Source organism: Peromyscus maniculatus, chromosome 3 (assembly GCF_049852395.1).
Source record: "Peromyscus maniculatus bairdii isolate BWxNUB_F1_BW_parent chromosome 3, HU_Pman_BW_mat_3.1, whole genome shotgun sequence".
In the NCBI taxonomy this organism is placed as follows: Eukaryota; Metazoa; Chordata; class Mammalia; order Rodentia; family Cricetidae; genus Peromyscus; species Peromyscus maniculatus.
Genome location: NC_134854.1, coordinates 132,015,531 through 132,087,619, shown reverse-complemented (window position 1 = coordinate 132,087,619; position 72,089 = coordinate 132,015,531). Strand labels below are relative to the sequence as shown.

The window sequence follows — 72,089 nt, the reverse complement described above, 5'->3', positions numbered from 1 at the left end:
AACAGGGTGGCAAGCTGAGGGGTTGCTTGTGAGATGAGGCTCCTACACCTGGTTCCAGTCCCTAGCTCCAGCACATGCTTATTCAAGGAGACTTAGGAGAAACTGAACAGTCCCTTAAAGCATACCTTTCCTTCTCTGCAAAGTAACATCAACACAGAGGATGCAAGTTGCATCCAGTGAATAGAATTCTTATGGGGATAAATTACCTATGGCATGGAAAACAATTGCATGGTGCCAGGCACATGGATTTAGATAATTTTATTATTCAGAATACAATGTGAGAGCAACATTAAACTTTTATGAATTATTTTCCAAAACCCTTTACCATCGTATGCTATTTTTATTGAAATAACAGTAGTAGGATATTTGGGCTAGCTGCTGCCAGAACCAGAGACTTGTGGCTGCCCTGCTTCCTTCCTACTTTCTTCTTAGTGTACCACTTGATAATCATATTGACAATCAGAGAACCAATAACTCAGTATCACTCCCTTTTTTGTATTAGTTTCCTGATAAAAAAAACACCCATAATTCAACTGAAACGTATTCCTTAAAAAGATTATGGTGGAGATTGTTCTTCTGGGAGACTGTCCAAGGAAACAGCTAGCCTCTCCAGGGAATATATGGATTTTCATTAACATGTAATTGTCTTCCATTTAATTCTTTTTCACAGCAGAGTGTTCAAGAAACAAAACAGAATAGAGGTCTAGGTATTAGCTTTAGGATAGCCACACATTTCTTTAAGGTTCTATAACTTACTAGGGTAAGTCCAAGTATCATATGCCATTTGGAATATTTGTTTCAGGTTTGCCATCTTGGATTAGCTTAATACATGGTTGCTAAATGAGTGAACCCTGAGGCTACCTGAAAAAAAATAAGAAAGAAAAGTAATGCTGAGTTATAATACACAGTAGTAACACTAAACAGTACACATTTCAGAAAAATGGGTGCTATTAAAGCCTAGTTAGTCCCATGTTTCTCTACTAACTTGGCACATAGCATGCCTTGCTTGCCAGCCTATTTTATAGAAATCATTTGTATGAATCTGCTCCTGTGTTGCAAGAACAACCTGGATGTTACAGAGTAAACATATTGGTCTTCAACTTTATTGGGATAGAAGAGACTAGATAAAATGAAATAAGGTACATTTGACTTCATATTTATTAATATATCCTGATAGCAGATCATATTAAAAGTTCAAATACATAAACTAAGACCTGAACATCTCCATTCTTCTATTTAAAATAGCTTATGTTATAAGAAAGCATTTGACAGAACTCTGTGGCAGTAGTTAAAGCAGCAGGTACTGTGATTTTAATATAATGATGGTGATAATACCAAAGACAAATACAACAGCGTTAACACTGAAGAAGCCCTTGCCTGGTTCACCCCTACTATGGTCAGCTGGACTTTGTATATCGCCTGCCTCAATTATCCTTCCTTCACTTCTTACTGATGGCGATTCAGGCTGTCTTGGATTTCTCCTTTGGTCATAGAAATAGGTATTTCACCCAGCCTAGCTCAAATACCTCCATATGCCCATCCAACTAGCAAGTTAGATCTGGGATTTCCCAATAGAAAGACAAAGAATGTCTTTCTTTTTACCCTTTAGTAGGAAGATATCGTCTAATTTGCTGACCTATGTTCCCTCATCATAGAGTAGAAAACGTCTGTGGATGAGGCAAAGAAAGCTAGAACCAATGTCTGATTCTACCCTCTGAGCTCCTACAAACAGCCACACATGAAAAAAAACACTCCAGAACTTTTAAGTGGCACCAGTCAGTGACTATCTACCCCGTTTTACTTTAGCCATTGTGAACTGTTTCAATTATTAGTTTTCCCTTAATGGAAACATATCTACATTTTTCATTTTTCAACCAACATGCTATTTCAATAAATAGCATGTCTATGATATCCTTGTACAGATAATTTTCAGAAGGTACTACTGCATTTATAACTTGGTATATAATCCAGAACTCCTGTTGACTTTCTCCTCATGGATGTATTCTTGGTCTACTTGGTCAGGTTCTCAGGATCATCATATTCCCCTAACATGTATCAATATTATGAAAATATATAATTGTAATACTTAAAAGCAACCTCAAAGTTAAATAATAAAATGTGATTTTGGATATTGGATACTCCCAAGATGTCAGCATTGTATTGAGTTATCGATGTGTGCTTACATTCCTTCTATCAAATATTTTGCAGTAATAGAGTGATGTCACAGATTTGACTTTGCTTTAGAGTAGCTGAAAATTTTAATGCGACACTTTCCACTTATTGTGCTCTGTTCTCTCACTTATGGTATGGGATAGAAGAATGAAAACCATCATCCAGGAGTGGCAAGAATCTAGGCAAGTAGTAGTTTTTTCTTGCTGGAAGAAGGCTGATGCTGTTCTGTCATCAGATAAGAGGCGGGTGGGAAGGGCCACAAAACCTCACCACCTTTGGCCCATTGTCTCTGTAGGAGTCATTAACCTGTGCAATCTCCCTACAATCTTCGTTGATCATGTCTGACTTCCCAATAGTTTCTTCATCCTTAGACTACATGGGAGGTGTTGACAGTGCAAGTTTTTTGTTATTATGGTTGCTTGCTTGTTTAGGACAGGTGTTTGTTTTGTTTTTGAGCCAGGATCCTTGTGTATTTCCCAGTCTCGCTAAAAACTACTGGATTCAACATTTTTTTCCTCTACCTCCCAAGTAGTCAGACTATAGACAAAGGTCACTGTACTCAATATAAAATGCTATTATCCTTCTTTTGTTTTTGTTTTTGTTTTGTTTTGAGACAAGATTTCTCTGCGTAACAGGCCTGACTGTCCTGGAACTCGCTTTGTTGACCAGGTTGGCCTCTAACTCAGAGAGATCTACCTGTCTCTACTTGCCAAGTGCGGGAATTAAAGAAGTGTGCCACCATGCCAGGTGAAATGATATTTTCTATTCTCTGCTCTCAGGTACTCTGGTTGGGAATCTGTATTCAGGCCCAGAAATTTGAATTTTTAACAGCCAGATCAGAAATTTGTAATACAGGACATTGAGAGAAAGAAGTCACTGGGAAAAAAAGAAACCCAAAACAGAATCTAGCCTGCACGAATGCGAGTTCAGAGAAACAATCATTCACTGTTTAAAGTGGTTAGATGTAAAACAGAAAGCTCTGACTACTTGGACAAGAAAGACTGAGAGGAAGACAGGCATGTGAACATCTTCTGAGGCCAAGTCTCCTCATCCAGTATATCTTGCTAATGACAATTCTGTAGCTAGCACTGGCTGTACTCTTAGAAAAACAAGTAGATTTACACTATCATTCCTTTTGTGATCCTTTTAAAGCCTGGTTCAAGGAGTGGTGAAAACCAACTTTTTTATTTGCCCCCAAAAATGTAAATTAAAACCACTAATTCTAACAGAACATCTATAGTCTCAAAGACCTGGGCACATAGGATTCAATAAGGATTTCTGACCAAATGTGTGTCTATTGTTTAAGGGGAAATAAACCTAAAAGCTTCAGGCAATCTTTAAAATTATTCATGTTTTGTTACATATATTGGAAGATCATTATATCTTTATTGAATTTCTAGGAAATAAGACAATTTAAGCCTCCAAGTTAAATGAAATGATCACTGTTTATACACAATGAAAGATTCCCTCTTTGAAAATGTTCTAGCCGGGTTTTGTTGACTTTTTCTGCTAACAGTTTTGGAAGGGTAGAGTGACAGAAAGATAGCTGGTTCTGGCGTCCGCATGCACCTGGCTTTCACGTTTTCACCCACAAACACTACAATTTAAATTTACTCTGTCAAGTAGAAAAGAGTTGTGGAAAGAATCTCTGTCCCATCTCTCTGTACCTGTAAATAGGCAGGGAGGTCCATTGAGTAACAGACACAGAAATAATAGAAAAACTAAAGGCAGAGTTCAAATAAAGCCAGAGCTTCATATTTCCTGAGACAGTTTTTGTCCCAGCAGTGAACAGAACCTCAAGGAGAAAAGGTGAAGAATCAGAACATCTGTATCTACAATCCCAGAGCTTGTCTTGAACATGAGGGACCCCATGTGTCTGAGATCTACATGTTCATGAAGCACACGGATCATGGATGAGAAACACTTGGGAAACTATGCTTCTTTACTGAAAGTATATGGAAATTGTTTTGGAATCTCCTAAGTAATATGTAAAACAATAGCAATTTGAACATAACAAAGAAAAGAGAACAAGAAAACTGAGTATAGATGGGGAAGAATATTCAGCAGGCATTGAACACAAGTTATGAAAGAGGAAATAAAGTTAATTGTTTCTCTAGTTCTAACTTGGACATGAACTTTTGGTGTGAGTGGTGGATAAGTATATTAAATACAGTCTATACTGAAAATGTACAATTTAATGTGAAGTTTCATAACTTCCATTTTAAATGCTAATTCTAACTGCAAAGAAGTTCATTAACAAGTATAGACTTTGGATCTAGATAATTTTCTTATGCAATGTTTTTATTTATATAAAATTGTTTTAAAATAAAGTATATAATAATAAATGTTAAAAAAATTTCAAAATAAAAATAAGTAAAGAAAAAAGAATTTATATGCATTATACTGTATTAGATATTATAAACAATCTCAAGATTACTTGAATTGAATGGGAGAATATGCAGAAAATATAATCTAATATAACAATTTACATGAAACACTTGAACATCTTTAAACTTTGGGACACAAGGGGAAAGAGTTACCACAGAGTGGATACTAATAGACAACTATGTTTGGTCTTTTCACAGATGTCTTTTGCTTACTAGCTGACCAGGTAAATGTTATTCTGTCTCTTAACAGTACTAATAGCATAGCACAAATGTTATTTTTTATGGACAAATCTGTTGTATGGTGAATTTTATTAGTCAGCAATGAATAAAAATATTCCTTTGTCAAACAATCTACTGAATACAGAGAGTGGATAGTCCCCTCACCTGGAGCTCAGAGTGGCTAAGTAAGGGCCTTGGAGAGGCCTCCAGGCTCATCTGTCCACCTCTAGTATATCCCCTTTATAGTCTCTCATAGCTGCTTCTGAACATGAGGGATTTGCTATCTAGCAGCGAATTTCATAGCACTACCAACCCTCCATGGCAGGAGCCCCTTCTAAGTTCAGATGACCATGCATGTTCAATCTGTTATTTCTCTATGTTATTCAAAGGTTTTCCAAAGTCACAAATGTATTGGTCTGGTGGAAAGTACAGATAGGTAAACAGAGCTATAACTGACTTTCAATGGCAAACCTTGGTGATTAAACACAGCTGATCAAAATAACAGCATGTCATCGCTTGGCATAGCAGACAGACACTCCTTTCTCATCAAGAACAAGGCCAGTCAATGTCATTATCCTATAAATCAGTCACACCTCCCTGAATTTAGTGAGCCTGACATACCTGACCCATAGTCAAACAATCACACCTTGTATTTTACTCGGAAATCCTAGGCTTTTGCCTCATAACAGGGGATTTTCTCTGAAGATTTATCACACCTACTCTTCAGGTTCTTGTGAGAATCACTGATCTTTTTCTAATATTACACAAAGACAGCAACATAAAAGACAGGGAAAAATCCTTTATTTTCTTCTGTCCTGAATCACTGGCCATTAAAAGAAAAAATTCAATTTTGCTCAAACCTCATAATAGCGGTCAAAGGTCCTAATAGAGCCCTCAAAATGAAGAATAACCTTGGGTTCAGGTTTACAGATCCTTTTGGCTGACAGGAGAAAAACATTCTCTCACAAAATACCTCAGGTACAGATGGCTAAAAGAGGTTAAGATGCAACTGAAGCAAAAGCAAATCTTTTGAGAAAAATCAACAGGAGTAGAGAAAGAGAAGTGCAAGGCAAAGGGGTGGATGGATGAAAATGGCCACAGATGTGGACAAAGGTATTGTCTGTTCTAACTTCTCTGGGAGTGACATTGTTTTCCAGATCATCTGGCAGGATACAATGCACATCTGCTCAGCTGTTATATGAAGACAAAGACATATTGGCTGCATCTCTTTTTATAATATTGATTACTCCCAACCCTTGTTTCTGAAACCTAAGTACTTAGGAAAGTAGTAACACAGTCTCTTAGGAGACATTGTGGAAGGCACTGATTAATACTAGCTGCCAAGTAGTCAACACTGACTATTTATTATGGTCACCTTCTAAATCAGCACTCCAGTAGATGCATGCACTCCAGTGAGTCTTCTGGGGATTAGTTGATGGGTAATAGGACTTTGTTTAAGCACAGGGCTTCTCAGGAGAATTAAGCTCATTTCTTTTCAGAAAGATTAGGATTCTATTTCTGTCAGCACTTGGTTCCATGTTAAACATTGTCTAATAATGTGTGTGGTGGCAGGTCTAGGGGTGGTACATTAGATAGTAAGACAGTATTTTCTGATCTGAATTTAAAATAGAATACATTTACTTCAATACAAAGCCAAGAATCATCATTAATTTACGGGGTGGCTTTGGGTAATGATTTGTTTAACTCTTTGAGACTCATTTTTACTTCAGGAAGATACTGAATACAGAGCAGGGAGAACCTTCCACACTGACACATAGAGATCGCTCAGTAAACATTTTAACCATTTACCTGTGTATTTGATTAGTTTTCAACTATATATGAAACAGCTGCATCATAAATGGTTCTTAAAACCTTTAAGTAGTGGTTCCTTTGCTTTTCTGCATGCTGGAGTCGCCAAGAGAGTTTTATTGTCCCATTATGGAGTCCGCCCATCAACATAAAAAAAAAATGTGATCCTCTGTCTTTTCTATCTTGATATGAATGTTTTGAAAAGCTCCCCAGTGAATATTGTAACTGGCAGTAGCTTTTGAGAGATCATGTAGCTCAGCCCAGAGGCAGGATCTATGGGAGTATGTGCTGCAATAGTCTTCTGTGGATATGGATCTTTAATAGGGAACCTCCTTCCTCCACACAAGTACAATGACCTCAAATGTCTTCTGACATAACAGCTTCCTTATGGGAATCCATTAGAAAACAGTTGCATGCTAGGATAGAATTAGTTTATAAGTATACTTTCTATTATTAACTTAGTGAAAAAGTTGTGATTTTTATAAAATATAAAGTTTAAATTTGGTTATAAAATTTAAATTTCGGTATTTGGTTGAAGGCAATAGATCATTTTAATTCCACAGTCCAAATTACTGCTGTTTAAAAGGAAACTGATCATTTAAAACCTGGCTCTTTTTGTTGATTATTTTATTACTTGAGTCAGGGTCTCACTATGTAGCCAGAGCTGGCCTACAACTTACTATATAGCCAGCCTGGCCTCTTGAACTCAATGTAATCCTCCTACTTCAGCCTCTTATTTACCCCCATATCCGTCTATTAGACTCTAAATCTCCAATTATTTCCTAACAATGGGAATTTAAACACACACAACCCTAACATTTTATTTTATTAATCTAAGTTATATAAGTACTAAAATGTAAATAAATGTTTAAATTATCCTTCGCACAGTTGTCAAAGATAGAAAGAATAGTCCTCATCATTAGAGTATGTTCTTAATTCTTATACATCATTAAGGAAATGGAATACCCATGATCTGCATGATTTTGCAGGAGTGGGCAAAAAAAATGGAGTATATGACAGATAAGTGATTTTGAAATAAATAATACTGAAAGACATATAAGAAAAAGTGAACTACAACTTTTTAACCAATGCATATGTTTAAAGAATAAAAATTCAAACATGTGGGCTGGAGAGATGGCTCAGAGGTTAAGAACACGGGCTGTTCTTCCAGAGGTCCTGAGTTCAATTCCCAGCACCCACATGGTGGTTCTCAATCATCTGTAAATGAGATTTGACTCCTCCTTCTGGCCTGTGGGGATACATGAAAACAGAACATTGTATACATAATAAATAAAATCTTTTTAAAAAAAAAATTCAAACATGTATGTTCACACAGAGGAGGCAGCTTTTGTTCAGCAGCCTGAACTACATTGCTCTAGCTGAACACTGATAACAGTTTCAAACTTCCATGTAATTAGTACATGTGTTTTACCACCTAAATTTAATGTAAATAAAATATCAAGATGACTCCCGAATTATCTCAGCAACACTGAAATCAGAGACATGCATTGTAAAAGTTACTACCAATGAACTTCAGATTTACACAAAATACTCCTGACAAGCTAGCAAATGAACTATTCATGGTTCTCATTTACATTCTTATACATGGCTCAAACTCACTCTATCAGATTCTAATTTTATTACTGAAAGGGAAGTCACAGTTAACTTGAACAAGAATGACTCTGCAAGCTAGCCATCACCAGGAGGAACAAGTCCTATTTAGAGAGAAACAGGAAAATGTAGAAAGTGTTAAGTAGGTTGGCTGACACTGGATTGCATTCTGTCTACCACCAACTTATCATTTAGTCAGAGTCATATCAGACTCATTAAAATCCTCTCTTGTTTGTTCTGACATCTCCTTGTCCCTTTCCACAGAGCCAGTTTCTCAAAGGGTCTATTTTCAATCCTTTAACTGTCCTGTTCTCCCAAAGAGTCGGCAAGTTCTGCTACACACAAGCATGCTACCCTGAGGAGTAATTAATGTTGAGCCCTGCTTTACCTTGGCAGTCAGATTCTCTCAGATCTATCATCTGAAGTATGAAAAAGTTAGTTATTATCCCTCAAACTCTTCTAAAAGAAGAAAGAGGATGAACTGAGAGAAACTTGTACTTTCATGAAGTACATAAACAATATTGTTATTAGGTTTGAGTTACAACTGGATCATGTACTTACACTGATCTTGGGCAAAAGAAAACTGAAAAAAAAAATTGTCTCTGTGCTCCAGAAAATATATTTCTGGAAAGTAAGACTAAATTAAATGAAATAGTGTCCTTTCCAAAACTGATAGCTTGCTGATCAGGAGTTACCCTCGGGAGCCTCAACTTACTATGTCCCAAAATATGAAGTTCTTATGACATAAAAATTAATTCTAATTCCAGAATGTTCTACACCTTGAAAGATCTGCTTTCTACTCTGGATATATCCTCAAACTCTCTAAGCCCTAAAGTCCCAATTCTGAGAAACAGTATTCCTCTGACAATGTGATATTTTCTCTTACACAGAAAATTTAGTGCACTTGTTTTTTTGATAGCGTTTTGGACACTGGAAAAAAAATGTTTAGACCTAAGGGAGGAGAAGAGAGAGAGGAGAAGAGAGACAGAGACAGAGACAGTGACATGTATAGAGAGAAGCAGAGACAGAGAGAAAAAGTAAATGTCTAAGTATCCAGTTCATATTGAAAGGACATTCAGTCCCTGTATAGTCAAGTAGTACTCTTGAATGTAAGAGAACACTTCTAAGTAATCAGAGTGCAGGTGAAAATCCCTGACTAAGAAAGCATTCAAGCCTAGCACTTTTGAAGGGCAGGATTTCCACAGTCTGAATAAGAAATGGCTAACATAATTTAAGGGAAGATTTTGAGCCAAAAAAAAAAGCCTAGACCACTTTAGAAAATAAAAATACCTGATGTCTTGTTAAACTGTTTTTATGGGTCAAGTACAAAACAAAGCTGGATCAACACCCAAGGAGTAGACAATGAAGAGTCTAGGGTATGAAGAAGAGATGATGCAAAGTTCACAGCAGTCCTGGCTTAATTCCAAGGTGACTTTGCTTTGCTTTTTTGGGTGGATTATGAGCCCCATAGGTTCAAAGGTGTTGCCATGAACCATATCCTCAACTATTCTAGAGCAGTGTGCTAAACAGAGATTCGAAACTCTGGTTGAAGACAATGGATATATTTTATTACTGTCTGATATTTGCATAAGAAATTTGTAACAGTTCTCTGGAGTAGATAATATAAGCACTTTTGGACAAATAAAAAAATACAGTTGAAATAAGGAAAATAGAAGAAAATCCTAAATCACACTCATGGCTGCAGTCGTTATATGTGATCACATCTATGTGAACAGGTATGTATGTGTATTCACACATAGATTTCTTTTTGCATTAACTCAGCTCATCTGATCCCTAGTCCATTGTTTGTTGCATTCTACAGTGTTCCTTTCCTTCACCTGTTCTTCTGCACAGATCATTTCTGAGGCTGATTCCCATAATTTTCTACAAAGCAGAAGGAACTCTACTTCATCAAGCACATTTGCTTGGACATGCTCTGAGCAGACTTTGCCAGTCATCATGACTTATTTATTACTCCAAACGGAAGGGATTCCCACTGAGCACAGTTCTAAGACTTGGAAATACTTGAGATCAGACCTCAGTCTCCAAAGACAGGTATGTGTAATGTTCAGCTTATAAGTGAAAGCTTTGGATTCACATATGTTCTCACTACAGAGTTCAGAAGAGAATCTGTGATTCTAATTGAAAAATGATAACTTTCTTACAAAAAAATCTATTTCTTTTATACAATAAAACTAATGCTTAGATATATTTATCAATCATAAATCTGTAAACAACTCAACTTTACTATTATCACAACGTATTTGGGGAGTAGGTCTTTTTTATGAGGGATAAAGGGGTATTTAATAAGAATTTCTAACTATAGCAAGATCAAATGCCCTGCTTATGAAAATGTTTAAGAGTTTAATCAGTGTATCCCATGGCCCCTACCACCTCCTAATCTGACTCCCTCTTATTCTCTATGAACTCTTTTATCTAGGCATTAAACTCTCACTCAAGAATGTATAATGCCTGGTGTATAGTACCTGTTCTCATATTATGAAGGTTCTTCTTAATAAACCTATCTGCTTTCCCTAATAGAGTTTATAGCATGGTGAGTGTTTCTTCACTTCTGTAACCCAGTACTGCACATGTCAATTAATTAATTTTAGAAGACTGACATAGATATGTTATATTGACATTTATTTGAGAAATACTATCCAGTGTTCTTTAAAGAAACAGATGAACTTATTAGTCTAAAGTCAACTCAGAGTTTTTGATGACTGCAGTCATAATTCCACTGCAAATTGAGGTAAAAATCTATGGAATAGAGTATATATCAAAAACCCGAAAGTCTATTTTTAATATACTTTTAAATCACCATGAGCTTTATACAATAGGCTAATACTTCTGTGTGTAAAACCATGTCTAGTCTTTCAAAGTGAATTAGAAAGCAGAAGCTAACAACTGCTTTTTATGGCCCCTCCTTCCCATGACACCTAAAATACATAAATTATTAAGATAAAATTCACAAGGCTGAGAGCTTCTTGAAAACCAGTATCTTGTATAGTTCAGTGGGAAGATGCAAATTTTAACTCTCTCCACAGAGTAACTTTTGACAAGGGAAAACCACTTGTAAACCAGGCCCACAGGCTAATATGCCACAAGTAGTAAATCTACCCCATTCAATCACTGCCTTCAGACTTCTTCAGCTTTCAAATTTACTTCCTATGAATGCATAAATTATTGGAAGAGTAATTCTGCCTCTGCATTTAGTTGTTTAGCTCACTATATTTGTACAGGACCAAAAATATTCACTGTGTCTGCTACTTGTTATTCAACACTGGGTGCCATCATCACAGTGTTGAACATAGCCTACTTGATAGCTCTTGCCTTAATGTGAATAAATAAACACTTCCCATAAAATTCTAGGGTATGACTGAAAAGAGTTGAACTTGGGCTCTCTGAAGAGTGCAAATGCTTTCAACAGCTGAGCCATCTCTTCATGCTGTTACCCTGAGCTTTGTCTTATGGAAAAATTCTAAGAGTAAGGCTGGAGAAATGGCTCAGCGGTCAGGAGGATGGCCTGCTCTTGAACAGGACTAGAGTTCGGTTTCCAGCACCCATACTGTATGGCTGACAACCACCCATTAATTCCAGTTCCAGGAGAGCTGATGCCCTCCTCAAAAGTCCATGGGCACTCACATATGCGTGTGTGTGTGTGTGTGTGTGTGTGTGTGTGTGTGTGTGTGTCACTGAAATGCAAGAAAATTTATTGCTCTTTGTTACAGTCATCTGTAGACAAAAGTTAACATACTTAAATTTCAACATGGTGATTTTAGAAGCTGTATGTGTTTCCCTGGATGGTTAAACACCTAGCTTGTGAGAAAGCTTATGTTGAAAAGTGGGTTATTAGATGGCACTTAGAATTATAAAGTACAAAACAGAGCTGTAAGGAGAATGTGTGTGTGTGTGTGTGTGTGTGTAGTGTGTGTAGAAAAACTAACCCAAGGTGTAAGCATGTATGTGTTTCGTCTAAGCCTGCCATCTTTCTACAAATTACAAGAAAAAGCAAAATCTCAGTGATGATAGGAGGTGAGAAGAACCAAGTCTATAATTTTTCATTTAAAAGGAAAGCCGCGGTAAGCTTCCTGTGACTTTCTTCTACAGAACCTGAAAGCTGAACTCAGAAGGCAGGATTTTCACAACCCTATTTAGCTTCGGGATTTATTTCTGTTTCCATGGTAATTCTGCCACATAAAACTGCATTACTTCTCCTGGTAAGAAGCCTTTCATTTGTCATGTAAACCCGTAACCCAAATGGTGCCTTCAAAGTCTGAGTCCAGTCCTAAGTGCACAGCAAACTGGCTAATATATTTATTTTAAATCAATAGTGTCACTACATTTTAATAACAATGGCATTCTTATTCAGCATTTTATTTGCTACATCAATTCTAAAGTCCTATTTTATTAGCCAATATGGCCCTTCTGAGTACAACAGCACTAGTGCTGTGGAAGTCAATAAAAGTAGTAAATTAAATGTACCAGTCAGTCATTTTTCCTTAGCTCAGATCTACAAATCCCTCTGCAACCCTGTCAGCACTGAGAACCCTATGCTAATGTCCTCTGCTTATGCCATTGTTAAAAGTAATAATCGGATGAAGGGTTACTAGACAGGAGTGTGCATCGAGAGCTGCTATAAAGGAATGTGAGCAATTGGTTATTAATATTCTCCTGGACATTTCTTCCTGCGCCTGCCCATACTTGCCTATTCTCTGAACCTCTGTCGTGGGCCTCTTTGATCACTTGTGAAGGGTATAAGTCAGAATCACAGTTTTAGAGCTAAAGGGATATCATTGTGAACTGTATAAGTCACAATCACAGCTTTTGAGCTAAAGGGATCTTGGGGTCTATATGTTCCAATCTGCTCCTTAAAAATAGAGGTAAGAAACCCTGTGAGATTATGTGGTTCATGTAAGGTCAAACACTCAGAGACAAAGCTTAAAGGAGGTGCCAGGATTTTGTTTCCATTGCAGTAATGGCAGACCATCTGCCAGCATACAGTTTTTACTCCTGAAAAGAAAAATCTGTGTCATTCCACTAGAGATGCTTTCCTTATAAGCATCATAAGTAAGCTTTGAAGTTGTAAATTCATTGTTTTAATCAACTGAATTAGACTGTGCATTAGCAAGAGTTGTTTGAATATTACTCAAATATAATGAGTTTTGTTGTATACAACAATTATATTTATGAAATTCTAAATGAGAGTAGTTGTATTTATTAAATTCTAAAATAGGTTGGATTTCCTGCTTAAAAGCTGACACTTCAGGCAATAATTTAAGTGACTAAATGTTTGAGTAGTATTGGTAATGAGTGTATACAATATACATGAATTAATTGTGTTACATGCAGGAAGCAATGAAATTAGAGGCAAAACCATCTGTTCAGATTATCAACGAAATTTCCAGAACTACCCACTGAAAAAGGAATGCAGCCTAATGAAAATCTGACAGGCATCATGGCCAGACCCACTGAAATCCTGACAGTCAGCCATCATGGCCAGATCCACTGAAAGCATGACAGACATCACAGCCAGATCCACTGAAAGCCTGACAAAGAGCCATCATGGCCAGATCCACTGAAAGCCTGACAAATAGCCATCATGGACAGATCCACTGAAAGCCTGACAGTCAGCCATCATGGACAGATCTACTGAAATACTGACAATAGTCATCATGGCCAGATCCACTGACAATCTAACAAATAGTCATGGGAGAGAAGATAGCCTTATGAATCAGTTCAATGTAATCAAAATCATTTTAGAGACCATTATATGGCTAAAGCAAAAATACATCAAACCTCTTGGTAACTTTTCATAGCTGAGACATTTTGAGAAGACTATTCTTAGTATTGCACAAAGGAACACATAGACAAAGTGAAAGTCAAAAAGCATGTGCCACTACCTGTGTTGCCTACCACTATCCCTCACCTCCAGCCCAACACAGGCTAGCATAGAGCAGCACACCTAGCTTTGGTGGCCTTTTTCTTTATTTCTAATGTAAGGCGTAGCTTGGTTCCTTGCTGAATGAAATTCAATCTTATAGTCTACTCCAAAATGGATAATTAAGAAAGCAAAGGTAGGAGGGGGGAGAAGAGAGGGGGAAGCACAGAATTAGCAGTTCCGTGTTTAAGCATTTCAGGAATTCTAGAAAGCAGACTTTACAGGGGGTATAACAAGCTTATTTAACAAAAGATAAAAATCATCAGGACTTGGGAGAGGAGGGGACTGAAGGAGAAGCAGACACACAGTCCTTACTGAATTTCACATAAGATTCACTTAATAAAACAGCATCCAAAGTCCTCAAGGGATGAATTTTTAGTAGGAATCAACTATGTTCTAGATCCTGCTGTAGCTGCCACTGGCAATGCTGAGAAAGGACAATGTGTATAATATTATATATACATCATCGCCATCACACACACACACACACACACACACGTCTACAAATCTTACTGTTGTTGGTTGATGTCATTCTGCATGCAGTGAAAATGTGTTGCTCTAATTGGCTGATAAATAAAGCTGTTTGGCCAGTGGTGAGGCAGAATAAGGTGGGACATTCTAAAGAGAGAAAGAGAGAAGAAGGAAGAAGATAGAGCAGGGAGATACTGCTAGCCACCACCAGAAGAAGCAAGATGTAAAGGCATTGGTAAGCCACAAGCCACGTGGCAAAGTATAGATTTATGGAAATGGGTTAATGTAGATATAAGAGCTAGCTAATGAGAAACCTGAGCCATTAGGCCATACAGCTCATAATTAATATGAGCCTCTGTGTTCATTTGAGTCTGAGCAGCTGTGGGACCGCAGGAGCTGGGCAGGACCAGAAAAACTTCAGCTAGAGAATTTATAATGCAGATATCTAGTGTTTCTAGACGGTAAAAGGAGAACAAAAAAAGAATGGGAAGTGTTTCCTCCTGAATTTAATCAAGGAATAACATTTTCAGGACAGTTTATCATAGGTGTTCAGCTCTTAGCTGTTGACATAATACAGAGTTGTCAGTAGTTGTGCTTCTGGAATTGAAATTGTCAAATTAAGGATCACTATAATCATTGTGTACATTAGGAATAGGATTTGGGGAATACCAGGCACATTTTAGTGTATTTGCCATGGTGTGGAGGTTTGTACAATGTCATAGATTTGCCTGGACTTGTACACAGGTAGACCAGAGGTGTGCAGCTAGATATCAGTTTTATTGGATGATTTAACTGTGGTAGGTTTTATCAAAACAGGAAAGTATTTATAAACCGACTGAATACTGTCAGCCCTCTTACAAAGCACAGCTAACAGTAACAGGCATAATACTTAGTTTCTACTTGAGTTCCTTGAGTGACAGGTAACTTACTAATTACGGATAGCTGAATCAAAATTATTACAAGGTTTTTGTTCAAATTCAACAACTTTCCTTCATAGTTTGTACAAATAGGGCCATTAAAAGAGAATCAGAACTTCCTCATTATAGTTTACTCTTGCTTTAATGATAGTGAATACTATCTTCCTCTCTGAGTAGTCTCTACACACAGCTAAACAACCTCCATGGGATCTTTTATAGAAATAGAATACTTACTAGATAAAGCTGGGAGGTTGAGATTTCCTTTGTCCTGCCTAATTCTTACTTTTGGCTTAAAGTATTAGGTTGCCTAGGTTGGAAGTTTATTACCCTTAATTTTATATCATCAAACACTATTCATTATTATATGACTTGGATGTACACATTTGTCAAAGTTCTCTCAGTGAATTTAGTGTTTATGGAAAAGTCTTTTAATGATTCATGCCATATTCTTTTATACAACTATCACTCATCCATCTATTCATCCATTCATCTCTCTATCCATCACTTCATTCAGTATTTACTAAATATTGCTATTATAAACAGGGTTGAGACATTCCTAAGAATTTATTAATGAAGAGATAGACAAGGTCAGTTCCAAAACGTAGATTTATATAATGAACAAAAGACTACAGTACTAGAAAAAGATGAGTTCATAATTATTATAAAGATATAATTTAATGAAAAAGAATGTGAAAACAAAGACTCCTAAATACATCTTGTTTGACAAATGGGAGTTCTTCAGAATAGATGGAGTCATTCATCTGCTACACAAATTAATCTGAAAGCACCAAGGGAACATCAATTTTATGTAGAATACCAGGATGGGCAATATTGTTAAGAAACTAATTGGTTTGAGTAATTCTCAGAAGAGAATGGCAGAATCCTACTACTTTGCTTTTAAGTGCAACTTGATAATCTGCAAAAATTCTTATATATAACAATTAAGGGGGCTGTAAAATAATTTGACACTTCTCAAATAATTCACCCAAACTAGCATATCATGTGATTTTTCTTGTAGTTGTATGCATTTGGCAGGAGAAAATATACAGGCAACTTTCTCTAACTAGTGAATAGAGATCTCGATGATATTAAGTAACATTGTCTAGTAAGGACCTTGGGGTTAAACTAAGCCTTTGAACTCATTTTTTCTTTCCTTTTCAAAAAAAATCCATGACTATCTATTCAAAGCAAATAAGACTCAGTCTTAGCTCAGAAAAATGTCTTGACCAATTCATTCATTACAGAACACTGAACGAGGGATGAACTTGAATTAAGCACATTCAGAAAATGAACTTGGGTAAGTTGTTTTGAATGGAATATTCACATAAATTCTTCCTTTCAAGTACATTTTGTTACTCAGAAACACAGTAGTAAATAGCACCTGTGCTGCATTATGAGTTTAGTACATGTGGGTTTACCTAAAGTAGTCAATTATATCTAAGAATAATTAGGATACATGAGTGTTAAGGCATCATGATACCTCAGACATTTTTAATTTCAATTTGTTAGTGGGAAAGTCAATTCTTTTTAATGACATTTGTCATGTGCAATTAGTAGTCTCCAATATCAAGATTTTTTTCCTGTAGAAAATTAGAATATGTAAATAAAATATGTGACGCCTAAAGCAATTCTTTTTTAAGCAGAATCCTATAGAAACATTCAGCATCTGTTGATGAGAAGAGATCAACAGGTGACAGAAAATGGAAAATTCCTGAAGCTTTCCTTAAACATTTAAATATTTGCATTTTCAATGTGCAGGTACAAGGACAACCTAATTATTATGGAAGTATTTAATGTTCACTTGCTGAGTTTACAGCTCACTGTTAAAACTTTACCCATTCTTCCAGAATAAAAGAGGCACACTTCATTAGAAATATCCAAGGAAAAATCAACAGCAACAAACACATGTTCATTATAGAGAAATAGTGCTTGCTTTTTTTCTAAGGAGTGAACATGTTTCTTAAAGTTAACACAGTCATTTGGAATTGTATTAAACAATTAAAATGCATATCAGCCTAAGGTGAAGAAGCAAATTAAACAAAGGCGGCACATGAACATACTGGGAAGCTACTGTACCTGCCACTGAAAACACACCCCAACTCTACAACCATTCATTCAACAACTACTAGTTGTCAAAATGTGTGTTTACAGGCAGAGATACAAAGTTCATCTTCAAATATGTAAAACATCTTTATTACAATAAAAAAATCAATTCCTTTAATTCCTAGAAGAACACAGTCTGACTAGTTTTAGGCATCCTTAAATAGCTGACATCTTAACCAGAATATAAAATCCCAGAATAAATATGAGAAACAAAGGCTAGAGATAAAGAACATGTTATTTATTAGTTACATTTCTGTTGCTAGGATAAAACACTGTGAGTAAGGAAAGTATGGGGCAAACATGGCAACCAGAACAGCATTCTGGGAGTTCACATCTTGAACTACTAGAAGCAGAGAGAATGAAGTGGAAGTGTCCAACTCCAGTGATACACTTCCTTCACCAAGACAATAATCTCATAAACATCTCCACACAATTCCACCAACTAGCGGCCAAGTTTTCAAACAGCTAAGAGTCAGGAGGGGGTTACTTTTCTTATATAAATTACCACAGATAGTATATTTACAAACCAGTTTGCTGTTTAATACAGTAAGGAGGATATAGGATGTGAGGAGGGAATGTGGAGATGTAGGGTAGGACTCAGCTATGTAAGATCGGGACTATTTGATATAGGATAAACACAGATCCTAAAGAATATTTCAAAGCACTTTACAAAGAAAACACAATATTAAAATACTAAAGAAAGGCAAGGTTTACATGCAATGTTCATGCAGTAGGGGTGACAGAGTAACACGACTGAGTATGAAAAGTTTGGAAAAGGGAAAGAAAGCAAAGCATATAAAGCTGATTGGCAGAGTGAGAAATGGGAACTGAAGACACAGAGGCAAGATCAACCAGATTCTAGTATAAACTATAAGGTTATGCTAGAATCACAAGATAAATGCTAAATACACAACTCACAAATGCTCAAAAATCCCCCCAAAGAATTAGTACTGGCATTTCTTCAAACCCCAAGAAGTGCATGAAGAAAATATTTAAGGTAATAAGATACATAACATTTCTAGAGTATCAGTTATCTACCAAATTTAACCATTTCCTCATATGCAAAATGAGTTAATAACCTCAAAGTGTGTTATGAGGAATGATGAGGATATCTTTTATAGAGAATGCACTGGGTGATCGATCAACGCCATGTTACCAATATTGTTATAATTATTCATTTTCCATAGGCTTTTTTGCACTTTTATGCACTTCTGAGGCTGCCCTGAATTAATTTGTATAATGTTTTTGTTTTATTGCAAAGCAAGCCCTATAATATATGTAGCTAATACTGTGGTTTATGTTTGCTCATAAATGAGTCACAACAGATAAAAATAAACTAACCCCAAATCCTCATTGTGTTTTTTTCCAATACTGCTTGTCCTCTATGTTTGTCCCTTGACCTCAGGGTCTGCAAATACAAATGTATACTTATTTTGTTCTTTGTGTAGCCCAAAGTTCTTAATACATAATGCATGCTTGTGTTAAGAGAAATGGCAAGAAGGGAAAAAAAAATCTCACATGTCTCAAAGTATTAAAATGCCCATCATTCTCATACCAAGTAGTCATGTAAGAAGGATGAAGATGACTACAAACTGAAACACGCAGCCTTTGAACAGTATATAGTCAGGAGAGAGACTACCATTGCTCAGTATCTTGCAAACATTTTTCATCAAAAGCACCAGAACTTTTTTATGAACATCATTTATACAAAGACAAATTAAAAATAGCAAAACTAAACTCATTTATTGCATTTTCATTTTTAAAATTAGTAAAGAGTCAAAGTACTTAATGTATTAGAGGAAAAGCAGTATCTGGACCACATGCTGCTCCTGAAATTGGAACAGGTGTGACTTCTCCCACTTTCTCAATGAGAGAGACCATAATCCTCAGCAGTTAGATACAAAGCACACATGCGAGCATCTCATGTATGAAGAAAAGAAGGCAAACATCAAGGGATATTTTACTCAAGATAAACATTAATTGTGTTCTCCTTGGTTACTATTCTGCCTTAAGCATCCCAAAGTGGACATGAAGATGCTAACAACCTCAAAACACTTATGATAACAGACTATTAATTTACAGTAAAAACCTGATACCTCTTAAGTCAAGGATCTAGAAGGAGAAAACCTAGCATGGCAGAATATTTTAGTCAACAGCTACATTAGACTAGCCAAATGACTCAGAAAAACTGTAACCTTCACAGCTGTGAATTCAAAGGTTAAACAGGGAACCTAGCCTGCCACCCTTGTGGGTACAACCCATGAAAATGCCCCAACTAAGGCTGAGTCAGAGGTCAAATAGGAAACTGGGACCTTCATTCATCCTAGTAGTAAGTAAGTCACTGTAATTGTTAGTATTATAATAAGTCATAATCTAGAATCATCTGAGATAAAGGTCTGTTGAAATGCTTATGGGTCATTACCTTGATGGCTTTGATTTATGTGGGAAAGCCTGCCTGCTGTGGGTGGCACAGCTGGGAATCTAAACTATGTAAGTGGTGAAAGGGAATGGAGCCACAGCATGGTGTTCATTATCCCTTTCAGCTGATTGTGAACACATTTTGAAAGCTGTTTTAAGCTCCCCTATAACTTTGACTTCACAGCCATGATGGACTGTACCTTGAACTGTGAAACGAAATAAATCCTTCCTTCCTTCTTCAGGTTGCTTTTGTTGGGGTTATTTTGTCACAACAGTGGGACAATAACTAAGGCAATGTCCTTCTTCACTGCTAGCAAGGAGAGTTGTTGGAGAGAAACTTTCTCCCATCTCCACAAGAAAGAGCCTCAACTCACCTTAGATTTCAATGGCAACTGAAAATCCACTCAACTGTGAGAAGCTTGAGAGCTCATGGCAGTAACATAGAAGTACCATTCTTTCCAGTGTCTGGGTGGTGACAAAACTAAGATAAGCAAAAAGTTGGTATTGCATCCAGTCTCATGATGAAGTATATGAAATGTTTTAGTTTCAAAAAACAATTTATCTAACTTAATTTAAGGAACTTCTTAAATTGAAAGAAATGTAAAGTAAGTAAGTGCTATATTGAAATCATGGAGATGTGAAAACTCTGTGATGAAAATTTTAAGGTATGAATTATAAAGCTTTTTAAAAAAGGTGTTAGAAGCTAAGAAGGCTCATTAAAGTTTTAATAAATACCCATAAGCAATAGAAGACATTTCTTAAAACAAAGTAGAAATATTGTAACTGAAAAACATAATGACCAAGCATTCTTACATGAACAATAACAGAATGGAAGACACAGACAAAATATTAGTGACCTGGAAAACAGACAAAATTATTTAATTTGACTAAAAGGGGGAAAAAATGAAGAGTGAAATGTGCTCCAATGACTTGGGGGTAATTTTTCAAATCTACCATTTGTGCCTAGGAAGAATGCAATTCTAAACAAACAAACAAACAAACAAACAAAAATGTCAAAAAGATCAATAATATAATTTTCAAATATTAGCATAACACATACACTGGATTCAGAAAACAAGCCGCATGTTAAGCCAAGAAATCCATGTCCAGATATGTCACAATCCAGAAGAGAGATGATGAAAACAAATCTCCAAATCAGCAAGAGTGACCCCTTCCTCACAGGAAGGTTCATTTGCCATGGACCATCAGAATGAGGGAGCAAAGCATTCCTTAAAACAGCAGACACAACGAACTATCCACCAAGATTCCTTTATTCAGAGAACATAGGTTTCAGGAAAGAAGAGGAATCACAAACATCCAAAGAAGGAAGAAAACCCAACATAAAGAAGATTTTTCTTTAAAATAGTGCAAAGTGTTCTCCAAATCAAGAGGAACATATGAAAGGAAGACCCTTATACTATTAGGAAGTGAAAATGTGGGCAGACAGACTTTCCTCATCTGCTTAAATCTTCTAAATCATATCTGACACCCAAAGTCAGAATTGCAACACTGCCTGTCATATGGTTCTAACACACTAAGGGAGTGTTTTAGACAACTGTACCAAGAAGGGGAGGTATACAGGTTTTTTTTTGTTTGTTTTATTACTCTTTACTCTTTTCTCTTTTGTGGGGCCTGTCACCCAGCTTTCAAGTAAACCATATCCAGAGGCTTATTCTTAATTATAAATGCCAAGCCATAGCTTGGCTTGTTTGTAGCCAGCTTTCCTTAACTTTAAATTATCCCACTTACATTTTGCCTCTGAGCTTTTTCCTTTTCTTACTTCTATAATCTTACTCTCACTCTTATTCCACACCTGGCTGTGTGACTGGGTGGCTGGCCCCTAGCATCTTCTTCTCCTTGTTCTCTTGCTCTATCTTCTTTTCCTCCCAGATTTCTCCTTCTATTTACTCTCTCTGCCTTCCAGCCCTGCCTATTCTTTCTCCTGCCTCCTTATTGGCCATTCAGCATTCAGCTCCTTATTAGACCATCAGATGTTTTAGACAGGCACAGTATCACAGCTTCACAGAGTTAAACAAATGCAACATAAAAGAATGCAACACATTTTTCATCATTAAACAAATGTTCCACAACATAAACCAATGTAACACATCTTAAAATAATACTCTACAACAGGGAGTTAATATAAATAGTAGTTGTATTTCAACTTCACTTGACCAAATTAAAATGCAAAAACCATGGTGACTTACATATATATAAAGCACTATATTTCCATTCAGACTTGAAGGGTTACAAGACCTAGGGAAGCATAGGGTTTTGTTCTCGGTACTTTGGAAAACAAGCCACATGGGGAATTCTTCTGTTTTAGCTTGTGTTCTTCTAAGACTACAACATGCAGAATGACTACAGGGAATGAAAAATTTTAAGATGAAACTTAAGCCATCTTAATTTTTTTTCCTTTTAAACATGAAGCTAAATCTCAGAATACTCCCAAGTGACAAATTATTTGGTCTACTAAGGAATCCAGCTTCTGAACAGCTAAACACTTCAGACCACAAAGTTAATAGGTTACATTACGTCTTACAACAAACGTTCTACCAACCTGTTGAATTAAACCTATAGTATCACAGTATCACAAGTAGAAAGAAATTTTATCTTCCCCTTAGTTTACATGCCACACAGATGTTTTAAATGTTAACAAAAATCCTGGAAAATATATTATCAGAGAAGGAATGAAGGTAAGCATCAAACAAAGTTCTGGTGAAGTTTAGTCTACTTCTTCCGTGCGCGATGTGTCGTCATCTCCTTCCAGGGGTGGCATCTCTTCAGTTACAGCAGCACTGGTATCATCCACAGTAAGATCATCTTCATCAATACCTAGACCAAGCTTGATCATCCTGTAGATCCTGTTAGCATGTGTCTGGGGATCTTCCAGACTAAAGCCAGAAGACAGGAGTGCAGTTTCATACAGCAAGATGACCAGATCCTTCACAGACTTGTCATTCTTGTCAGCCTCCGCCTTTTGCCGTAGGGTTTCGATAATAGAGTGGTCAGGGTTTATCTCCAGGTGCTTCTTTGCTGCCATGTAACCCATTGTTGAGTTGTCTCTGAGGGCTTGAGCTTTCATGATTCTCTCCATGTTTGCTGTCCACCCGTATGTGCTCGTGACAATACAGCATGGGGATATCACCAGTCAATTTGATACAACCACCTTTTCAACCTTTTTCTCCAAAATACCTTTCATAATTTTGCAGAGGTTTTCAAATTTTGTCTTTTTCTCTTCCTGTTTCTTTTTCTCCTCTTCATCTTCTGGGAGTTCCAGTCCTTCTTTGGTAACTGACACCAAGGTCTTACCCTCAAATTCCTTCAGCTGTTACAATACTCATGAATGGGTTCAATCATATAGATTACTTCTAAGCCATGCTTTCGGAGATGTTCCACAAAGGCCGAGTTAGCAACTTGGTCCTTGGTCTCACCTGTGATAAAGTAGATGTGCTTCTGGTTTTCCTTCATTCTGGTGCAATAGTCCTTGAGAGAACCATCTCATCTCCAGAAGCAGATGTGTAGTACCGCAACAGCTCTGAAAGCTTCTTCCGATTTTGAGAGTCTTCATGAATTCCAAGCTTTATATTTTTTGAGAATTGCTCACAAAACTTTTTGTAGTTTTCTTTATCTTCTGCCAGTTCAGTAAATAGTTCTAAACATTTCTTGACCAAATTCTTTCTGATAACTTTCAAAATTTTGCTTTGCTGCAACATTTCACGGGAATTATTTAGAGGAAGATCTTCAGAATCCACCACTCCTCTAATGAAATTCAGATACTCAGGGATTAACTCCTCACAGCTATCCATAATGAAAACTCTGTGCACATACAACTTGATGTTGTTCGTTTTCTTTCTGTTTTCAAACATATCAAAAGGAGCACGTCTTGGGACAAAAAGAAGGGCCCGGAATTCCAATTGTCCTTCAACAGAAAAATGCTTCACTGCCAAATGTTCTTCCCAATCATTGGTTAAGCTCTTGGAAAATTCTCCATATTCTTCATTAGTAATGTCATCAGGATTTCTGGTCTAAATAGGCTTTGTTTTGTTGAGTTCTTCTTGATCAATGTACTTTTCTCTTTTCTTCTTCTTCTTCTTCTTCTTCTTCTTCTTCTTCTTCTTCTTCTTCTTCTTCTTCTTGTCACCATCTTTCTTTTCTTCTTCTTCATCAGAACCAACATCTTCTATTTCAGGCTTGTCCTCTGACTCCTTTTCTTCTTTTTCTTTCTCTTTCTCTTCTTTTTCTTCAGCTTCATCATCACTGACTTCCTTATCACGTTCCTTCTCCACGAAGAGAGTAATGGGATAGCCAATAAACTGAGAATGTTTCTTCACAATCTCCTTTATTCTCCGTTCCTCCAAATACTCGGTTTGGTCTTCTTTCAGGTGTAAGATAACCTTTGTTCCACGGCCCATTGGTTCACCTGTGTCAGTCCTCACTGTGAATGAGCTTCCTGCTGAGGATTCCCAGGCATACTGCTCATCATCATGTTTGGTGATCACAGTCACTTTCTCAGCAACCAAATATGCAGAGTAAAAACCAACACCAAACTGGCCAATCATAGAGATATCTGCACCAGCCTGCAAAGCCTCCATAAAGGCTTTGGTACCAGACTTGGCAATAGTACCAAGGTTATTGATCAGGTCAGCCTTGGTCATTCCAATTCCTGTATCCACAATAGACATGCGGACGGGCGCTTGGCGCCAGAAGCAAGAGCCCCTGGGGCAGCCCCCCGCCTCACCGGGTCAGTGAAAAAACGATGAGAGTAATGGAGTAGTAATGGAGTAGTGGTATTTCACTGGCGGCCCACTAGGCCGGCGGACCTCACCCCGACCCCTCGCGGGGAACGGGGGGGGGGGTGCGCCGGGGGCCTCCCACTTATTCTACACCTCTCATGTCTCTTCACCTTGCCAGACTAGAGTCAAGCTTAACAGGGTCTTCTTTCCCCGCTGATTCCGCCAAGCCCGTTCCCTTGGCTGTGGTTTCGCTAGATAGTAGGTAGGGACAGTGGGAATCTCGTTCATTCATTCATGCACATCACTAATTAGATGACAAGGCATTTGGCTACCTTAAGAGAGTCATAGTTACTCCCGCCGTTTACCTGCACTTCATTGAACTTCTTCACTTTGACATTCAGAGCACTAGGCAGAAATCACATCGCGTCAACACCCACTGCCGGCCTTCGCGATGTTCCTACACATTCTTAAGGTCACCTTAGTTTCTTTATTTGATTATGAATAACCTCATCATATCCAACATATTGGTGAAATTTTAATATGGGTTGAGTGTCCTGCATCCTTACAGAAGTATACACTGCTTTCGGTCTTAAAAATTAATAGATAGACTCCACCATACCAATAGGCTAAAGAACAAGCACATGGCCTTATCTACTACTGCAAAAGAATTATTTAACCAAACCCTTTCATGAGTGAAATTCTTAGGACAGCATCAAGAAGGATTCATTCTAAACTTGATAAACACACATACAAACACCTTCATTTGATGTTATGCTTACTGACAATAGATTAAACGGTGCCCTTTAAACTTAAGAACAAGAAAAAGATTTCTTCTTTCACAATTCCTGTTCAATGTTTTCCCTAAATGTGTCAGTAGGTACAGAAAAATAAAAAGTATAGAAACACACAGACACACAGACATACACACTCACTCACTTACTCACTCACTCACTTACTCATTCACACATGAATTCAGAAAGGAAACAATAAAATAGAATCTACTGTCAGGTGATCTAACTGGTAACATAAATTATCCCAAAAATCCTACTTTCCAAAACCAATCCAGAATCAACATGCCCATTTAGAAAGATTGCAGATTCTTAAAAAAAATGTAGAAAACCTAAAACACATTTTTTTCTGTACTGCAATGAACCCAGAGACTTATAGGCTCATTAAAAATGTACCTTTAAATCACTGAAAAATGAATCATTACATATGAAGCTAAACAAACATGTATGGGTTATATGCTGAAACTACAAATTCCTAATTAAAGATCCAACTATGAATTAAGTAAATACATGGCATACTATCCTAGTTAGGGTTGCTATTGCTGTGACAAAACACCATGACTGAAGCAACATGGGGAGGAAAGAATTTCCTTGTTTTCATCATTACTGTTTATCATCAGAAAATGTCGGGAGAGGAACTCAAGCAGTGCAGGTACTTGGAGGCAGGAACTGATGTAGACATAGACATGGAGGGGTGCTGCTTACTGCCTTGTTACCCATGGCTTTCTTGACCTGCTTTCTTATACAGCACAGGACTAAGACCCCAGGGGTGGCACCAGCCACAATGGGCTGGGTCCCCCACATCAATTTCTAAACAAGAAAATGCCCTATAAGTTTGCCTAGAGATGGGTCTTAATGGAATCATTTTCTCAATTGAGGCTCCTTCCTCTCTGATGACTCTAGCTTTAAAGCCTAAAGTCTCTCAACTGTGGATTTCCATACAGTCAAATTAAATTAAGCACTTTCCTACTTTAAGAAGGAAGAGCACAGTCACAATCTCACTAAAGTAAAGCCAAGCTCCAATAGTGTAAATAACTCAACAGGATTCACTCACCATTTTGTAGGATCATCCAAAGGGCTTGGGTCACATCTCTGCCACTGCCCTCTGCAGCACATACAGCTTGTCTTCCAGAATCTGGCGTGCTCCACTCCACCTCTGCTGTTGTTCTTGGAGGTTTTCCCATAATCCAGGCATCTCCAAAATGGTTGTGTAGTTTAGTGTTCTTCTGGGACTCCCAACAATGGAAGTGTGTTGGGGGTGGGGTGTGTCTCTGATTCTAGCCTGTGTTTGGGACACTTTTTCCTCTACTGAGTTGCTTTGATATGAGGATTTGTACCCAGTCTCATTCTTTTTTTTTTTTTTTTTTTTTTTTTTTAGCCATATTGGGTGTATATTTGGCTACTGGAGGGGGGCAGTGGCTGCTTTTTTTTAAGGGTAATGGAGGAGTAGTGGATTTGGGATGGATGGGGTAGACAAGAGGTAGGAGAGAGACTGGGAGGAATGCAGGGAGGGGAACCTGTTTTGGAGGTAATGTATGAGAGAAGAATAAAAGTTAAAAAGAAGAAGAAGAAGAAAAGAAACTGCCCTACAGCTTGCCCACAGCCTATAGAGGCATTTTCTCAATTGAGGCTCCCTATTCTCTGATGACTCTATCTTGTGTTAAGTTTACATAAAGCTTGTCTGCACATGTGCTGTATTTATTGATTGAAAAGGTCACTATTGAAAATAAACTGCAAACAAACTGCATCCGCAGACATTACCAGCATGAAAGTCAAATGCTACTAGTACTTTAGAAACCAGTATGGGAGTTTCTTTAAACAGGCATATGCTATAACACTGTAGTTGAAATCTTAGACATTTATTATAGGAATAAGAATGAACACTTTTTCTCACACAAAAACTCAGTTTAAATACAGTCCCATTAATATTTTCAAGTTGTAAATGATCAAGCTCTAGTGATGTAGACAAATCACTGAGCCAACCAGAGCTTTTCCTCCTTATTACTCTGTTCTCTACTTCCCTGTTAGAACTAACTTTACACTCAGACCAGCTTTAAGCCTCATGGACCCTGAGATCCTTAAGCAAAACCATATAACAAAGCCTAGGGACCCTGATTGAGACAGGAGAAAGGGAGATCACTCTCCTACCAAGATGAATGGGCTGTCCTATAACTTCTTGTGATGAAAGGCACAAGGAAAGTAAAAGAACTCAGGTTAGAAGATAAAATGTTTTTACACATCCCAAATGTCAACATGAATGTGGGAGCCCAAATTATTCAAGGTCAGAGAATCTAAGCTTGCTTTACCCAGCAAGACTGCATAATGGGATGATTTGGCTACTGGAGTGGTTATCAGGTGTTTTGAAGCATCTATACTTGGTTGTACATTGTGCTCTGATCTTGAAAGAGGGAGGTCTTTTGTTTTGCCCCTTAGCATTGTACAAAAAGCCCTTCGGAATAAACCTTGAGGCGAATGGGTATTGACCCAGGGCTCTCCCAAAGCTATCCCGAGTCTCTGTCTTTCTTATCATCTTCTTTTATCTTTCTATCTAATACTTCCTCATTCTTCTCTCCTCCCCCCCTAAAACCCTCCTACAGGCTGGACCTGGACTCTGACAGACTCCCACACATTACTAGTGGTAGATAATCTTCAGAAAAAAAAAAAAAACACCATTTGTGATTTTTTTTTTTTTTTTGGTTTTTCGAGACAGGGTTTTCCTGTGTAGCTTTGCGCCTTTCCTGGAAATCACTTGGTAGCCCAGGCTGGCCTTGAACTCACAAAGATCCGCCTGGCTCTGCCTCCCGAGTGCTGGGATTAAAGGCGTGTGCCACCACCGCCCGGCACCATTTGTGATTTTTAAAAATATATTTTTCTAGGGAGGGCTGAAGAACTTAGTAAAGTTACATATTGAAACTCAAGACATATATCTTTGGCCTGACAATTTCATTGAACATTCAAAACATTTCCTACACATTCTTAAGGTCACTTTAGTTTCTTTATTGGATTATGAAGTAATAACCTCTTATCATATCCAACATATTGGTGATGTTTTTTTAAATTTTATTTTATTTTACAATCAGCCATGGATTCCCTTGTTCTCACCCCTCCCGCCGCCCTCCCCAGCATACTCCCCATTCCTACCTCCTCCAGGGCAAAGCATCCCCCGAGGAATGAGATCAACCTGGTAGACTCAGTCCAGGCAGGTCCAGTCCCCTCCTCCCAGACCAACCCAAGGAACCCTGCATAAGCACCAGGTTTCAAACAGCCAACTCATACAATGAGCACAGGACCCGGTCCCACTGCCTGGATGCATCCCAAACAGATCAAGCCAATCAACTGTCTCACTCATTCAGAGGGCCTGATCGAGTTGGGGGCCACTCAGCCATTGGTTCATAGTTCATGTGTTTCCATTCGTTTGGCTATTTGTCCCTGTGCTTTATCCAACCTTGGTCTCAACAATTCTTACTCATATAAACCCTCCTCTTTCTCGCTAATTGGATTCCCAGAGCTCTACCCGGGGCCTGGCCATGGATGTCTGCATCCAGATCCCTCAGTCATTGGATGGGGTTTCTAGCATGACAATTAAGGTGTTTGGCCATCCCATCACCAGAGTAGGTCAGTTCTGGCTGTCTCTCGACCATTGCCAGCAGTCTTTTGTGGGGGTATCTTTGTGGATTTCTGTGGGCCTCTCTAGCACTTTGCTTCTTCCTTTTCTCATGTGGTCTTCCTTTACCATGGTCTCCTATTCCTTGTTCTCCCTCTCTGTTCTTGATCCAGCTGGGATCTCCCGCTCCCCCAAACTCTCTTTCCCTCAACCCTCGCCCTTCATTACTCCCACTCATGTCCAGGCTGTTCATGTAGATCTCATCCATTTCTCCATCATTGGGCAATCCCTGTGTCTTTCTTGGGGTCCTGGTTTCCAGGTACCCTCCCTGGTGATGTGAGTAGCAATCCAGTCATCCTTGTTCCACCTCTAGTATCCTCCTCTGAGTGAGTACATACCATGTTTGTCTTTCTGAGTCTGGGTTACCTCACTCAGGATGATTTTTTTTCTAAATCCATCCATTTGCCTGCAAACCTCATGATGTCATTGTTTTTCTCTGCTGAGTAGTATTCCATTGTGAATATGTACCACATTTTATTTATCCATTCTTCAGTTAAAGGGCATCTAGGTTGTTTCCAGGTTCTGGCTATTACAAACAATGTTGATGTGAACATTGCTGAGCAAGTGCTTTTGTGGTATGATTGAACATTTCTTGGGTATATGCCCAAGAGTGGTATAGCTGGATCTTGGGGGAGATTTATTCCCAATTTTCTAAGAAAGCGCCATATTGATTTCCAAAGTGGTTATACAAGTTTGCATTCCCACCAGCAGTGGAGGAGAGTTCCCCTAGCTCCACATCCTCTCCAGCATAAGGGGCCCCCAACTGAATCAGGCCCTCTGAATAGGTTAGACAGTTGATTGGCTTGATCTATTTGGGAGGCATCCAGGCAGTGGGACCGGGTCCTGTGATCAGTGCATGAGCTGGCTGTTTGAAACCTGGGGCTTATGCAGGGATGCTTGGCTCGGCCCGGGAGGAGGGGACTGGACCTGCCTAGACTGAGTCTACCAGGTTTATCTCAATCCTCGGTGGAGGCTTTGCCCTGGAGGAAGTGGGAATGGGGGTGGGGTGGGCTGGGAGGAAGGGGAGGGGTGAAGAGGGGGGAGAACAAGGGAATCTGTGGCTGATATGTAGAACTAAATTATATTGCAAAATAAAATGAAATTAAATTAAAAAATAATCTAGTCAAGGCTGGAATATGGCTTCATAGTTAAGAGCAATTGCTGCTCTTGCAGAGGACATGGGTTGAGTTCCCAGCACCCACTTGGTGGTTCACAACCACTTATAACTCTAGTTCTAAGTGATCCAACACCTTCTTTTCACCCCCATGGCCTCATGCATGTTGTGGTCTCCATAAGTAAGTCATCTATGCATGAAATAAATAGTGTGTTTTTAAGAGATCTAGTGTTGTAGAGAGTGGAGGTAGCTATGATGTCCATAAGAATCTACTTCCATAAAACTGTCAACTATTAAAAAAAAAAAAGCTAAAAAATTAACTGGGCTGCATTCCCCAGTCTAAAGAAGCAATACAAGAGCAAATCCATTGCTTTTTATCTTGAAGCAACTTTAATTAATCTAAAAAGGTTTTATGATACCAAGAAATCATAATTAACAAGAAACATCACCATTTTTTGGTGGCTTTCCATGGGCCACAAGATTTTAGTCTGCATGTTTCCTTCACATTTCAAAATTATTGGGATTCATATCAATAACTGGAGAAGCTGAACAATTTTCTCAAAGCAATTTAGCAAAAAAATAACTTTAACTTCAGGTTCAAAATTTCTGATATCAAGGTACTTTAAAGTATTCTTAACCTAAATACAGAACAACTTAACTCATCACTTCTGGACCATATGAATAATGAGGACTAGATCTACCTATATAACATATCAAATATGATATTTCTCCACAAAGACTTATTCTGAGTAGTGTTTAGATCATCAAGTCATCAACCCTGGCATAAAACAATATGTTTGAAAAATGAACAATTAGAGAATATTCATGTTCTGGAGATGAATGTATATCTCTTAATGTCAGCTTGAAGCAATTGTCCTTTTTTCCAAACTCCTGCAACATTCTATCTATAGTCCTTTTGTCTATAATATTTTTTTCATTTTTTTTAAATCTGCATGGGTATTTTACCTCCATGTATGTCCATACATCACATGAGTGCAATGCCTACAGAGGTCAGAAGAGGACATCAGATACCCAAGGATTAGAGTTACAGGAAGTTGTGAGCCACCATATGGGTTTTGGGAATTGGAGCAGGGTCACTGCAAGAAGAACCAATGCTCTTAACTGTTGAATCTTCTCTCCAGGCCCTACAGCCTATCTTGTGGGATGGTTTTTATAATATTAATGTGTTGTATTATGATGCTTAATAAGCGTAAAATATCACTCTATGTGGACATTACATTCATTTTGCTTTTTTAACTGATTTATTTCTTGTGTTTGTGTGTGAGGTGTGAGCATATGTGTTGTGTGCATGCCCGTGTGCATGCATGGTGGTTAGAGGAGGATGTCTGGTACTCTTTACTATCACCCTCTGCTTTATTTTTTAACGATAGAAACTCTTACTGAAATTAGAGCTAAGCTGGCATCCAGCAAAGCTCACTAATCCTCTTGTAACTGCCCCTCAGAGCATTGGTATTACAGATGCACACACCCACACCCATCTTTGTATGTAGGCGCTGAGGATTTGAACTCAGGCCCTCTCTTGTAGGTAGCTAGTATTTTTATCCATTAAGCCACCTCTCCAGTCCTAAGACATGATTTTAATGTAGGGCTTCACATCTTTACCATACTCAAACTCAAAATAATTACCAGTGTTCAAAAGACAAATGAACAAGCCGAGTTGTTTTCTTTGATGTTTTTCCTTTCTACTTGTAATTTATTCATAATGTATGAAAAAAATGACTTCCCCAATTTCCTCCAAAACTCTGATCTGAACAATGGATAAAAGTATCTAGTTAATGGGAAAAGTTATAATAACAATTATATTCTTTGAATTTTGTGTTCAAAGAACTTTTGAAGCATGTTTAGGAGTTGTAGAGTCTGTTTATCACCAGCCAAAGTTTGCCTTTTATCAGGACTTTATATAAGTATTCTTCATCCTTGTAAGTCTCAGAATAAAATTTGAAGTGGCTTTTTTTTTAAAAAAAAGAGAAGTTTTTTTCAACACTGACTGACTTAGAGAAATGAGTAAAGTTTGACAACAGTCAGGGTCAACTGACTTTATAAGACAAAGATAGGAAAAATAGGAAACAGCTTTTTTTGCCTTTTATTTTTTGGCTAATATTAATAGGTGGATAGAAATTCCTACATGACTAGGATGGTCTGGTAGGCTTTTCAGTCATATGCATATTGTGACTAGAGATCGCTTTGGCTAGGCATCATTAATGAAATATGTAGATGGGTCAATATTTCTCACTTTTATGTATAAATCATGCAAATGGTTGTCTGTGGGCTTGCTCTATTATTGGGCTATAACATTAGTGAACTGGCATTGATTTGCCATTATACTTGAGGCTATAAAATTATAATTATAAATGTTTATTGAGTAAAGTATAGACTAGGGTATCATAGACTAATAGTGGCCCAAGGCATGCAATAATTTGAAGAAGCAGCTTGAATTTACACTAAATGAAGAAGCTAAAGAGATGCAGACAAGGGAGCAACAGAGGTTTCTTTAGAAATAGGCTAGGGATCCAGGGAAATTACTCAGTATTTAATTGTTGCTTCAGTGGCCTATTGGGAATAGAGACACTCAAACATACTTTGTTCTCTGTTCTCTCACTGACAACACTACAAAAAACAAAAATATGATGAAGTCTGGCAATTGCTATGAGAAGAAATGTGTAACTGCACCCAAGCATTCTTGTTGACTGAATCACTTGAGATCAATCCCCTACTCTCAAGGGAGTCAAAGGAATACCATGAAGTAGATGAGACTTGGGCATGGTGTTGTTTTACCCAACTGCTAGGGTAGAAAAAAAGAAACATACAAAAACAAACAAACAAAGAAAAAAAACTCCTGTTCAAGAAGAAAAGAATCCCAGTCTGGGTGGACAAGTAACATTCCAGTTGAGACAAGAAACTACCTCTATGAAGGCAGCTCACTTTAAGGCATGATAAGTGATTGGTGTAAAAATTAATATGTTCATGAGACATTATAGTTTTTCTTAACAGAATCTCTGTCACTAGTGTGGTACCTTACTGAGGGTATCATCATGTAGCATTGTAAGTCTGGATATTTTTCTGAATTATTTAGAAAATTATTATTTATCCTTTTCTTTCTACATCTTTTATAAAATATACTTTTTAACTTTTACACTGATTTATTTATTATTTTTATTTATTTATTTTATACTCCAAACACAATTTCCTTCACTCTTCTCTTCCCATTCCCTTCCTACATACTCTCCGCCACTGCCTAAATCAACTCTTCCTCTGTTTCTGTTCAGAAAGGGGCAGGCCTCCCATGGGCACCAACAAAGCATGACATATCAACTTGCAGTAAGACTAAGCACCAAAAGTAATCTACAGATTCAATGCAATCCCCATCATAATTCCAACACATTTTTTTTTACTCTGTTGAAATAACAATACTCAACTTCATATGGAAAAGCAAAATATCCCAGGATAGCTAAAACAATCCTGCACAACCAAAGAAGTCCTGGAGGTATACTCTAATACAGAGATACAGCAATAAAATCAGCATGGTATTGGCATAAAAACAGACAAGTGGGTCAACGGAATCAATTCAAAGACCCCTACGTAAATAAACACACCAATGGACACCTGAATTTTTACAAAGAAGCTGACACCTGATTTTTTACAAAGAAGGCAAAATTATACAATGGAAAAAAAGAAACTCTCTTCAACAAATGGCGCTGGGATAACTGTATGTCAGCATGTATCACCCTGCACAAAACTCAAGTCCAAAGGGATCAAAGACCTCAACATAAATCCAGATACACTGAACCTGATGGAAGAGGTAGTAGTAAATAGCCTTGAACATGCTGGCAATGGAGACAACTTCCTGAATAGAACACCGATAGTACAGAGACTAAGAGTGACAATTAATAAATAAGACTTTATAAAACTGAAAAGCTTCCGGGAGGCAGAGGACACTGTCAAGTATCCTTTTCTTTTCTTCTCTCTCTCTCTCTCTCTCTCTCTCTCTCTCTCTCTCTCTCTCTCTCCTCTTTTTTTTTTTTGTTGTTGTTGTTTTTTGTTTTTGAGACAGGCTTTCTCTGAAGCTTTGGAGCCTGTCCTGGATCTCTTTCTGTAGACCCGGCTGGCCTCGAACTCACAGAGATCTGAGAGTTCTTTCTTTCTTTCTTTCTTTCTTTCTTTCTTTCTTTCTTTCTTTCTTTCTTTCTTTCTTTCTTTCTTTCTTTCTTTCTTTCTTTCTTTCTTCCTTCCTTCCTTCCTTCCTTCCTTCCTTTCTTTCTTTTTCATTTTTCTTTATTAAGGAATTTTCTACTCACTCTACATACCACCCACAGATCCCACCTCCTCCCCTCCTCCCATCTCCCAGCCCTCCCTCCCAAGCCACCCAACATCCCCTAAATTAAGGTCTCCCATGGGGAGTCAGCAGAGCCTGGCACACTGAGCCTAGGAAGGTCCAAGCCACTACCCACGGTACCAAGGCTGTGCAACACCCTGCCTCTTCCTATTCCCATGATGTCCTCATCTATCATGTTATCTTCCTCCCTGCCCTCCCATTCTGTCCCTGTTCCAGCTTGACCCTCCCATTTCCCTATGTTCTCATTTTCACTCCTCACCCTCTGCCACCTCCCCCCCCACACACCCAGTCTACTCATATAGATCTATCTCATCTACTTCTCCTTCGCTGGGTCATCCATGTGTCCCTCCTGGGGTCTTTCCCTGTTAGCTAGCCTCTCTGGAGTTGTGGGTTGCAGTCTGGCCATCCCTTCCCTCATATCTACTATCCACTTATGAGTAAGTACATACTATGTTTGTCCTTCTGAGACTGGGTTACCTCACTCAGGATGATATTTTCTAGTTCCATCCATTTGACTGTAAATTTTTTGATATCATTAAGGATCATACCTAAACATAATAAAGGTAATTTACAGCAAGCCAAGAGCCAGCATCAAGTTAAATGGAGAGAAACTCAAAGCAATTCCACTAAAATCAGGAACAAGACAAGGCTGTCCATGCTCCCTATACCTATTCAACATAGTACTTGAAGTTATAGCTAGAGCAATATGACAACAAAAGGAGATCAAGGGGATACAAATTGGAAAGGAAGAAGTCAAACTTTCACTATTTGCAGATGATATGATAGTATACATTAGTGACCCCAAAAATTCTACCAGGGAACTCCTACAGCTGATAAACTCCTTTAGTAAGGTGGCAGGATACAAGATTAACTCAAAAAAAAAATTAAGTAGCCTTCCTATATACAAATGATAAATGGGTTGAGAAAGAAATCAGAGAAACATCACCCTTTACAATAGCCACAAATAATATAAAATACCTTGGGGTAACTCTAATTAAGCAAGTGAAAGGCCTGTATGATAAAAACTTTAAGTCCCTGAAGAAAGAAATTGAAGTAGATATCAGAAAATGGAAAGATCTCCCATGCTCATGGATAGGTAGAATTAACATAGTAAAAATGGCAATCTTACTAAAAGCAATCTACAGATTCAATGCAATTCCCATCAAAATCCTGCATCATTTTCTTAACACTTTGGGATTCCCCACTATGTGGAGCTTCCTTGCTATTTTTTTTACAGTCTCTCTCACTGCCATGTAGCTGCTTGTAGGGTATATGTTTGACCTATATGCTAGCTTAAATGACATGGCTCCTTTTCCCCATTCTCTTCTTCATCCCCTGGGCAGCTGCTGAGAATAACCTGTTGCCTGTCCCATGTGTTTTTCTTTTAAATTCTGATAGGATTGTACTTGACTATCTCCTTGAGTCCATTCTTATTTAGACTAAGAGTGACAGGAGTGGACCCTGATATCCCCCATGTCATCTGGATATGATTAGAGGGACACCAAAATTTCCAGTAATTATAATTAGGAGGAGGATATGTTGTATTCATGGATGTTTTATTCGACCTTCAAACATTATAAGAAGTGGGGCCAATTTCATCAAAATTTATGGCAATGCCTTATCAAAATTTCAAAGATTCTATTCCACAATAACAAAGGGGCTTGTCCTTATATTCTTCATAACTCAGTTAACTGTGTGAAGGTAATATATGAAATATTACCTACTTAGGTATGTTTAACATAAAGGTTCATTTCTACTCCATGGCTTTGAATAATGTTACTTCTGCCATTATCTACTTGCACTGTTAGATACATATGACTAGAAGTATACACATATTTAAATATAATAAACTGATTGCTTATAAATCTAAATTTCTATCTTTGGTTTTGATTTAATAGCCTAGGGTTTACCTAAGTGATTTTATGATTTACTAACACATCTGGTATTTGGAGGATAGTTAAATTCATAAAAATCCATGTTATACAAGCACAAGAACCTGGTTCAAATCCCCAGAATTGACATAAAACTAGACACATAACTTCATGGAGATAAGAAGTGTTAGAGTTACTTTTCTATTGCTTTGACAAAAGATCATGATCAATATAACTTGTTAAAGAAAACATTACATTGAGCTTATGGTTCCAGAGGGTTAGAGTCCATGACAGTGGATCAAAAGCATGACAGCTTTTGATAAATGGCTTTTTTGATAAACGGGGGATATCAGGGTCCACTCTTAGACTGAATAAGAATGGACTCAAGCAGATAGTCAAGTCAAAAGCGTGACCAGCTGAGAGCTCAACTCATGGTCTACAAGTAGGAAGCAGAGAGAACACACAGGAGATGGCAAGAGTCTTCTGAAATCTCAAAGCTCACCCTCAGTGGCACACCTCCTTCAACAGGGGCATATCTCCCAATCCTTCACAAACAACTTGGAATATTCAAATATATGAGCCTCTAGGACCATTCTTTTTTTTTTAAGATTTATTTATTTATTATGTATACACTGTTCTGCCCACATATATGCCTACACGCCAGAAGAGGGCACCAGATTTCATTACAGATGGTTGTGAGCCACCATGTGGTTGCTGGGAATTGAACTCAGGACCTCTGGAAGTGCAGCCAGTGCTCTTAACCTCTGAGCCATCTCTCCAGCCCCTATAATGATTTTTTTTTTTTTTTTTTTGGTTTTTGAGACAGGGCTTCTCTGTGCAGCTTTGCGTCTTTCCTGGAACTCACTCTGCAGCCCTGGCTGGCCTCAAACTCACAGAGATCTGCCTGGCTCTGCCTCCCAAGTGCTGGGATTAAAGGCGTGCGCTACCACCTGGTTACTAGGACCATTCTTACTCAAAGAACCACAGGCGGTAAATACAAGGCAACACAATATGCTGGAGCTCAATGGTCAGCTAGACAAGCATACCCTGTGGAAATAACAACAAAGAGAATTTGTGTTAAACAAAATGGAAGGCAAAGATGTCATCTGACCTCCACACATCATTTATGACATGTATGTGCCCACATTTACACAGAGAAGTGTACAAACACATGTGTATACATACTACACACACGGTGCATACACACTGTCTAAGTGAGGGTTACTATTGCTTTAATGAAACCATACCCAAAAGTAGAATAGGGAGAAAAAGGTTTGTTTAGCTTATGTTCCTCATCCATCATTAAAGGAGGCAGGACAGGAACCCAAACGGGTTAACCTGCAGGCAAGACCTCACACACACACACACACACACACACACACACACACACACGCACACACGCACACGCACGCACACATACACACATTTTTTAAATGGCATGAGCAACATTTCTAGGGATAATCACTTGACTCAAAAAGAGTTACCTACTCCAATTTACAAAACAATTTACAAAATTAATCTAAGATTACTAAATTATATCCCACAAGAGATGTTCAGAAAGATTCCACTTGCTCCTTACACCAGTGAATCCAATAGTGAGACTGTATATCTACATATTTCAGTGTACAGCATGCATATTAGGGAATGAATTAAAAAGAGTTACTCTAATCAAGTTGTTATAAAATTATCCATGATGCCATTCCCATGTCTTAAGTAAGATGATATCCAGAGTAGAATTTCTAGGAAACTACAAATGACCATAATTATTTCATTTATTATGAAAAGAATTTTGTACATTAATTTTTGTGCATAACCTTCAAATTGCTCAGTGTATTTACTGAACTATTTTACTATGTACTTGTAGAACAGTTGCTAACAAGAAAATTTCTTGACTACATGGAATTAAAGAATTCAGTGGAAGAAATAAAGTTACATTGGGCACTAACTAAATGTGTTCTACCCTTGGTGCCAACTTGCATTTTTAAAAAATATATTGTTTTGTGTAGTTAGAGTTATCAAAGCACCATGTAGCACAGAAACCTCTTTTTTTTAAATAGGAAAAACTATTTCTAACACACAGCATAGTGCGCAGCTTGGAGACACCTCTGTGTAACATAGTGTAGGTCAAGCCCGCACACATGCCACGAACCTGCCATAGAGTATCTCAAACCTGCAGGGTGACACTAACTTAAGAGAGACAACTAGGAAGCTGTTTTTAGTTCTGTTTTAGAATCTTTTTTCCAGGTTTTAGGTAGAAACTCTTGCCCCACGTTGGGTGCCATTTGTAGCAAGAGTTTTTCTCTCCGGGTCCTGCCAAGCCTTGGCAGTCCTGTAGCCCACTTATAAAGTAAACACACAGACGTTTATATTATTTAAACTGTTTGGCCATTAGCTCAGGCCTACCATTGTCTACCTCTTACACTTTTACTCAGCCCATTTCTTTTCATCTACATTTCTCCACATGTTCTGTGGCTTTACCTGTTGCCTTTACATGTTGCTTCCCTGGACGGCAGGCTGGTGTCTCCTCCAGACAGACTTCCACTTCCCAGCCTCTCCTCTCTGTTTGTCCTGCCTATTCTGTACTTCCTCTCTGGCTACTGGCCAATCCATGTTTTATTTATTTACAACATACAAAACATCCCACAGCAGTTGTGGACCCAAACATATTCCACCTCAAGATTGAGGAGTTGAAACATAAAGTGGGGAATAATAACTGGCTTGGAACAAATGAAGATTTTCTAAGGAGACATTTGTGTCTCTCAAGCTGATTATCAGACTGTTGAAACAGTTAATCTGAAGAAATGCGATTTCCCCAGGAGTCTCATGCTAGGAGAAGGAGAAGGTCAGTTCCCTGAAAGAGATTTCACGTAATTCTAACAACTTCTCAGACTTACAAGATGAGACATAGGCACATACTATGATGAGTCAATGGTAGACAAGACAATTCCTTGACCCTAACTGCTGAGATGCTCATGTCTTTGATCTCACTCCAGGACTCTGAAGATGGACTTGAAGGAGTCGCTGGATCTCTTTCCCTCTTTCCGATGTGGTCACATTAATAAGACACCTTTTTATGTTTTCCATTTTTTTAAAAGTATTTAGAGGATGTATTAATGAGGATTATTCTAGAGGAACAGAACTGATAGACTATAGGTATACATTATATATATATAAAATACTGGATATATATTCAGCATGTGTATATGTATGTTGGTATATACACATACACATTTGTGTGAAACGTGTGTGCATGACAATATATATGATTTATTAGAATGACTTACAGGCTATAGTCTAGATAATTCAACAATGGCTGTCTACCAGTGCAAATCCCAAGAATTTAGTGGCTGTTCAATCCAAGGGCTGGATATCTCAGCTGGTCTTCAGGATATGCTGGAATATGTCTCTGATTCGGTTGAAAAAATAAGCATGCCAGCAAAAGCAAGGATGGGCATGCAAAGAACAAAATCTTTATTCTTCCATGTCTTTAATGTAGGTTACCACCAGATGTGGCCCAGATTGAAGGTGAGTCTTCCTGATGCAAAAAAAAAAAAAAATTTGGTTTAACTATGGGTGTTTCCACATGAAGTGATTTAATTAGGAAAAACCCCTCACAAGGTTACCCAGCTTCAGGTTTTATTTCATTCTAGATGCTGCCAAGTTGACAATGAAGAATAATCCTCATAGTAATTCCACAAAACAATTAACCAAATGCAACATACACAATTAAAGCATTGATAAAGACAGGCTGAAGGTAGTCTATGAGAGATAATGATACTTCAAAAGAACAAAGAGTAAAGTGTACAAATAAGCAATTATGAAATGATAATAGTCATCTAGAACCAGAATTTGAAAAAAAAAGTATAATTTAAGAAATAAGGTTGCATATCCAAAGAGCCTTAAATAGTAAAGGGATTTAGGAAAAGTTATTTAATAATATGAAATCAGCAGGGAAAGTGAAAATTTTTCCTTATTTGTTTTCTCCATCTATTTCAGAAATCACTAATGGATTCAGTTACCTCAGCTAATCTAAGTAAGGTATTTTAAGCTAAAAAACAACTTCACATGAAAAATCTAGAATATTATAAAGGCATTAGGTAAAGGAAACATGTAAGTGGAAGTTTTTCTGTGTTCCACAGCTGCTCTCAAATAATCACTCAGAGGCTTGATATTACTTCTAAATGCCCAGCCAATAGCTCAGGCTTGTTACTGGCTAACTCTTACACTTAAATTAACTCGTATTTATATCTACTTTTGCCATATGGCTTGGTACCTATTAGCATGTCACATTCACCTCCTGCTCCCTCTATGTCTGACTCTACACTTCTCTTTCCCATCGTCTTTATTTTGGCCACCCCACCTATACTTCCTGCCTGCCTACTGGACAATCTGCATTTTGTTAAACCAGTTCAAGTAACAAATATTTACAGTGTACAGGAGGATTATTCCACAGTATTTCCCCTTTTTGTCTAATTAAAAAGAATGGTTCAATTTCAAAGTAGTAAGATTATATACAATAAAAAGAGTTATAAAGTAAGAATTGCAGTTACAATATCCAAAATTGTTCCACAGGAGAAATATATACTCAATTGAGTTTGTAATACATACTTTACTTTGCATGAATTTAAAATTTGGATGAGATGTAGCTTTGTTAAAATGTTTCTAATTCTGTCCATTGAGAAGACTCACAATCAATGTAACAACAAAACTTTCAAAGCTGGGAGTGATCTCTGTAAGTGGAATTGGGGAATGATGAATTCAAATTTAAAAAGTGGTTGCTACTCTTTCCTGGGAGAAAAATAATGGTGAATCAAATTAGTGTCCCAAGTATTGCTGCTTTTATGTTTTGTTTGTTTGTTTATTTGTTTGTTTCTGTTTTTGTTTTCATTCTTTTTATAACATTGTATCTATATATTTTTTAAATATCAATAAACACTGTTTGTAAGGGTATTAATGGTAAGTAAAACAGAAAAATCAAAGCCTTAACCGATCCTGCTTATAAACTGTATCACAGAAATAACAAAGTAAATATTTGGCTAAAGATTGCTTTCCTCTAAAGATCAGAATACGATAGGCAGCCAGAACTGTAGTCAAAATAGCCTATTACCAAGAGAATAGCAGTAACTGCTCTCCAGAATTAATGAATGCTTTTATATGTGAGACACCACAGTAATATACATATATAGTAGACAATATATATTAGAATATATATATATATATATATATATATATATATAATTTAATTCCAACCTTACAAACTGTAACAGTGAGATTTCATTAAAAATTAGAAAATGTCATTTCAAAAAGGTATTCTATAAAATATCAAATTATCCAATTATTAAATCCAGGTCATCTAGCTCAATTGCTTGATGTTTTAACAATTTTGAATACCTGTGTCAGAAACAAATCAAAAAAGTCACAAAAGAATGAAAATCTAATAGCAGCATCCAAGAAAGAAGGCACATCTTAAATGAAGACCTATGAGCATGAATAAAGGTGACTAATCAGTAAGTACTACATTGCAAACTATTCCATATCTCAGAATCATACAACAACATTCATTACTTTCTCATACATTTATAGGGTTCATCTGCTTGGTGCTATAAAATTGTAGTACTGGCTATGACTGTCCATGTGGTTTTTCACTGAAATTTCTAGTTGTTTTTTCTATGTTTTGCTCCCTCTTTTGGTAATGCAAAAGAGTAGAACTACAGAGAGAAGAAAGAATGTTCTATCAGATACAGTTAAGTGGAAGATCATCACTTCAGGTCCCTCCTGTCACTAGTTACTCAAAAAACCAAACTCAGTGAGAAAGAATTACATTCCAGCTAAGAGATGAGGAGATGATGGAAACTTTAATGGAGACAGAATGATTCAAGAAAGCATGAATATCCAGGACTGATGCAAACACAACATGCATAAATAGCAGGTGATGATGGCCCATAATAGCTGTCACTAGGGCAATAGCAAAGCAACTGTAGACTTCAGTTAAAAGCCTCATTTAATGATATTTATAAACATGAGATAAAAGGAGATGCCATTCTAATAAAGCTGCACCCTCATTGTAATATCCACAGTCCCTTTCTCTGTAATCCCTTGATTACTGCCCTGAAAGGCAGTTTCTTACATTAGTGAATTCTCCAGAAACCAAGGTATCTCATTAGTCACCAATGCTTTTGACTGCATACTGCTAATTAGCATTTCTATCCCCCTTTTCCACTAAATGACACTGATTGGAAAAAAAGACAAATATTTCCCATTCCATCCTGATGATATGTATGGTATCCCCCAATTTAAAGTAAAGCCAGACTCATCTTATGAACTAATTTTGCTGGCCACAGTTTTGATTTGGAAAGGGCATCATTCTACCTCCTTCTAATGACTTTGGTTAAAAAGATGCTCTTTGATACATCTCAGGTATGTGTTCATGTGCTGAAGCAGCCAAAGTGATATGAATTTTCTTTCCCTCTCCTTCCAGCTGTCACTGAGGAAGCCAGCTTAAAGAGAATAGCAACAGCTTAAAGCTTATAATGAGAAAAAAAGATATAGGAAAGTGTCATTTTCTGAGAGAAAATAGAAATTTCCTGCACCAAATCCAGGCTTTAAACCTGGAAATCTAGAGCTTCATTTATGTAAGACATATTTTTATTGTTTTTATTTTTTTATTTTACTCATGTGATTTTAGAATAACCAGATGTGAATGGAATTGAAATTTTAGAATTTGCGATAATCACTTCAAGTTTTGATTTGTCATTTCTAAAGATGTCAGTATATGTATTGCTTGATTATATAACATTCTTTTATTATGTTATGTGATGATATAAGAGAATAATTTTGGCAAAGAGGTTTTCTTAACACAAATTAATCATATTATTGTTTATGAGAATGGAGTAAGTACTAACACATAGATTTAGTTTTAAAATGGCTATTTCAGAATTGTCAATATATTAAAAGTCATGGGGGCAGGCTAGGGAGATGGCTCAGTTGTGGAAGTAGTATAATTCCAGTGCTAAGAAGGCAGAGACAGGAGGATCACTGGGACCCATTGGCCAGCCAGCTCAACCTAATTGGTGAGCTCTAGATCTCAATGAGAGACCTTGTCTTAAAATTGATATGGATGGTTCTTGAAGAATGACAGCTGAAGCTGGGCTCTGACCTTTGCATGCACATATTCACATGTGCAGGCACACACATACATAAACATACACATGCATGCACATATTCACATGTGCAGGCACACATACATAAGCATACACATGCATGCACATATTCACATGTGCAGGCACACACATACATAAACATACACATGCAAGCACATACACACACCCAAGATGCTGAAGAAACTTAAGTTTTTATTACTGAGAGAAGGTAGCCATCCCTAAAAGCTACATACTTTATGATTACAGATTTACAACACTCTAGAAGAAAACCTAAACAGAGTATAATGGATTTAGTAGCTGCCAGGAATTGGGAGAGGAAAAAAGATACATAGGCAAAGCTCAGAAATTTAAGGGAAGTGTTATTACAATGTGGATACACATCATTATACATTTCTTCCAACGTCTATAATATACTACAAAAATGATCCCTAATGAAAACTACAGGCTCTAGGAAAGGATATCTTAATGACTTTTTCTGCTATATAGCAAGTGCACCATTCTGGAGGCAAAGTTATTGAGGACAAGGGTAGGCTACATATGTTAGAGGCAAGGATATCTAGCAAAATTGCTGTATTTTCTTCTCACTCGTATCATAAAATTAAAATGATTATAAGACTTAAAGATTCCAAGATAGTTGCTTAGAAGCCACAGGGAAACATGTATGACTCAAGAAACACTAAACTGTGTAAGAAAGTTATATCACCTTTTTTTGACAACTATAAATAGACTTTTATTTCTATGGATTTGCCTATTTCATTTTTTTTCCTTTTATTTTATTTTACAATACCATTCAATTCTACATATCAGCCACAGATTCCCTTGTTCTCCCCCCTCCTGCCCTCCTCCCCTTCCGCCCAGCCCACCCTTTCAATCATCATAGATGGAATGAACAAGACATTCCAAGACAAAGCCAGATTTAAACAATACTTATCCACAAACCCAGCCCTACAGAAAGCACTAGAAGGAAAATTCCAACCTAAGGAAGTCAGATACACCCTCAAAAACACAGGCAATAGATAAAGCCACAGCAGTAAACCCCAAAGAAGAGAAGTACACACACACTACCACCAAAAAATAACAGGGATGAACAATCACAATTTATTGGGACACAATTTCTTTACACAATGATTTGTGTAAAGGAGCCCAATCCATTCAAAAGTGTTTTTGTTTTTTGTATTTGTTATTACTTTTACGTTACTTAAAGAAAATACAGCATCTTGTGTCGTCTAGGCTGGACTCAACTCACTATGTAGCTTAGGCTAGCCTTGAACTCCAGATCCTACTTCTTCTATCTCCTACGTATTGGGATAACAGGCATGTGCCATCATACAGGCTAAATGCACTTCTATTCATGTATAATTTCTAGGCATTTTAGTATTTCTGACCTTCTAACCCACCTACTAAAGCATAGGTATCTTTTAAGCCTCTTGATCTTCAGCTAGTTCTTGTTTTTCTCCTTGACTTGTAATTTCTCTATTGAAGAATATAAAGCCAGTATATCAGTGTGTCTACAGTGGAGACTTTCTGACTACTCAATCATGGTTCAGGGGAACTCTGTCTTCTACACTATTTGTAAATTAGTCAGGTGATCAAGCAACTCCATTGGAATATTTTACAACTTATTTGGAAAGACTAAGTATAGGCCAAGATTTTAGAGAGCAGTTGACTTGCTTACAATAAAGTTAAAGGCTTTTCCATGTGACCCGATAGTGCTACTTCTAGGTACATACTGCAAAGAACTGTAAGTCTATGTCCACAGAGATATTTGTTCAAAAATGTGCATAATGGCATTATTCACAATATCTAAAAAGTAGAGACAATCTTAACACCCATTCACTCATGAATAGATAAACAATATGTGGTATATCCACACAACAGAAAGCTATCTGCCAAAAAAAATAGGTTGTAAGGATACATGATTCAACATGAATAAATAACTTGTAAGTAAAAGAAGCCAGGTGTCAAAAGCCAGACCATTTTATAATATCGTTTAATTTAAAAGTCCACTGTAGACACAATTTTAGAGAGTGATTATAAGTTTGGCAGTTAGCAAGACTTCCATTGGAAGGCAGTTGCTATTCAACAAGCAAAACTTTTCTGGGATGAGATGAAGACAGCTAAGAACATGAGAAATACACTAAATACTGCTGAAGTATATACTTTATAAGGGTAGACTTCTCAGTTAATAGATCAGGTTTCAACTGAAACATTATAAATGGTATAGGGTTAAGTGCATGATATTTGCTTGTCTCTACATTAGTGTTTTTAGTTTAAGAGCCAAGTCTACTAATTAATTGGAAATTCCAGTGATTGTTAATTTTCATTAATGGGAGTATTTGTAGAAAGACACTTCTCATCTATTTGGACAACAAGCGATACATTTTCTAATCAAATTAAGGATAACTGATTTTTTTTTTCTCTTTAGTCACTAATAGTTAACAGCTTATCTATCATCTCTCCAAACAGAACTTGTAAACACAAACATACTAACAAACAGCTGTGAATCCACGCATGAAGATATGTTTAATAGAGTTTTGTATCTTGAATTATTATCTCTATTGAGTTCAAATGAACTCAACAAGTAGACTTCTGAATTCACTTGCAATAGACCTGCAAAGGCTTCAGTGGATTTATACATTTCTTCCATAACAAAAAAATCATAATTTCCTCAAGAATTCTTGAATTTTATAGTGGAATAATGTCATTCTAAGCAAAAAACTGGGTTTTATGGAAGCTCAGGTTCCCACTGAGAATATATAACTATGTCTGTATAAGTATTTCTATGTATAGGTATATAACATTATATAATATATGTATATATATGTATATATATATCATTGTATAATATATGGGTACATATATAACATAAATGTATGTAATATTATAATGTTATACATTTTAGCTGCTATGTATACAGCTAATATACATAACATGTATCCAAGTACAAAATTTAAAATATATCTTGAATTTATATAACATTTCAAATTTGACATGGACCTACAGGACTTTACTTGCCTTTTATATGTATTTCCTTTGCAGTCAAAATGTACACAATCATTCACTTGGACAGTGAGAATAGTAAAAACTAGAATATCTTATAATTAATTTTAGTTTTTTGTATATTCCATTCAAAATATTTTAACATTATGACTGTGCTTCTGTGACCAATCAAATTTCCAAGGAAACAAAACAACACAAAAAATTGCACATCCATTTACAAACCTTCCCCTCACTTAGTGTGATGTCACCATATATACATTGTCTAAGAGTGCAATCATTTCTGAAATGATTTTCAAAACAACAAAAAAATTCTCCAAAATTCTGACATTGTTTTTTCATAATATGCATTATGCCCTTAAAGTGTTTTAAGCTAATTTCTCTAAAGCACATTGCACTTATAAATCTTTCTATGGAAAATTGGTTGTTGTGTGTTTTATCATCTGCAAGGAAGTTATATTGCTTATTATTTTTTCTTATGATAATTTCAGATGCATGGGACCTCAATATAACTTTCTGTTCAATATTTCATATGACTGTGTGGTCTTGATCCTTTTGAAGGAGGAGCACCTTGGAGTGTGGAGTCTAACTTCACAGAGCTTGCTCTTCTGTTCCGTGTGTGCAGTGTTCAAAGCACAAGACAGCTCATGGCTCTGCTCCTCTGTGGCTTTGATCTAGACCTTTTCTCTCTTTTCCTCTTCTGTCTTTCTTCAGCTCAGTATTGACTCCACTCCTGCCTGCTGTTTCTTATGAGTTTGAGATCCTATCCTAGAAGGAAAAAGTAAAAGGGTAGGATATTATTCCTTAATTTATGTATAGATATAGATATACATACCATGTGATATTTTGTCCATGAAAACAAATCACAAGGATCAAATCAGTATAATATATATATATATATATATATATATATATATATATATATATATATATATATCCTCCCAAATATCTATCTCTCAGTTTTTTTGGAAATAATTCAAAATCCATCTAATCACATTGAAATATACAATATTGTTGTCATGTACCATAGAATTCTAGATGTATTCTCATTATGTAACCATAATTTTGTACCTATTAACCTCTTTTTATTCTCCCTCTCCCTCATCCTTTCCAGTATCTGGTAACAACACTATTCTTTCTTTCCATGTAAGTTTAAAATGTCTATAGAGTTCACACACTGTTTTGGGCTTTGTTCTTGGTTAATTCTGACTGGATTAGGGAAAAACCTCAGTGTAGGCTATTGTCTGCATGCAGGCAACTTACAAAATCTCTGCACTAAATTCCATTGGTACCCCATCCATCCTTTTCTCACCCCTCATGGCCATGCTTCTCTATGGACACAGATAGCTACCCTCATTGGCACATCTTTTGGAAAGTTTTTGAAATCTCTCTCATTGCTTTTTCCATAAATGCAAATATTGGCATGAGTTTTTTTGTTTATTAGAACAGTGTTTGTGCATGTGTGTAGGTGTGTGAATATGTGTGTATGCATGTGTATAGGTACATATATATGTGTGTGTATGTGCATATGTGTGTGTGCATGTGTATATGTGTATATGTGTTGTGTATGTGTGTGTATAGATGTGTGTATGTATGTGTGCATATGTGTATATATGTGTATGTATGTATGTGTGTGTATATGTGTGTGTATGTGTATATGTGTATATGTGTTGTGTATGTGTGCATGTGTGTATATATGTGTATGTATGTATGTGTGTGTATATGTGTGTGCATGTATATATGTGTGTATATATATGTATGTGTGCATGTGTGTATGTATGCATGTGTATATGTGTGTATGTGTTTTGTATGTGTGTATATTTATTAACTCAGAGTTTATCAGTTCTCTCTCTCCCCAGAGCTTTGATTTCAGTTACTAAACAGATGAAAGTTGCTTAGAAAGAACTTTAAAATGTGTGCATGCAAAAATGACTACATAGAAGGAAATGAAAAGACTGAACATCCAGAAAGATCTATAGCATGTTTTTTACTAAGAAAATCTTGATGAAAACAGTTGAAATTTTAAATAATTTTTATAAACAATATTTACATTTTGATTAAGTTTAATTTACTATGATCCAGCATAACATAATATGTATTTGATATAGTGGACACATCTAGAAACTGTACAACACAGCATTAATCACATTTTCTTTGTTGTAGAAAAAAAAATATATAGGGCCAGGCAGTGGTGGCACACACCTTTAATCCCAGCACTCAGGAGGCAGAGGCAGGTGGGTCTCTGAGTTTGAGGCCAGCCTGGTCTACAGAGTGAGTGAGTTCCAGGACAGCCAAGGCTGTTACACAATGATACCCTGTCTCAAAAAACAAAACAAAATTTAAAAAAAAATGAAATTATACAAACCTTTCAGAGTCAACTTTAATGTTGCTTGCACCATGATATTCAATATTTATCAGATCACCCTCTTCCACACTGTAAGCATCTATGGCTCCTTCAGTTCATATGCATGCTTCTGTTCATGTGTTTACTTAGTTGTCTTCCTGTAAATAACTTTATAGAGTGAAATTTAACTCAGTTTCATATTCTACAAAGTTGTTTGTAAACATTCTGCAAATATAAAAAAAATTAAAAAATTAAATGAAAAGCTGGCTTACTTCGTCAAGTCTTCACTAAAACTACATGAGTCAAAAACAAAAGAAAGAAAGAAAAATAAAAAAGGGAAAAGACGATCAGATATCTGACTAGAAATAAATAATAGATGTGAGATTTCAGTAAACCTTGATACAGTTTAATTATACTTCCGTATAAGTTAACAGAAGTAGTGGGTCTGAACATAATTCTATGTTTATATAAATACAATAATATAAATAAGGGTTAGTATTATTATGCTTCATAAAGTTTTATTACATTTATAGCCAGCTATTGGTGTGACTATTCCTACTAATAAAGAAGTTCCACATATATTTTATGGTTATGCTAAAGTCTTTTTATGACTGCTTTGGTATATATACTGTGATGGTTTCAGAAGCACCTGCTGATTCACACCCGAACATTTTACATGCTCAGACTGATTTCATACCTCTGTGGAACTTTAGATGAGGAAATTGGCCAATATTAGAAATATCAGAGTTGTCACAGTATGGGAATAGGAGAGCATTTTACATGTCACAAATGTCATCATAAGAAGCAACAGCCATGCTTGTAGCTGCAATTGAAATAGGATTTTTCTACCCCATTTCCCCATGAAATCTCAATCTGAGCAGGATTTTCAGTTTTCCACTGCAGTGTGGAGCCAGGTCAAATGACTTGCTCTGACTGGTGCTGACTCCCAGTCCAGCCCTCTTACATTCACCCTCTTTTGCCTTGTCTAATCAGTGATCCACATACTTGGCCTCTTTTTATGTCTCAAAAATGCAAGACCTTTCTTCCAGTTGTTGTGCAAATATTGCCAAGTTGTTCCCATGTAAGGCAGATTCCATAAGAAGAATTTATACACAGTTATCTCACATTTGCAGGACTGAAGAGTGGGAGCAAAAGCCATTAAAGGGTGAGGATTTGAACAGTGAATGCTTCAGGCTCAGGGATACATTTATGAGATAAGTTAGATGATATTTTCTGGCTCTAGAAACTTCATGAGAATGAATTGTGAAAAGCAAAGAATTTTTTTTTTTAGTTTGGTTTTATATGACAGCTAAAAATAGCACAATGCAGGTTGGAGCAGGCCTGTGAGCCTCAGGGATCCTCCTGTCTCTGCTCCCAGTACAAGAATTACAGGAACTGACCCCAGCGTCTGGCCTTTCCCTGCCTCTGAAGATGCAGGGTCCAGTTCAGGTGTTTGTACATCAAACTCTTTACCCACTGAGCCATCTCTCCAAAACCATTTTCATTTGTATCAATTGTTGATGCTCCAACCCCATTTTTCTTATTAGGACTTTTCAAATTCTCCTGGAACTTACTGAGGCGTCTTTAAATGAAGTTATGCAACAAGATGCTGCAGGAGAAATGTTCCTTTATTTTCTTTTTCTGCCTTTCAACCAAGTTCATTTAAGTTCTCAGCACAGCAACAGCGAATTCACTGTTAGCAAGGGTCAGCCCACAAATCCAGCAAAACTGTATTCCAGAAATGAATATATTACACAACCACCAGGCACTCAGCATGCACATTTCTTTTTTACAAACTCTATGGTGTACACTCTTGATCTGTCCCTAATCATTGCCTCTACTCATTAAATACCAAATATTGTCATTCAGATTTCTCTTGTAATGCCACCTTCTCATCTGGGTCAGAGATACTTGAATAAAAAGCTCTCTTCAGGAATTTTTGTGATGTCCACATTCCTATAAAAAGTGCATCCTAAATAGATTGAAAACTAGCAACTGATAAATGTAGTAAACTGATAAATTTAAACTGCCTAAATTGATTTATCACTTGAAAGTGTTTCTTAAATTCTTAAGGCAATTCGAACCAGAGGTGAGGCAAACTACTAGTCATTCTGAACTTTAACCCTTTTGCATCAATATTATAAATACTAACTCTCCTGGGAGGCACACAAGAGACCTCCAGAATGATCTGTCCAAGACCATGGCTCATATAAAACCCCAAAGTCAGGTTCTCAGAGATGAGGATAACAAAGAAAAGCAAGATCAGAGCCTTTATCACAGGAGTTATCTGAACACAAAAGACATCCAGAAATCAACCAAGTATGAATAGTGAAAGAAAACACTTGTGAAGTCAGAGTTTAAATTTCAGTTTCCACACTCTGTATACTGTGAGAACTGCTCTCTTTTTCCTTACCTGAATTAACTATTATATTGAAAAAATTTTTCAAAATTTCAAATTAGATTCTTCTAACTTTGATCAAACAAGAAAGATGTGGTGCCTTATATCCAAAGATAGTGTCCTTCCTTTGGCATCCTTCCAAAGAGTCAGTAAAGTTCATTATCATTGTTTTCTTTCCATGTAGTTATTTCTTCAAATGTGCTATTTCTTATGTCAACATGGAGAGAGTGCCATAATTTCAGTCCCCCCCCCCCTTTTTTTTTTTTTTTTTTTTTTGCTTCAGGATGCCACACTGAAGATCTCAGTCAAAACCAGTGATCATTTCTTGAAGAAATCAACAAAGCTATCTATCTAATTTGAGTGGCTGGCCATAGGCCTATTGTAGAGAGCTAATGGGAATATTGACCAATAAAAATCTCACTCACAGGTGCTGTGGGATATCTTTCAGTACACTGTGAATATATGTTATTGTCACTGGTTGATAAATAAACTGCTTTGGCCTATGGCAAAGCAGCTTAGAGGCAGTCAGGAAATGTAAGGAGAGAAACAGTAAAAAGAAAGGAGAGGCAGGACAGATGCCAGCCCCCGATGCTAAGGAGCAACAAGATGTCATCAGACTGGTAAGCCATGGAACAAGTGGTAACATAGATGAATAGAAATGGGTTAAGTTATAAGAGCTAGCTAGCAAGAAGCCTGCCATAGGTCATACAGTTTGTAAATAATATAAGCCTCTGTGTATTTACTTGGGTCTGAGCAGCTACAGGACCACAGGTGAGAGAAATTTGTCTGGACCAGAGGAGCTGGGCAGACCTGAGAAACCTTCCAGCCACACAAAGGTGGTGTTCATTTTGGCTTCCCAGAAGTTCAAATTTTCTTGAAATGACTTAACTTTTCAAAATCCTGAATTTTAGCTTTAATTATTTTATTTGTTAAATTCTATAGTTTCACTTAACTAATTTCAGCTCCATAGATTTTAAGATAATATATAATTTACCTAAGAGGATGAGATTATGTACTTTGTTTATATAGATAATATTCAATATTTTCTTACTTCTGACTTTAAATGACAATGTTATAAAATGTAAGTCATAACTTCTTTTAATGTTAGCCTTCATGTTAATATCTGTCACTGCTCACATAAAAATGAAAAACAGTTATAAGATTCTCTTGGCAAGTCCCAACGCTCAGGTGACATCTTCCAGGGCAACATCTGGCTGCTAGCACCTGGCTTCCATCGTTTTAGACAGGATGTTGTGAATTGCTCCTCAGCTTCTGTAGTTTTTGTATCTGCATATTTAACCAACCAGAGATTTAACATATTTTGGTTTAAAAAAAGTGTCTATCTACTGTACATGTGGTCACTTTATGCCTTGCCATATGGTCATGTGGTCACTTTATGCATGTTCCTAAAATAATACAGTATAACAACTATTCATTTAACATGTAAATTCCATTGAGTATCATAAATAACTTAGCAGAAATTTAAAGCATATAAAATAGTATACATGGATATAAAAGAATATTATATATGTGGGACTTACTATTCAGGTTTTGATTTTGGTGTCTAGGGAATGGTCCTGGAACCAATTCCATCAAGAGTCTAAACTATACCATTAACCATGTGCTTCCTCCAAAATCACCTGCTAACTACATAGACATTTGTGTTTCCACAGTGCTTTTTCTTTTTTAAATATTATAACCTAAAGCCATGCTACCTTACATTCAGTATCCATCCACTTTCTCATCATACTTTTCTTGGGAAATAGATCCTTTCCATCTGTGGAGGGAAAATCAAAATTTAAAGTGATGTATCACTTTGAAAACACTAGATGTTAGCAAAGGCTTATTGTTCTGTGACCAAAGCAGACAGTAGGTCCTTTTAGAATGCCAGAAATAAGGAAGTCTGGGCAGTGATCCATCCAATGAAAAATAAATTCAAATATGTGATAGCAATATCCAATTCATTCTGATATGATCTATTTGTTTGAAGCAGAGAGAGGGCCTGGAGAGATGGCTCAGAGGCTAAAAGTAAGTGATGCTGTTATAGAGAACCCAGATTCAGACTCTAGCACCTACATAGCAGCTCATGACCATCTGTAACTCCAGTTCCAACGTGGCCCAACACCCTCATCTGGCCTCTGTGGGCACTGTACTCACGTGGTACACAGACATGCATATAGGCAAAACACTCTAAACACCCATACATAAAATTTAGAAAGAAAGAGAAAGCAATGAAGGCGCATTTACTATGAGGTCCAAACAGTATTTGTGTTAATGTGGAAATATGGATGCATTTTTATGCATTTATAAGAAAGCAGTAATGCACAAAATCCTTATTATAGACTTCCTACATTGACTAACTAGGAAGTTTAGACTATTTCTCTACTGAAAGGGTTGGCATGTGTGTGGGGAGTGGGAGTGAGTACTGTTCACATGAAATTCCAGCATCCCCAGAAGACTTATAGATACCAAGTTTACTTTTCTAATGATCCTAGATTTTATTTTCACTTCAGCTCCTCAAATTATATGCTCCCCAAAAAAAACAACAGTGTGGGGAAAACATTAAGTAACGTTGTTGAGAAAGAGGTCTACTAAATAGAAATATAAAGATACTATGAAGTAGAAAGGAATATATTTAAATATTTGTTAAGACATAATTCACATATCATACAATTTATCTACTTAAAATGTATAACATGAAGGCCTTAGTATATTAATAAATTTGTGCTAGCCTATTCTCAAATTTGACATTTTCTCATTATTTTAGAGAGATACTTCAGTTCTCTTGGCCATATTCTCTAATCAGCATACTCTCCCAGCCTTTGCATATCCATAATATGTTTTTATATTCTTAGAAACTTACCAGTTCTGGGCATTTCACAAGAATGCAACTCGTGGACTACTATGTCTGGCCTCATTCACTTCAGGGTTTGGAAGTTTTACCCTTGTACCAGAATGTACCAGGAGGCATTCTTTTTCATAGGAATTTACAATTCTCTTTTTGATATTTTGCTGTGGATATCACTCTATATAAGTAAAACACTGATGGCCAGTGACCAGACAGGAAGTATAGGTGGAACAAGGAGAGAGGAGAATTAGGGAAACAGGAAGAAGGAGGGAGACACTGCAGCCACCACCAGGACAAGCAACATGTAAAGTACCAGTAAGCCATGAGCCACGTGGCAAGGTATAGATTTATAGAAATGGGTTAATTTAAGATATAAGAACAGTTAGCAAGAATCCTGCCACGGCCATACAGTTTATAAGTAATATAAGTGTCTGAGTGATTATTTTATACGTGGATTGTGGGACTGCAGGGCTTGGTGGAACCTGAAGAGAAGCCCTCCACCAACAATATTTCACTTCTTTGAATGCTTCATAGGTGGTAATATGTATGCATTTGTGTATTCATATGTACATATACACACATTAATTTTGTTATGTACAAAGAAAGTTTAGCTAATTTAGAAAGCTATAATGTTGAACAACTATCCTGTAAGTATCCTTACATGTGTTATTATATAAAATGGAGACAGAAGAGTTATGTGAATATTTATAGATATTTAACCCAGGATTATATGGTTTCCAAAGCAAGTTTTAATAGATATAATTCACAAGGCTGTTTTCAAAATAACAACCAATAAGCCTCCAAGTGGAGCTACTATATGCATATATTTATGCTGCACAAAAATCTTACTTGAGAAAATATGGGTTTTTTTTCAAAATATAAATATTTATCTACAAGTGACAAATATTGTTGGGTATAGGGAAGTTCTCTGTAAGAATGAATACGTGTGTGTGTGTGTGTGTGTGTGTGTGTGTGTGTGTGTGTGTGTGTATCTGTGTGTATAGATATCACACACATATATTTGCAAGACAAAAATGAAAATTAGCAGGCACCTCTGCTTTCAGTTCTGTAGTGTTCCTTGTATTTGTTGAGTAGTGGTGGCTAGATTTCAGCCTGAGAGCAGGAGGGGGCTGTGTCCTAAGTACTTGTGTGAGCACCATGCCCACTCAATCCCAGGCTGCACCCTCTATGGAGCATCATTCTTTGTGGAACACTTCTGGTGTGTCAAAGTCAGTGTACATCACTTATGCAAACTAGCTTTGATGTGGTCCTGGATTAGAGAGATTTTCAGTACCACATTTCAGTACTTACTAAAGCCAAGTTTAATTTTACTTAATTCAATGTGCTGCTTCCAAAGTAAACAGAGAGCTGGTAAACCAAGGAGCAAATCCATCATGTGTATACAGACAAGTGTTTGCGTTTGCAGAAAGGTTTCCAGAACAGTGTAATAGGGAAATAATATTTGTTTTTCATTGACTAGTGCAGAAACAACTAGATATGTACTTGACAACTCTTGAAAATTGATACATGTCTCAAAGATGAACTAAGTGGATCATGGTCTTCAAACACTCAAAAGAAAATTGAGGCATAAATCTTTCATGACTTTGGATTAATAAAGTTATTTTAATTTTTTGTTTGTTTGTTTTGGAGACACAGTTTCCCTATGAAGCTCTAGCTGTCCTGGATCTCACTATGTAGACCAGTCTGGCTGTCCTCAAAATCAGAGATCTATCTGTATCTACCTCCTAAGTGATAGGATTAAATGTGTGCACCAATACTCCCTGCAAGAGTTCTTTCAGCTATGACACCAGAAACAAAGGCAGCAAAAGAGAAAATAGATAAATGTCATAAAAACTGCTAACTTCTATGTTTGTAAAGAGACAATAAAATGGAAAATCACTAAAATTGTACACTTGGAGAGAATATATCTGAGAATGTTACAATCCTCAGAATAGAAAACTCCTACAATTTAAATTTAGTAACCAAAAGACAAATAGCATTAAAATAGGGAAACTATCTTGGTAGACAGTTCTTCACAGAATTCGCGGATAGAGAACAAACAAATGTCATTCACAATATTATTGGATATAAACTATAAATAATGTAAATCAAATATGTACTGAGGTATTCTTATAACCTTGTTGGATGATTTTAATGAAATAGTAATAATTACTCATGTTGGAGAATTGGGACCCTTACTCTTGAAAAGTATTTTTCTGGGGAAAATACAGAATGATATAGCTTGTTTTGGAAATAGTTGGTAGTTCCTTAATAATCCAGTACAATGCCAGTCTTTATTTATAAACCCAGGGGAGAGATGAAGAAAATAGTCTCCACAAATATTTATGCAGAAGTGTTTCTAATAACATTGCTCATGGATGCTTCCCTCCCATTATATGAGAATAATTCAAATATCCAACTGAAGAATGAGGAAAGGAGCTGTATAGGATGCACACAATGGAGTAGTATTCTGCCTGTAATGACTTGCTAGTGAATGATGCAACATGCTTGCACCTTTAAGCCACTATGTTAAGTGAAAACAGACAGGAAGAAAGGGCTGCATATTGTAAGATTAAGTTTATGTGAAATACCATAAGTAGGCAAACTCATATTTGCCACAGGCTAGAATATAGTGGGAAATGGTGGCTAATACAACAGTTTTATTTTATAGGATAAGTAAAATATTCTGAAATTGGGGTTTATTCATATACTGCCTTATGAGTCTATTACAAACCAGAAAGTTGTACACATTCAAGGAAAGGGTAAATTCTAGAATATGTGAGTTATATCACAATGTCTTAGGAAAAGATAGAAAGCAAATGATGTTGATAAGAAACTCACATCTCCTATGCCAGACAATGAAGCTTTATCTAATTACCACCCTTCAAAAACTCTTAATAACTTCTGACTATAAATAAAGCCTGACTACACAGACCTTTCAGTACAACACAGAAACATTTCTAAAATACAACTATGCTGGATTCTTCGGTCTACATAATAAAACAAGTGGACCTTTAAAACTGGCAAACAGTCATTGTGTAATAATTCAAAACAAGCAACCTGAAAAATGTGGAAAACTTTGTGATAAACATTCAGTACTTTCATGGCAAATGCTCAGGTGTAAGTACCCCTGTGTACTTAACATGTATTTGTTATGATGAACAAATGTGCAGTTGGTCTTCAAGATTATACAGCGAATAACACAGGTCATTTGTCATCTCTGGGTCTATAGTCTTATATTAAGGTTTCCAATTGTGTGAGAGATAAGATGCTAGACCCTCAGTGGAAATGGTAACTAAGCCTTTCTATTGGGAACTGATATTTCATATAACACTACATTCCCAGTGAAGATGAGGAGGAGGATGGGTAAATGCAGGAGCAAGATATTTGTCATCTCCTTCATAAATGTAAGTCAAGTGTCAATATGTTTTTGAAAACTTTATACAAGTTGTAAAATATTGTGTTTCCTCAGAGCCTGCTATATTTCTGTTGAAATGATAATTCATGGTATAAATATTGGCTGGACCTCTTTACAATGCAAGTGAGTTAAGTAGACATCATCCATATGCAGAAAAAAATTCTGTTGACTACTTTCTCTCTCTCTCTCTTCTCTCTCTCTCTCTCTCTCTCTCTCTCTCTCTCTCTCTCTCTCTCTCTCTCTCTCTCTCTCTCTCTCTCTCTCTCTTCATGACTAGCTTGTGAAATTTTAAATCAGAGTTCAACAAAGGCCCTTAGCTAATATCAATCTCTGGGAGAATTATGGCAGCTTAAATAATTTCAGTTTTATATTTTGTTTCAAAGATATAACCTCAGATGGATGGTTCCCTTGAAGGCTAGCCTATGCTGTTATTTATGTGCTGACTCTGAGTCGCCATTTCTCCTTTTGAGCTCTTTATATTTTATGTCCCCTCTTGGAACCAGAAACTCAGAATTTTTTGTCAGATAGTTGACTATTTCCTTCTTTGGTCAGCTGTATTTTGTGTACTATGTTTTGAATAAACTTTGAAGTATTTTAAAATAGAAAAAATATCAGTTTTGTCATCTCCCAAAGATGCAAAACTGGATTTACCTTGTATAACTAGAGTTTATATATATTAAATAAAATATGATGCAAAATGTTTGCGGGGGGAGGGAAGGAGAGTATAACAAAACATTCCAATTTGAGTTAACCTAACCATAAATCAAGTTGTTCCATTCAACTTGTATATTGGGCAGTTCAGGATTAACAGAAGTTCTGGGCATGGGGTAATTATACACAAACCATCCTTATCATGCTGCTATTTTCAGCTCTGGCTTCATTCTAAGGCTGATTGTCTTCATGGTTGTAAGATGACTGCCGAGCTGCCAACAACTTTTGTCTTTTTATGTCTGAGACACTTTTGGACATATTCTCTCACCAAAATCCCTAACAATTGTCAGAGGGAGTCATGCATTAATTAGATAAAGATAATGTGACTTTATCCCTGAACCTGCTTACCTTATCATGAGACACATTTTCTTCTGAAAGAGAAGGGAAAAAAAGTCTATATGGATAGAAAGTATAAACAATTTCCATGTATGGCTTGATTCTTCGTCTGAGCAAAAGGGTCCTCATGTGTGTGCGTGGAAGAAACTATTAAGTTTAAGATTAATAAAATTTGGGTTCAATGTTAAATCAGATTGAACACATCTATGCAGGGATTTCTTTTATCTCATGAGAGGCTATATATTCTGGCATACCAGCCCATTTTGAAATCTTTAAGCACTGGCTTCAAACACCTTTAAAACCCCTATTGTCTGCTCCACGCCCCTCCCCCAGATGTGGGCCAAGAAAACTCACTTAATTTGTTAGGCTGATATTCAGCAATTGTGAATTTGCTGACAGGTAAAAATCTTCTGGTTTTCTGCATGTTAGGAGTTGCCAGAGTCAATGTCAGAAACACTTCCCTATGTGATTGTGATGAGTCACTAAGTTTTCAAGCTCCTTGCAACCACCTTCATAGGAAGCTCACGTGGCTAACTTCAGAATAGAGATCTCTACCAGTTCAGGTAAGGTCTCCCTGATATCCTCCATCCAATATCCTCCAAGGTGGCAGATCTCCCTCATACAAGGGCACTAAAACATGGGACTACAGGAAACTCTATGCTTTGCTAAGACAACTGGTTGGCATCTCAGCAGCATGCCTGGAAGGCTCTTCAGCTCAGACATAAGCAGGAAGTGAAAACTGACCACACCTGCAAATTGTAGAGTGCATACTTGGGAAAAAAAAAAAACATACTTTGAAACAGGGATTTCAGGATCTGAACTTGAAATTGCTTTGATACTCATTCAGAATAAAAAAAAAAAAACCTAAGCATATCATGGAGTGAAAAAACATACTTACATCTTACAAAGCTAAGTTAATTTCTCTCAATCAGTTTTTAGTTCAAGTTTTTTTTTAAAAAAAACATGTTTTTGTTTGCTTGTTTTCTTTTTTGTATATTTGTTTGTTTGGGGAAAAAAATCTATACTGGTAGGCTAGTCTCTGCAGAAGCAAACACCTGTTTTTCCTTGCTGTTTGGTTGTTGTTGTATTTTGACATTATCTTCTTAGGGGTTATGCTAAAATTTGAAATTAATTTATGAGACTCTAGTTTAGATTAAAGCCATCAGCATGCCCAAAGTTCCCTTGCTCATCTTCCTTACCTCCATTTATTTTTGCTGTCATTTTTGTACAAATTGCACACCTCCACTTGTACAAATTGTACCCCTCATCAAAGTACGTTTAAGACTTTTAAATCACATAAAAGATAATAGGAGATCAACATTTATCACCAAAAGGAGATCATCAAAACACACTTATACTCTCAGGTCTAGTTTAACTTTGATATAGGTTCTGGTTGTAGAGCTCAGGCTGCCATCAAACTTAAGAAGTTCCTGTCTTTTTCTCCAAGTACCTAGGTTAAAGCTGTATATGTCTCGATATACTGTCTGGATACACAATTACCTTTATTTCTGTGTTTTCATGAAGATTCAACTCTTTTGCTTAGCATCCTTTCATTTCAAGTTCCCCTCAGCAGTTCTATTTGACTGTCTATCCATCAATCTATCTATTAATTATCTGTTTTTTATTTTTCAGACCGTGCCTTAAATCAGTGAAAATTTTGTTTCTGTTTAATTTGGAGATATCTTGATATTCCTTAATTTATGGTAGCTGTAGTCTTCTTCGTTGAGTCTCATTCATGCTTGCATTTTTCAAACATTGGACTATGAGGTGTCTTCTTTTAGAACTTACTATATATTACCGGAAGTTCATTGCGCCCCTTTGATATGCATATCTCTATTTTTGTAAGCATTAGCCCCTGTTCATTTAAGCATTCTTTCCTCTGAAAATTTCATAGTATTGTATTCACTGGTAATTATAGAATTTGATTTAATTCTTTATGGTTTATCATTTTATTTATTTGGTCTTTGTAAAGACAATATTCTCATACTTTTCTTTATTGTGAATATTTTGAAAATAGCAGTATAAATTTTTTGTTTAACAAGTAGAAATGTGGCTTTTCTGGGACACCTTCCATTATCTTTTTTCATTACTATATATGAGCCTTAAATTATTTTTTCTTTACATGTCTCATATTTTTAATGATCATCTTAAATCATATAATGTTAAACTCTGGATGTGAGACCTCTCCTATAAGAATGCATTGTTGTTCTTTATTATTAATGCATTTTATTGTTTCACTAGAAGCATTTCTGAACCAGTTCTATAAAATCTACAATATTTTGCTACAATAAAATCTCTAGTTGGGATAGTTTAGTCACCAGCCAATAACTGTGCAGATTTTCCTTCAATACCAATTAATTATAAGGGATCTCATGTGTTCTTTGGAATAAATTTTATGTTTTCATGAATCTTTTCACATATCTGCCTTATCCTATGTACATGTGGCTTGTGATTTGTCAATGCTAAGAAAGACCCAAGGCCTTATCAGATATGTAGGGTATGTGTGTCCAAGAGAATATGTATATGTACACATATGTGTGCTATGGGATATCTTTCTGCATGCTGTGAATATGTGTTACTCTGATTGGTTGATAAATAAAATGTTGATTGGCCAGTAGCAAGACAGGAAGTATAGGTGGGACAAGCAGACAAGGAGAATTCTGGGAAGAGGAAGGCTGAGTCAGGAGTCAGGAGATGGCAAGGCAGAACTAAGAAAAGGTATCAAGCCATGTGGCTAAACATAAGTGAGAATTATGGGTTAATTTAAATGTAAGAGCTAGTCAGTAATAAGCCTGATCTAATGGCTGAGCAGTTAAAATTAATATAAGCTTCTGAGTGATTATTTTATAAGTGGGCCAATAGTCTATGAGGACTTGGATGGACTGGAGAAACCTTCCAACTACAAATGGCACCCACACATGGTGGCAAGAGTTTCCACCTAAAACCTGAGAGAGCTTAAGAAGAGATTATAAATGTAGTTAAGAGCACCTTCATAATTCATGTCGCTCATGGCAGACCTAGGTACAATGATGTGTCCCCTAACCATGGCGGGTTCACAGCACACGGGCTTGAGCCAAGCAGGATAGCAGATTCCCACCATGGTACACAGAAGCAACTCTAAGCCACACAGTATGCTGTATGATGGATTTAGCTTTTGCAAGTACAAAAGAAAAAAAAAAGTTTCTGGGCTACAAGCTGCTGGAGAGAGGCATGGACCCACTGTTTCCCAGAGTCGGCAGAGAGCTTGGCTCCCAAAACTTGTGGTGAATTATCCCTGCCATGTTGGAAAGCTGAGGTGGATGGAGCCAGCATCCAAAGCTGTTATTTTAGTCCTAATCATGCCACAGTTTAAAGCAAGAGATTCTCAATAAAACAGATTAAGATAAAATAAACTTTTTTTAAATTTTTTTTCATTTTTCTTTATTAAGAAATTTTCTACTCACTTGACATACCAACAACAGATCCCCCCTCCACCCTCTTCCCACATCCCAGCACTCTCTCCCAAGTCACCCTGCATCCCCATATCCCCAAAGCAAGGTCGCCCATGGGGAGTCAGCAGAGGTGGCACACTGAGCCTAAGCAGGTCCAAGCCCCTTCCCACTGCACTAAGGCTGTACAAGGCATCACACCACAGGCACCAATTTCCCAGAAGCCTGCCCATAGACCAGGGACAGATCCCGAATACCCTGCCTGAGTGGCCCCCAAACAGTTCAAGCCAAACAATTATCTTCCGTATTCAGTGGGCCTAGTTCAGTCCAATGGGGGCTCCACAGTCAACAGTTCACAATTCATGGGCTTCCACTAGTATGGCCAGTCAAATCTGCATGTTCTCCCATCATGATCTCGATGTCCCCCGCCTGCAGAATCTCTCCTCTCTCTCATCAATTGGATTCCCGGAGGTCAGCCTAGTGCCTGGTCATGGATCTCTGCATCTGCCTCCATCAGTCACTGAACAAAGGCTCCATGGTGACAGCTAGGTTATTCGCTAGATGGTCACCAGAGTAGACCAATCCAGGTACCTTCTGGACAACTGCCAGGAGACCAAGGTGGTGTCATCCTTGTGGACTCCTGAGAGCCTCCCCAGCACTCTGCCTCTTCCTATTCCCATGATGTCCTCATCTATCATGGTAGTTCCCTCCCTGCCCTCCCACTCTGTCCCTGTTCTGGCTCGACCCTGTCATTTCCCTATGTTCTCATCTCTCATGCCTCACCTTCCACCACCCCCACACACACCCAGTCAGCTCATATAGATCTCATCTATTTCTCCTTCACTAGGTCATCTATGTGTCCCTCCTAGGGTCTTTCCCTGTTAGCTAGCCTCTCTGGAGCTGTGGGTTGCAGTCTGGCCATCCCTTCCTTCACACTCAGTATCAACTTATGAGTGAGTACATACTATATTTGTCCTTTTGAGTCTGGGTTACCTCACTCAAGATGATATTTTCTAGTTCCATCCATATGCCTGCAAATTTCATGATATCATTGTTTTTTACTGTTGAGTAGTACTCCATTGTGTATATGTGCCATATTTTCTTTATCCATTCTTCAGTTGAGGGGCATCTAGGTTATTTCCAGGTTCTGGCTTAGATGAATAATACTGATATAAACATAGTTGAGCATGTGTCCTTGTGGTAAGATTGAGAATTCCTTGGGTATATGCCCAAGAGTGGTATAGCTGGGTCTTGAGGAAGACTTATTCCCAATTTTCTGAGAAACCGCCATACTGATTTCCAGAGTAGCTGTACAAGTTTACATTCCTACCAACAGTGGAGGAGTGTTCCCCTTGCTCCACATCCTCTCCAACAAAAGCTGTATTCAGTGTTTTTGATCTTAGCCATTCTGAGAGGTATAAGATGGTATCTCAGAGTTGTTTTGATTTGCATTTCCCTGATGACTAAGGATGTTGAGCAATTCCTTAAATGTCTATGAGCCATTTGAGATTCTTCTATTGAAAATTCTCTGTTAAACTCTGTAGCCCATTTTTTAATTGGATTGCTCAGTATTTTGAAGTCTAGCTTTTTGAGTTCTTTATATATTTTGGAGATCAGCCCTCTGTCAGATGTGGGGTTGGTGAATATCTTTTCTCATTCTGTAGGCTGTCATTTTGTCTTATTGACTGTGTCTTTTGCTCTACAAAAGCTTCTCAGTTTCAGGTGGTCCAATTTATTAATTGTTGCTTTCAGTGTCTATGTTACTGGTGTTATATTTAGGAAGCAGTCCCCTGTGCCAATTCCTTCCAGACTACTTCCTACTTTCTCTTCTATCAAGTTCAGTGTAACTGGATTTATGTTGCGGTCTTTGATCCACTTGGACTTGAGTTTTGTGTATGGCGACAGATATGGATCTATTTGCAATCTTCTGCATGTTGACATCCAGTTATGCCAGCACCATTTGTTGAAGATGCTTTCTTTTTTTCATTGTATAGTTTTGGTTTCTTTGTTGAAAATCATATGTTCATAGGTGTATGGATTAATGTCAGGGTCTTCAATTTGATTCCATTGGTCCACATGCCAGTTTTTATGCTAGTTCCAAGCTGTTTCTATTACTATAGCTCTATAGTAGAGCTTGAGGTCAGGGATCATGATGCCTCCAGAAGTTGTTTTATTATATAGGATTCTTTTAGCTATCCTAGGTTTTTTGTTTTTCCATATAAAGTTAAGTATTGTTCTTTCAAGGTCTGTGAAGAATTGTGTTGGGATTTTGATTGGAAGTGCATTGAATCTGTAGATTGCTTTTGGTAAGATTGCCATTTTTACTATGTTGACTCTACCTATCCATGAGCATGGGAGATCTGTCCATTTTCTTATATCTTCTTTGATTTCTTTCTTCAGAGACTTAAAGTTCTTATCATACAGGTCTTTCACTTGCTTAATTAGAGTTACCCCAAGGTATTTTATATTATTTGTGGCTATTGTAAAGGGTGATGTTTCTCTGATTTCTTTCTCAACCCATTTATCATTTGTATATAGGAGGGCTACTTTTTTTTTGAGTTCATCTTGTATCCTGCCACCTTACTGAAGGAGTTTATCAGCTATAGGAGTTCCCTGGTAGAATTTTGGGGGTCACTTATGTATACTATCTTATTGTCTGCAAATAATGAAAGCTTGACTTCTTCCTTTCTAATTTGTATCCCCTTGATCTCCTTTTGTTGTCATATTGCTCTAACTAGAACTTCAAGTACTATGGTGAATAGGTATGGGGAGAGTGGACAGCCTTGTCTTGTTTCTGATTTTAGTGGAATCGCTTTGAGTTTCTCTCCGTTTAATTTGATGTTGGTTGTTGGCTTGTAGTAAAATGCCTTTATTCTGTTTAGGTATGTTCCTTTTATTCCTGATCTCTCTAGAACCTTTATCATGAAGAGGTGTTGGATTTTGTCAAAGACTTTTTCAGTATCCAATGATGATCATGTGTTTTTTTACCCTTTCAGTTTGTTTATATGGTGTATTACATTAACAGATTTTCGTATGTTGAACCATCCTTGCATCCCTGTGATGAAACCTACTTGGTCATGGTGGATAATTTTTTTGTGTGTTCCTGGATTTGGTTAGCCAGTATTTTATTGAGTATTTTTGCATCAAAGTTCATGAGGGAGATTGGTCTGTAATTCTCTTTTTTTGTTGCATCTTTGTGTGGTTTGTGTATCAGACTAACAGCAGCCTCATAAAAAGAATTTGGTAATATTCCTTCTGTTTCTATTGTATGGAACAATTTGAAGAGTATTGGTATTAGCACTTCTTTGAAAATCTGGTAGAATTTTGTGCTGAAACCATCTAGTCCTGGGCTTTTTTTGGTTGGGAAACTTTTAATGACCGTTTCAATTTCCTTAGGGGTATGGTCCATTTAAATAGTTTATCTGGTCTTGATTTAACTTTGGTATGGGGTATCTATCCAGAAAATCATCCATTTCTGTCAAATTTGTTTGAAGTATGACCTGATGATTCTCTGGATTTCCTCATTGTCTGTAGTTATGTCTCCCTTTTCATTTCTGGTTTTGTTAACGGATGCTCTCTCTCTCTGCTGTTTGGTTAATATGGATAAGGGCTTTGTGGTGACATTGTGTTCCCCAAAATATTGTGCACCCTAATAAACTTATCTGGGGTTAGAGAACAGAACAGCCACTGGACATAGAGACCAGAAAATGGTGGCACACATGCCTTTAATCCTAGCATTCCAGAAGCAGAGATACTCTGGATCTCTGTGAGTTCAAAGCCACACTGGAAACAGCCAGGCATGGTAACAAGAGCCTTTAATCCCAGGAAGTGATGGCAGGAAGCAGAACGGTATTTAAGATGTGAGGACAAAGAGCTAGAGCCTGGTTAAGCTTTTAGGCTTTTAGCAGCAGTTCAGCTGAGATTCATTCTGGATGAGGATTTAGAGACTTCCAGTCTGAGGAAACAGGATCAGCTGAGGAAATGGCAAGGTGAGGTGGCTGTGGCTTGTTCTGTCTCTCTGATCTTTCAGCATTCACCCCAATGCCTGGCTTCTGGTTTGTTTTTATTAATAAGACCTGTTAAGATACCTGCTACATTTGTTGAATATATTTTCTTTGCCTTTGGGTTGGTATTCTTCTCCTTCTATCCCTATTATTCTTAGGTTTGGTCTTTTCATGGTGTCCCAAATTTCCTGGAAATTTTGGGTCATGACTTTGTTGGCTTTAGTGTTTTATTTTACTAATGAATCTATTTCCTTTACCATATCTTCAATGCCAGAGATCCATCTTTTGCATTCTCTTGGTTATACTTGCATCTGTAGTTCCTGTTCATTTCCTCAGATTTTTCACTTCCAGAATTCTCTTAGTTTGTGTCTTCTTTGTTATCTTCATTTCAGTTTTGAAATCTTGAACTGTTTCCCTCACTTGTTTAATTGCTTTCTCTTGGCTTTCAAAGGATTTACTGATTTCTTCCCATTTTTTTGTTTGACTTTCCCTCAATTTCTTTAAAGGAATTTTTCATTTTCTCTTTTAAGGTCTCTAATATCTTCTTAAAGTCATTTTTATGGTCAATATCTTCTGTTTTGTCTGTGTTGGAATGTTCAGGTCTTGCTGATGTAGTTTCTGATGGAGCCATATTGTTTTTATGTTGTTGACTGTATTTTTGCACTGGCATCTACCCATCTCTTTTTCCACTTGGTGCAAGTGGTTTCTGTATCTAAGGGAGCCTCTCTTGGTCTGATCGATATTCTTGGTCTAGTGGGAGCTCTTGGTCTAGTCAATGCTGATGTACTCTTTGTCTCAGGGAGCAACTCTTAGTCTAATTGGCTCTAGGGGGCTCTGTCTCAGAGAGTAGCTGCAGTCTTAGCAAATGGTAGATGGTGGTAGCCTGACCTATCTGCAGGAGGTCTGCCTGCCAACTGGCCTGAAAATGGGACTGCAATGGGTGTTGGTGTCGGGGCGCAGGGTTGTGCCCCTGGGCCCAAACCTAGGGGCTGGGGTGTTCAGGTATGAGGATAAAGACTCAACTCTTAGTCCAGTCGGGTGCTGGCAGGCTCCGTCTCAGGGGACAGTTGCAGTCTTGGAGGGTGGGTGTGATTTGGGGGAGGTGGGGTTTGGGATACAGGGTCTGGTGAGGGATGGTGGTAGTCTGACCTGTCTGAATATTGTAACTGTAATTCTTGCTTGATAACTGTTCTATTACATATAATTTCATTATGTTAAAGTTTAAACCTTCCTTTTTGATTAGACAGAAAAGGGAAGTTCTATGGGATGTATTTTTCTATGCTGTGAATATATGTTGCTGTGATTGGTTGATAAATAAAACTCTGATTTGCAGTAGCCAGACGGGAAGTATAGGTAGGGCAAGCAGTTGAGGAGAATTATGGGAAGAGGAAGGGCTGAGTCAGGAGTAACCAGCCAGACACAGAGGAGGCAAGATGTTAAGGCAGAACTGAGAAAAGTACCAAGCCACATGGCTAAACATAAATGAAAATTATGTGTTAATTTAAATGTAAGAGCTAGTCAGTAATAAGCCTGAGCTAATGGCTGAGCAGTTAAAATTAATATAAGCTTCTGAATGATTATTTTATAAGTGGGCTGAAGGACTGTGGGGGCTTGGTGGGTCTGGAGAAGCCTTCTGACTACATATATGTGTTACCTTCTAGACTCACAATACATGGCAGAGCAAGTGAAGCTCTTTATACATGTGTAAATATTAGACTAATGCATGATTCAACTGCTGTTAACCACCTGAGTGATCCATAATCTTAAGTAATCATCTGTGCTTATGTTTGGGAAGGGCTTCTACGGGAAGGGCTGTTTGCATTGATAAAACATTTGGTCAAGTCAAAAAATGATGGATTCATGAAAAGAATCTTTTAGGAAATCATTAAACAAATCACATTAAAACAACTCTCTAAAAATTATGTTTTAAGATAGCTCCAACCCATTTCTTCCATTTCCATTGGATCTAGTATTCAATATTCCAGCAAAAATAGTAGGTATTGGTTTTCAAGGCTGATTCCGAGTTAGTGTAATAAGGCTAGAACAAGTCAAGTGCCACAAAGCCTTTTATTTTCACAAAGGTTACAAAAGCTATTTTTCTTCAGTTAGCACTCCTCAGTATCTCCCAGTCCATGTTTCCAGAGACCTCAAAACCTTGATTCTGCTGACCTTTGCCAGTGTTCCCATTGTTTACATGGAAATTTATTCTGAAATCATTCATAGACAATTTTAGTAGGCTTGTAAGACCACAACTGTTTTTCAAATGACTCTGATTTTTTTCCATTTAGTGGCAATTACAAAAACTGGCTCCATTTGATGGCAGAGCTGGACTTACCAGTCCTTAGGATATTTTACTATCTGTTCTGTATTCTAAGGGTCAAAACTGGGTTCATGTAAGTTTCAAACTTCACCCTAAAGAGAAGCTGTCTTGCTTAGATTAGTAAACTATAAAAGGATCTCACCCCAGGGAGTTAATGTTTATCGTGTTTCACAGTATGATGAAGACAAGAGGAAAAGAAGCTTCAAGCTGTATTTTGAATATTAAACTGAAATCCAATAAGAAATGAAAGAGAATATAGTACAAAAAGTCTCATAAAAATTCCAAGATCATAAATTTTCATGATATTATTTGGAAAGTAAAGGAAAGATATAGTATATTCTGGGGAGGACTGAAGGATTGTATTCTTTGAGTTTTCCTCATACGTGGCTATGCATAGCTGCTTTCCTAATGAACACATTTTAAAAAGCATTGTACCAAAGACCTGACTGCTTATCTATAGTGATGCTATACTTTTACCCACTTTATTTTTTGCAAGAGTCTGCAAAATGTGACACGGTTTTGGATGAGCAGACTGTGTCTCAGTATTTGTAAGCAAATTGAATTAACTGGCCAAATTAATATTTAAATGCAAATGTAATTGTTTGAGCTCTTGAGTTTTAAAAATGAAGTTGTAAATATCCACCACAACTCTCTCTCTCATGGACACATGACGCTTCATTGATCTGAAAACTCTAAGATAGCTACTTATCTGCATGGCAGTGACATGAAGATAATGAGCAAGTTTATAGTACAGTTATAAAGATGGCCCTACAAACAAGAAGTTCACGAGTTGATGGTGTATAGAAAAAAAATGAACTGAACAGTAGCAATATCAATAGACATGCTACACGAAAGGGGGAAATCTCATGCTTTCCCACCCCTAGATAAAGAACCGCAGCCACTAAAGACTGCTGTGATAGGAAGAGTTAGTCATTCCAAGTAAAGAGCTCCCAAACTGATTGTATAATACAAATCCATCGACCTTGAAATCATATACACACATGCAGCAAAAGCAGACACAACATACATAAATCAAAGTAAAAGAGACCATCACTATGACAGGGAGTGGGGAGATGTGGGGGAGTTTAGAGGGAGGAAGAAGAAGTGGGGAGTGGTATAGTAACATTTTAATTAAACATATCTTTTCTAAGAAAATATACTTTTTGAGATATTGTTCTCTTATTTACACAGCTTTGAAAATAAAAAAGTAAGAAAAGTGAGAGATAAATAAGAAGAATTCAAAGAGGAATCAACTCTAGGTTGAGGATTTAGGGTTAATGGATTGATGGGAGATCAGCAGAAAGTAGCACATAGAAAGGGGATTAGGCCAGAAGGAGTTTCTGATAGGAAAGGAACATAAATTCAGGGAAAAAAAAGGAGCATCATGAGTTGAAGGGAAAAGGAAAATAGGAAGGAAGCAAAAGAAAGAGGAGATCAGAGGTATACTCAGGTTAATAGCCACAATGGCAATATTTATAATCCTAAGGAAAGTAAGAAACCTCTAAATGAGTTTAAGTAAGACAGAGACATAACCAGATGTGAACTTTAAAAATATTATTTTAAATGATATTTTAACTAATATTGTATTACTTCTTGAAGAGTCTATAATTACTATAATTATTTCAAAACAAAATTTATTATTGTATTAATGAATCACAAAGCAAAGGAAAATATTTATTTGGTCTTTGAAAAATGAATTGGAGTAGATAAAGGGCTATCAGGGGAATCTATGAAAAGGTAACTGTTGGGGGGTGGCCCAAAACAGCTTGACCACACAGCTGCCATGACAGGCTTAGAAGCCCAGACACAGCTACTGGCAGGCAACACCTGAACCCAGGAAAAGCCATAAGCTGACCCCACCCACGGAAGGCTGCATCTAAGGGGAAACACCTGACATTCCAAACATTCCCTATACCCCTAGACAAATGTCAGCCAATCACAATCCTGAACTCTGGAAATCCACTCACCCCAACCTCTGCTATGATAAAAACCCCACCCTGCCTGGCCTCAGGTTCCTCTGCTCTCACAGATGCTTTGGACAGAGAGTCCAAGCTCTGAGCATAAAAATAAAGGCTCTTTTCTTTTTACATACAGAATTTGATCTCCATGGTGGTCCTTTTGGGGTCCCTGTGATCTGGACATAATAGTAACTACAGTTGTTCATGCCACGATTTGGGTGGTTTTACTGAAAGTTCTGGAAGCAAATGTGGAAAAAAAGGAATACACTGAGGTACATCATGAAAACTGTAAAATCGAAAAATAGAATTCCCAAAATATACTGTATTGTTTCTTCATTTCCAAGATTATGAGGAAATGGAAAATAAAATCCAAGCAGACTGCTGCACATGGGTGATTAAGTGGTAAAACCCCATGAAATGAAGAAAAATATTCTCATTGGAAGCTAAGAAGAAACTGAGTTTCAGATGTGTGGCATTTGAAATACCTCTAAAACTTAAAGTGTCAAGCATACACAAATTTCAGAGGATCAACAGTTTTGAAGCTCTGGCATATGTGAATTTACCATGAATGAGAAGGCAGAAAGCTATTTTTTTTTTGCTCTTTTTTTATTTAATTTTTTTTTCCATTTTACAAACCAACCCCTGTCCCTGCTCCCTCTCCTTTTCCAACTCCCTCCCGCTTCCCCTCCATCCCACCTCCACCCCTCCTCAAAGGGCATAAGGCCTCCCTTTGGCAGTCAACACAGGCTAGCATACCAAGTTGAGGCAGGACCAACCCCTGCCCCACACCCCCCATCAAGACTGAGTAAGGCATTGCGCCATAGGGAATGTGCTTTTAAAAGCCAGTTCATGTACCTGGGATAAGTCCTGATCTCATTGCTAGGGGATCTACAAACACATCAAGTCAAACAACTGTCAGGCTCCCCAGCTGACAGTCCAGAGTCCATGAGCTCCCAATAGCTTGGATCAGTTATCTTTGCAGTTTTTCCCATCATGATCCTGACCTCAGCCCCTTGCTCCTATAATCCCTCCTCCCTCTCTTCAACTGATCTCCAGGAGCTTGACCAGGTGCTTAGATGTGGGGCTCTGCATCTACTTCCATCAGTTACTGGATGTGGGTTCTATGATGACAATTGGATAAATTGGATAAACACCAATCTGAGTACAATGGAAGGCTAGTTCAAGTACCCTATCCACCATTGCCATGAGTCTTAGCTGGAGACATCTTTGTGAGTTCCTTGGGATTTCCCTAGTTCCAGATTTCTCCATAAGCCCATAATGGTTCAATCTGTCAAGATATCTCTTTAATTGCTATCCTTCTTCATCTGTGCTAAATTCTAAGGAACAATAATGCAAAAACCTAGCACCTCAAGAGGACCCATCAAAAGTGATGAAAAACAAAACATCACATAATTTATGCATGTACATGTTTGTTATGGACTGAATCAGGTGAAGGGGTTGCAAATTTTACAAGCCCAAATGAATGCTTAGGATCATGAGATAACTACCATTAAAAATAACACACTCACTAGATCTTTGCAAGAGTTCATATTAGGCAGTTGGGTTTTGGATGAGTAAACTGGGAATCAGTG

The 72,089-nt window shown here is 37.2% G+C and overlaps 1 pseudogene; it reads right to left on the bottom strand.

Annotated features, from left to right (window-relative positions):
* Positions 1-22,638: 22,638 nt before the first annotated feature.
* LOC143272460 (heat shock protein HSP 90-alpha pseudogene) lies at positions 22,639-24,733 on the bottom strand (annotated as a pseudogene).
* Between the last annotated feature and the right edge of the window lie 47,356 nt (positions 24,734-72,089).